This window comes from Porites lutea, chromosome 3 (genome assembly GCF_958299795.1).
Source record: "Porites lutea chromosome 3, jaPorLute2.1, whole genome shotgun sequence".
NCBI lineage: Eukaryota > Metazoa > Cnidaria > Anthozoa > Scleractinia > Poritidae > Porites > Porites lutea.
The window spans coordinates 46736074-46808162 of NC_133203.1; the positions used below are offsets into that span (position 1 = coordinate 46736074).

At 38.9% G+C, this 72089-nt stretch overlaps 3 protein-coding genes across 3 annotated transcripts in view; all 3 read right to left on the reverse strand.

Annotated features, from left to right (window-relative positions):
- Positions 1-14123: 14123 nt before the first annotated feature.
- LOC140932398 (polycystin-1-like protein 2) lies at positions 14124-49143 on the reverse strand. The gene is made up of 21 exons (XM_073382010.1): positions 49056-49143; positions 44014-44065; positions 42636-42849; positions 41660-42081; positions 39589-39957; positions 38665-38880; positions 34928-35089; positions 34105-34416; positions 32826-32978; positions 30235-30420; positions 28457-28844; positions 27047-27653; positions 26596-26772; positions 25945-26070; positions 24952-25137; positions 23457-23705; positions 20456-21187; positions 19721-19957; positions 17610-18863; positions 17010-17178; positions 14124-15868 (listed from the first exon to the last, which is right to left on the reverse strand). The coding sequence occupies exons 2-21, from the start codon at positions 44063-44065 to the stop codon at positions 14124-14126; spliced, it is 7956 nt and encodes a 2651-aa protein (XP_073238111.1). The 5' UTR covers positions 49056-49143.
- A 4741-nt stretch (positions 49144-53884) lies between these two features.
- On the reverse strand, positions 53885-59051 carry LOC140932399 (adenosine receptor A3-like). Its single transcript, XM_073382011.1, has 3 exons — positions 58452-59051; positions 57399-57409; positions 53885-54694 (listed from the first exon to the last, which is right to left on the reverse strand). The coding sequence occupies exons 1-3, from the start codon at positions 58693-58695 to the stop codon at positions 53885-53887; spliced, it is 1065 nt and encodes a 354-aa protein (XP_073238112.1). The 5' UTR covers positions 58696-59051.
- Positions 59052-62886: 3835 nt separating this feature from the next.
- LOC140931281 (endothelin-converting enzyme 1-like) overlaps positions 62887-72089 on the reverse strand; it is a 28823-nt gene continuing 19620 nt past the window's right edge. Inside the window, exons 11-19 of the mRNA XM_073381055.1 lie at positions 71260-71360; positions 70130-70188; positions 69381-69432; positions 68440-68507; positions 67929-68053; positions 67637-67702; positions 67455-67550; positions 65663-65739; positions 62887-64797 (exon numbers count right to left, since the gene is read on the reverse strand). Coding sequence (XP_073237156.1) covers positions 64698-64797; positions 65663-65739; positions 67455-67550; positions 67637-67702; positions 67929-68053; positions 68440-68507; positions 69381-69432; positions 70130-70188; positions 71260-71360 — 744 coding nt within the window. The 3' untranslated portion in view covers positions 62887-64697. The remainder of the gene's footprint in view (positions 64798-65662; positions 65740-67454; positions 67551-67636; positions 67703-67928; positions 68054-68439; positions 68508-69380; positions 69433-70129; positions 70189-71259; positions 71361-72089) is intronic.

The following is a 72089-nucleotide window of genomic DNA, read 5'->3' on the forward strand; positions in this document are numbered from 1 at the left end:
TTCTGTGCCAAGTTTCAGCCAATCGGTTGACCACAACTTTTGGCCCCTGGAACATTTTCTCAGACAATGACACTTAAGTATGTTTTTGTCTACGAATAACCAGAATCAATACATGTACGTACAAGTTCAACATTGCTTGAAAAATCTTCTCCGACGGGAATTCTGACCTATTAGCCCTGTCAGGGACTCAGATTTTTTTCTTTGCCCCGTACTCATGACATGTTGATCACATCATTTCTCATTTCTTCACCGAGCTTAAAATTTACCATCAGTCTTTAATATACGCGCGTTTTGTCCAAATCCTTATAATTATTAGGATTTGGACAAAACGCAAGTGAAATTATTCCCTAATTTCACGAATATACCATTTGATTACCTATTAATATCATGGGTGACGAATTACCTTAGCAATCGAGGATTCAGTTTGACTTGTTTATCCTGGATCGTATCGATCGATCGTGAACTCCACTCTCTCAAACGTGTAGAGCTGAAATTTGGCTTACGTTTTCGGAATTTTTCGACAACATACCTCTAAGAATCCTTCTTGATGTGCTCTTTCGTGTGTTCAGGTTTTCTAAAGCTTCTTTTTATGCCCTGACATCTTCATTCATGAGATTTTAAACTTTGTCGCCATCTTGAAACGGAGACGAACGTCAGGTTGCCATGGCAATTCAGTAATTTCACATTTGAAATTACAAATTAACGCTGTAATTTCGCGCCAAAATTAAGGAGTAATTCGTCACCTATGATATTACAAAGTATATTTCACCATATACCCGGACCGGCTGCATCTCCTTAGAACACACACACAAAAACATGTCAATTATATCTCGGGTACTCGTTCATGAAAATCTCTCGTAGAAATACCATGTATCGCAAATAGGTAAAACATTTTGGCGGTATTGCTATGTACTATATCACATTCTGTATCACTCTATAGTTACCACATATAAAGGACACCAGTTGAGGACACCTATCCAGCCTTCTTTATTATTATGCTTCTGATATAGTACTTGTGAATTCCCTAATTGAAATTGCTGCTAAAGGATCTGCTCTACAAATGCAAATGAAAGATTTTACTCACATCTGTTTCTTCTACAGACAATAGTACATATACTTCTGTTCTCCAACCAAATCCATGTTTAACAAATACAACAGTGTCTCAAGTCAATTCAACAAACACAGAATAAAGACAATAGTTGACAATAGTCTGAGGATCATTTATTCGCACTTGCTGTTCCTTCAGACGGCTGGCTAATTAATTTTTTTTTCAAACAAATGAAAAACAATATCGTATATAAAATATATATTTACGATTTACGATTAACTTCAAGAAGAAGAATGTGAACTTCCAGCACACTCATCTCGATTTAATTTTAACTAATGATTGCTATAAAGAAACAATATATTCTGGAGTTCTACTAAACAGTTATCGAATAAGGCCAGGAGGAGCCTATCATGGGCTCCTGATGAGGCTGAGTAAGATATACATATACCTCTTATTAGTATATACACACTCAGTGATCTTGGTGATTTAAGCAATCTGATTGGTTCGCTATCTCGGACTATTCAACAATATTCACCTCCTAGCGAGTGGATAATGTGTGAGCACAGTGTTTTTCTCATTTTTTAGAGAAAGATCTTTTAAAAGTCGACAGAATCCTAGGGCTGACTTTTTTTAAGGCAAGAAAAGACTTGGAAGGATTCAATACGGCGTTTTTCAATTTACTGTAGCAGGAGTTTTGTGCTCGATGGATTGTTTACAACTCCCGTGTATTCGCGTAGAAGAAGCCGTTGCGTGAACTCAGCGTTTTCTAAGAAGAAAATTTTGGCTCAAAAATCGAAGTTTATTTATGACAAACAAATTTAAAAGGAAATGTTTGCAGAAATTCTACGTTTCAAGTAAACAGGAAAAAGAATGATACAGAAAGACGACGTCTTACCTCGAGCAACTGAGCCGCCATTTTTGTCAGCACTTCATGCGAAGAACGACACAACAAACCCTTTTGGCTAAAAACTTGGCGAGTCAACAGGAAACAACACAGCTCTACTTTTCTTCTCAGGTAAGGAAACAGTTCAAACTTTTAGCGGTTCCATTTAAGCCATTACGCTGTTGTTTGCGAAATGATAAACTTGTGAATTGCCATGTTTGAAATTTCTGCAAAGATCTATTTTTAAACTTACGCGTGATTTGATCTGTCAATCAAATCGTACTTTTGAATGGTTTCCTCTCTGATTTTGTTGAGATCACTTCGTGTGTATATACTAAAACAATTATTCTTTTCAATCTCGGTGAATAGTGGCTTTGGGAATATTTACCTCGCCGCTTTCGCGTCTCGGTAAATATTTTGCCACTATTCACCTCGATTTCAAAGAATAATTGTTAATTAGCCGAGTTTTCGGTCCGTACTGTAAATTACGGACCGAGTCTTTTACAGTACCGACCGAAAAGACGAGGCTAATAAGATGTTTATTATATAGCTTCTTCCTGTTTGGGGGACCGGAAACAAGTGCAGGACGCACGATTTGACAGTCATTTGACAGGCGTCAAAAAAGAAAATTTTTATTGGCGCACGAAAACAATAGTACATAACGAAGGCTTTCCGAGAAAGTAAAAACAAATTCACCATGTTGAAACAGTTTATTCGGTCAAAACTAAGAGCACTGTAAGTTTTAGCTCTTTAATGTAACGGAAACCGGACACTATGTCTTTCTAGAAGTCGTTTCCATCTTTCTTCCGTCTTTCCTTGTGAAAAAACACTGCAAAAGGCAAAGAAGCTTTTCAAGGTAAGTTTGTTGTCATTGTCGAAGGATTCGCTCGTTAATTGTTTTTGGGAAAACCTCTCTTTCTGCCAGTTCATTCTCGTTTTCAATTGTGATCTCGGTTACAATTTTCAAACACTGACTAGAATTCTCTTCCTCGGTAAGGTTACAATTCAGTTTCTACAACAGCTTCGTTCTCATTAAAACAAAGCTAAGTTAAAATTTGGAAAGGCAAAGTCAACATCCCAGTCCTCAGGGTTTACACACATATTTCAAAGTTTATTCGGTGGAAACTAAGAGCACTGTAAGCATTCACTCGTTAATGTGACGCTGGAGTCTTTTGAAAACTGGACATTATTGTGTCTGGCTCGAATTCGCTTCTATCTTTCTTTCGTTGGTATTTGAAAAAACACTGCAAATGGCGTTCAAGATGATCGGGTGCAGGTATGTTTGTTATCATATTTGTTGAAGGAATTACTCATTTTCTCTTAGGCAAAACATCTCGAATCTCTGCCAGTCGATTTTCGTCTTCTTAACTGTGTACTACGATAAAATTTTCAAACACTGACTAGAATCATCGTCGATAAGATTACGAGTTAGTTTCTTCATCGCCTTCGTTCACAAATAAACACAGTTTAAAATGTTGACGGCCAAAGTCAACATCCAAGTCCTCAAGGTTGACAGGCGTCCTTATCACTTTATTTATTTTAAAAACCTTTTTTCCGAGGTAAAGAGATTTAGAGCTCCGAAATGAGCATTTTCTTTAAAAATTTTGGTCCGTATAGTAAGTTACAGACCGCAAATTGACCAATCGCATGGCGAAAACAAACTCAGCCATATTATGAGGAGAATTATGCTGATAAGAGGAGATGTTATCCATCTCAGCAGGCAGCCTCCAAGACCTGCATAATTCTTATTCTTATTCTTTCATGGAAAATTTGCCATGTAAAGTAGATGACTTTTAAGAGCGGATGTACGTAATAATCAACCAGACGTCTTGGAAATAGTGAAAAATGATACTTTTATCCTACAACAGATACTTTACAACACTTTTGTTTTACGCCTGCTTGGCGAAGTAGTACGTACTCTCTATCCAACGATTTTTTTCTTCGGATTAGTCCAAACGGAATGAACCAAAATAGAGACAAAACACAGCTGAATGCATTTTCAGAGACTCATGTATTCAAAAAAATAAAGATTGCCATGTAAAGAAATCTTAAGCTTTGTCATTTATCGCACGACGTCAGAAAAACGTTAGATTACCAATTTAAATTGGTTTCAAAGTATATTTCACCATATACCCGGACCGGTTGCATCTCCTTAGAACACACACACACAAAAACATGTCACTTATATCTAAGGGTGTTCGTTCATGAAAATCTCTCGTAGAAATACCATATATCGCAAATAGGTAAAACATTTTGGCGGTATTGCTATGTACTATATCACATTCTGTACCACCCTATAAATATACTTCAGTTACCACATATATAAAGGACACCACTTGAGGACACCTATCCAGCCTTATTTATTACATTTGGCAGCATGGAATTCGGCTTTTTCGCAAATAACGCATGCCTTCCGTCTGGCAGATCTCACGCAGTACCTTTTCAGTACCTTGAATAAGGCCATTAGCCAACTCGGTAGAACACTTGATTCCTGAGCGGAAGGCCGCGAGGTCGATACTAGAGGCCGGACCAATACTGAGAGTCTTGAAATAACTGAGTGAAGGTATCGCCTTTATCCTTCAAACGGTGAGACCTTCTCTTGGCTCGGATGAACACGTAAAGTGCTTCTCCCCTCTCCAGTATAGGAGACGTAAAATTTATGAGGTGTCCGGCCTCAATTAGTACTTTCGTGCTAAACATATACAATCAAATGAAGAGTTGTTTTCGTTTCTTATTCAGTCATCCCTTTTCTTTCATTGCACCACAAGAAGAGACTATCCGAATATTTTTTTTAACTTAAATCTTATTCGCATGTCTGAGCTCCCGACGGCAGCGAAAACGTTTAATAGAAATGGCTTCACGAAATTCCACACTTCAGCTTGATTACAGGGTGTCCCAAAAGTTCGTTCCTCTAATTTCATGCGCTATAACTTTTGATGAAAACTTTATTTTTACATGAAATTTCTAAAATATGTTTCTTACTCTATCGAGTACTTGTGTTCAGAAGTCCAGCTATCGGCATCCCCCTTTGTTTTGTTTTTTTTTTTTTTTATCACATTCTGTAGCCGTTGCGGTATTAAGTGAGATAAGCCATGTAGCATGTAGAGCCCAAGATGATTCATTTTGATTTTTTTTTATCACCTAGTATGCAGGAGTCACTTCGTCCCCCAAACAATATAATTTTTTATATTAGGCAGCTAAAACAATATATTTTGGGCCTTGATCCAAGAAACGATGATCATTCCGTTCCCTTTCCTCAGTAAGGCTTTTGTTCTACTTGAAAAATTTGAGACGAGCTGAACGTTGCTTGGCGGACGGCCCTGGCCGGGAGTAAAGTTTTTTTTTTGCCGTCTCAGGGGTCTCCAAACTTTGCTTTTCATGAACCCGCTCCAGACTTAACTTGCTAATTGTTGTAAGAGCTACTCGTTGGGTTTCCTGTTTTGTACATGGCCTCCTTAAAATCTATTTTAGCGGTTTTATTCAGGACTTTCGGTCTTCCCCCTCGTTTCTTGTCTGTAAAACCCTCATTTCTCTATGACCATCTTACGACCCAACATTCGGATTTTTCCATTGTTTTAGGAATTTCTTTAACTGAAAAACCAGTAGATAGAAATACATGCTTCTGCTCGCACGTAGCTGAGTGTTTTTTTCGTTGAGAGGGTTTATCTTTCACGATATTCACACAAAACAAGTTAGGAGTTCGAGCATTTCGGGCTACAAAATGCAAAAAATATATGGCCGGAAAATTTACTCGCGCAGCGCACCTTTGGCGCGAAATTACACAAATCGAATTTCGAAAGAAAGATGGCACAAAAAGTATGAAATATTAAATTAGATTGAAAGTCAAGATCAAGTCCAATTGTACTGCGTTACAGACTTATAAAGTAGAGGAACGAACTTTTGGGACTCCCTGTATAGCAACTGCTTCTCTTTATCAAACAAACTCTCCTGTCGTTGAACTCCTAAGAGCCATATCCAAGTTCATAATTAAAAAGAAAAGAAAGTTCGACGTCGTCTGTCTGGCGCCCTCCATAAAACGTGAAATTAGGCAATTTTACTTCGAGGTCGTGCATTGACGGAAAAAAAATGTACAAAAAAGTGTAATGCCGCAGAGTTGCTGTTCCGGCGTTCTCGTTGCCGTCGTCGAAACATAGAGCGGCGGTTTGTCTCAAATGGAAACGCTTATGAGCTCGTATTGGGGAGGTTGCTAAACTTCTCGAAAATATGATATTAAATTTCCACTTTATAATTAACTTATAAGAAGAGGCCTAGAGTTCTTACTTACCTAGAATTCTGTGCAAAGGCAGGAGCCCTTTCGAGAAGGTGCTACGAAAGAACACGAAGGGTTTAGTGGAATTGCTTCAATAACAGAAAATTAAAACTATATAGTGCAGTAATAAGACACCTCTAGTCAATTTATTTTGGGGTTCATTAGCATAAAAAAAAGGCGGAGCAGGATATTTGTTAACATTGTACACCTGTTTATTACCAATCGACAAATCTTCGGTTTTCTTATATTTTATTCACCGAAATTTTATTTAAGACTTTTCAATAAATGTATGAATACATGCAAGAAGATCAGCAAAAGATTTCAAGTTGCGAAGTCTTGAACAATGTGTGCGATATCCTATTATAAAAGACCTAAAATATTTTGAGCTGTTGAGGTATGGTTATAAAAGTTTTATGATTCAGATCAGACAAATTGATAAGTAATTTTAAGCTAATAGTTTCCTATTAAAATAGTTATTCACTGCAAAGCAATTGAAACCGCAGTAAAACGTTTAAGCAGCTTGCATTGTAGAGGTACCAACTAAGCGTGTCCACACAAAGTTCTATAATTTTGGGTAAAACCTCTCTCCGAGTATCAGCTCGCATACGAAAACTTGCACAGACCTGAATCTTTGCGAGGTCATTTGCATATTTATCTTTCTTTCGTCTGCCAATTTCTGGACTTTATATATTTATTTCTTCGTGGGCATCGTTTATTCGCATTTTCGGTTTCATCACTTTGTAGGGTGCACCGTCAGACGGCTAATTAAGTTTTTTCAAACAAAAAATCGTCAGACTGAAAATATATTTACAATTTACAATTAACTTCTAAAAAAAGCGCTATTACTCCTCACTCAGAATTAATTCCAGAAGGTTTTTTTTTCTAACTAAAGATAACACATAAGTGAAGTACATGTTATCAATGGCCGAATTTATCCTAGAGACGAATTATCCGTCTGAGACCGATAACTACATATAAGGCTAGTTTTAGGGACCGTCATATATAGTTAAGTGATTGCAAGTAGCTGTCATACATCTGCTATTGCAGACAAAGTCACGTCAACTGGTTGTTATTCCAAATGGGATCACTTTGACATATTGGCGAGAAGATGATTGGATACCCTTTAAAAAATAAAGGAGACTCTGCTAATTAGCAATTTAAAACCGACCCTAAATGACAATGCTATCAGCGGAAATTTTTATCTTTATTAGTTCGCATATTTTAATTATCATTTTTTTATATATTTTTTTATTAAGTTTACTTTTATCAGGACCCCAATTTATAGCAGGTGCTAACGGCTTCAATAATAATGAACAAAGTCTCTCTATGTTCTAAGTTGTATGCATATTTAGCAACAGGAAGGGTTGTATCAAGACAGTCCAAAACAGAAGTCAACTGCCATTTCTCGAGAATGCCATCCATAATCTACCGAAAGGTAACCACATTCGCTAAATGCATTTTGGCACTCATGTGTGGCTTTGCCCGCACACTAACAAAAATTCATAACCGATGCATATTAAGATTGCTAAATAAAACCGGAAAATTCCCAAGAGCAAAATATTAGAAGTAAATTAATAATATTAAAATAATTTTGCGTTTCTTAATATACTGAAAATAGCAATATCATGAGTCTAGCGACCCAGACAAAAGGTTGTTTACGCACTTTTTCATACTTGCCTATCATTAAAATGTATAAATAATATCACAGTTTATATCTCGTGATCAAGAAAGGACAATAAAATGCACAAAATGTTAAAATACGCAATGAATTGCATTAATTTTATGAGTCGACTCTGGTTCAAATTAAAGGCTTTCGAGGGGCGATCTTACTCCCTTCGCGTCGGCTTCCATCTGTTCATTCTACGATATTTTATCGCTTAACCCTTTAAACCCTAAGATCAAAATTTGAATTCTCGTTAGTTGCCCCTATTTATTTCCTACAGAAGTAGTGGGGAGAAGTTGATAAAATAGCAAGCGAATTCATCTTGCGTGATCATGTCCGTAATTCTCATGACCACTCTGTTTTACAACTCAAAGCATTGATATTAAAAGGAGAAATTTGATGCTGATCACAGAGTCTTAGGGCTTAAAGGATTAAGGGAAAGCTTAGGAGGGGTAGAACTGGCTAAAAAAAGAGTGTATCTGGCCAAAAGTATAGGCAGAACTTGTGAAAAGTAAGCAGCTTTGAGTCCGAGATGTGTCTTAGATGGTCAAACCTGTCTATCTCCACGCCTTTCCTGTAGCAGTTCACGTTAATCTTTTCACAAAAAATGCGAATTTAACAGCTTCCTTATTGGTACTTAATTTAGAGATTTTGGCGAGACAGTATTTCACGAGATTTTATTTTCGCGATTTTAACAAGTATTAAAACATGCAAAAAGGGCATTAAATTTCGCGATTTAAGCGTTCTCAACTTCACTTTCTTTTTAAAAGAAATCTAAACCTTTAAGAAAATTAGATAAACTGGAACAAGCAGTGTGTGAAATCTTTACAAAGTAACGTCTTTTCACAACGGAAGATACAAAATGGAGCTTACCAGTAAAACCAGAAAGCAATTTGTGTTTGTCGATACATATCATTGCTGTTACTAACATGTCAATTGTTATTTGAATTTTCTATATGTAAATTTCGCATGCTTTTAATTTCGCGATTTTTTTACAATCGCGAAAAACGCGAAATTAAGTACCAATAATTCCTTCAAAGATAACCCAACAAGAAGAACCTGATCTTCAGGTTGGAGCAGCCAGGTAGGCGAAGTCTATAGTCTGACCTAGAGAAACGCAACCGGATAGCTTTATTTTTTATTAGTTCCATCGGTTAAGATGGTCATTGAATGTCACTAATTCACCATCAAAGTTGAGGAAGCCGGCGGGCTGTTTGGTAAATATTACCGGTGGCCAGCGTCTGTTCTAACTAAAGAAACGTCGCAGAATCGATCTATTGATATATGTGATCTCTTTGGCTGCCGTCAGTGGCTGTTGGGTGGATAAAGAAAAAATATGAGATGACGGTTTATAAGAGGGTCTACATGGGGTGATGACTTTAACGGTTATCCGCTAAAGTTTTGAATGGGAGGTCCGTATTGGGAGAAACTGTGCCCGAGGTCTTGAGTACCGCCCGAGGCCGTAGGCCGAGGGCGGTACTCATACCGAGGGTACAGTTTCTCCTAATATGGACCGACCTAGGCCGGTAAATAACATTTTCATTTTTTTCCAACTGAAATGCAAAAGTTTCAGGAAACTTTTCCTTCATTCTCCAACTTATGTGTGTTGAAGTAGGACGCGTTCGTGTTGATGAAGCGCGTACTCAGACCGAGGGTACAGTTGCTCCTAATATGGACCGACCTAAGCCGGTAAATAACATTTTCTTTTTTTTCCAACTGAGAGGCAAAAGTTTCAGGAAACTTTTCCTTCACTCTCCAACCTATGTGTGTTGAAGTAGGACGCATTCGTGTTGATGAAGCGCGCGATCGATTGCAATCCCAAACAAGGCATTACAACATGATTTTTAGCTCCGTAATTTATAATATTATGGCACTTACTACTCTCTTTTAGAATAAAGAAAGGTTTTTGTGTCTTGCGAGACAATTCATAATCTGAGTGTCAAACAAGGATAAAAGAATTGACGAGCTTGATATTAAACGCACCAGGAAAAAATAGAGCAAGGATTTTCTTCGGCTGAACAATTAAAAAACTGCTCCAAGATTAGTTTAATCCAGTGGGATGAAAACTGCACAAAGGCTTTGTAAAAATAGCTAATTATAACAAATACCAATTTCAAGGTTTTCAATTGAATTCGAAGAAGGGGATATGAGTAACAAGTTATAAACAAAGAAACGAGAACGGCGCTAACCGACTGCTGGAAAAGTCGGTGATTCGTGTTATTTATTTAAGATTGAAAGTGAAATGCAATCATTGACAAAAACCTTTTCTGATAAGTAGAAAACTAGCGCGGCAAAATTCGATGCAAAACGGCAGAATCTAGATTCATACAGCAAAAATGGAAAGCAAAACTACAAACAGAGCAAAAATGTCCAATAAACGGTGCATAAAAGCAAGATTGCAGTACTTACAGCGCGGTTATAAAGCTAGTGAAGCGACATCACGAGCCACCTGTTTTGATTTACTTTAGCGGTCTTCTTGGCCGACTTGCTTGATTCTCCCTTCAGAATTTTTGTGTGAATAATAAAATTCACTTTCCCTATCTAATGCTAATAATAGCGCAAGTTTTAAGAGAAAAATGGTTTGAAAATGACGGTTTTTGCTCACTCTCAAACAACACACAAACCTGTGAATGAGGCTGCCAACGATTCCGCCCGAGCTAGCGGGCAACATAGTAAAATACCGCCTGTTGTCGGAACCAATCAGATTGCAGGATTTGGAGGATTCTGCCCGCTCGCAAGCTTGGAAAAGAAAAATAATTTTAAAAAAACCCTGTATTTTTTGTATCTTTAAAGCAAAATGAGGGTGTTAGGATCATCTCGGGATGGAATAAGTTATTCCCTTGAAAAATTTTAATATTTGATAGAACATTTTTTTTAAAGTGTTCAATTTCTAATACTATTTTACGCACAGAAATGTTAGCCACCAGATTTTCACTACGGAAAAAATTAGTTCCGGCAAATATAAGTTTTTACGGGAGTACGGTAGAACCTTAATAACTCGAACTCGGGGCAAATTTCCCGCTAACTTGAACTGTTTTTCGTTTCTCCTCAGAGCTTGAGTTACTGGGGTTCTACTGTATTATATTGCGATCAGCAAGACAAAACTTCCACAAAAATTTCATGCCACACGGTATCTTAGTATACAATTCATTACGTTAAGAGTGCTTAATTACTGTTCAGCTCGAGCTCACAATCTGAGCAGAGCAACAGGGGTAATTCTAGATCTAGCAGCTGCTGGGTCGATAAAGAATAATTTTCTGTTTTGCCGCTGTTTTTGGCGAGGCGTTAGGTCAAATGCCCTAAGGCCGAAATTCCTGGCTTTCTTGTTAAGGCAAAGAAAGTCAATAGTGTTTTTCAGTGAATGTTGAAAGTGTCCGATGCCCCTTTTGGACTTTGAGTCTTGCCTTGTATCTTTCGATTGGCCTTTCCTCACCCGTTCGATAAATATATACTAAAAACAGCTTTCAATAGCGACCTGTTATGCAGGCTAACTCACATGAACATGCGCCCAGAATCCTCTTCCCGTTCCCTTTCAAACGCCCGCCACGTAGGGTACCGGCGGTCCTGAAAAGGTGCTTGGCCTAAGGTGCCCACTTTTTTGACTGATTGACAAAGTAGCCGCCAAATAAGAAAACGTTGCCAGAATTCTTTCATTTTTGGAAGTAAGGGATATATTCGTTTGCAGAAACTTAAATATAAAAGATGAATACAGGCATAATTTTTTAAAATTCAGTTCACAGTGCGGTTTGTCGCCCGTTACTTGATTGACGACTTTTAACACCGGAAACTACGTTCGGATTACTAGCCGAAAAAATAGGCCGAATGACCTTTTGAAAACAAATCTCAGAAATCTCACAGGCGTTCCCTCCTCTCTCCCTCTTTTTTTTCTCACTCTCGTCCTTCGCGCCGCACTCCACTATCCGAACGCCTGGAACAGGCTAGGATCGTCCTGGCTGACAGGTAAGAAGATCCTAGCACCATCATATTGTAAGCTGCCTTCGCTAGGAAGATCCTAGTACTAGGGACAAACCTAACCTGAGATCAGGCTCTATTTTCGTTTCGCTTTGAAAATTACATCAACGAGAAACGAAAAGAGAGCCTGATACAAGCCTTCTACAAAACGTCTGCCGTCCACTTTTTTGATTGATTGACATTTGCCGAATCAGCCAATCAAAATTACTTCCGTTGCTTGTTTTTCTAGTATGCAAATTTTTCACGCTTGGAAAAAATGCAGACTAGCTGACTTAAAAAGTAGCTTTTATCTGTTAGTTTTTTCAGATTAAGGGAGATATCGAAGGTTGTTTCTGTTGGCGTAAAAGGTAAAAATTTTTCGAAAAGACGGCGACAGGATGTTCTACTAGTTTTATTATTTTGGCTAGGCGCGCTTGAATTTAAAATACTGAAATTCCTATTTTTCTGTTGCCTTTATATTTTCCTCGGTAATTTTCCCCGATTTTCAGTACATAAATCTTTAAAAACAAAAGCAAACAGCCAACGCGCGAGGACACCAGTTTTCCTGGTTTATATTTTACAAAAAGCGAAGGCAAACAACCAGTCTATTACCTTAAGCCACCAGCTTTTATAATAATGCCTACAAAAATTCCTTGAACAGCGATCCGATATTTTTCGTGCGGGGCGTGCGGGAAAATAAGTCTCATAGGGCGCTTCAAGAAGCCCTCAAGCTCATCTGACAGGTAGCTTGGAAGTGAGTTGTGAAAAACGGGAGCAGCATTATCTACGCCCAGACGGATGCATGTCGAGTTAAAGGTTTTAGTTCCTTAGAGGTTTTAGTTCCTCTTTACCGAGACCTTGCGGGAAATTTCTGACACGTGACATGCAGCTCATTTCAAATCTTTGCAAATGTTCAGGCTAAGTAGCTGAAACTGAACACCACCTCGATTTCCTTCCCGTTGATGATAACAGGAGCGAACTCATCATCGATCTTAGCAAAGGAGATTCGCGTCTCTTTACATTTGCTATCGTTCAACTGAAACTTGTTCGCGTCCCACCTAGCGACCAATTTGTTGACAAAGACTTGAATCGTGCTCGCTCAGTTCTTAACCACAGGCTCAACAATAGCTGTATCGTCCACGTACTTCCATTTTTCTGTACCACTGGTGTTAATGTCATCGATCATTAAATTGAACAACCAAGTTCCATGCCCTCTCCCTTGTGGGACCCCTGCCGCGATATCTCCCCATTCAGACTTACAAGCCGTTGACTCTTTGCTTGCGATCTTCCAGAAAATCGATAAACCAGGACAAAATGCCATGTGGGATATCTAAGGCAATCAATTTTCCAGCAAGAATTGTGTGATCTAGGTCGAAGGTCTTCCTGTATTCCAACAAACAACTCGGCTAATAGTGGCGCCAGTTTGATCAGTGTGTTAAGTCCAGGAGTTAATCGTGCTGAGTAAGGCAAGCGTAGTAGAGGACTTGGGGATGAACCCAAAATGGCTATCACCGATCTTCTTTAACACAGCTAGTCGTACATTCTCTGTCCAATCATAGGCAATACCAGGTGCAGGTATACCGGAATGGGGTATTGAAAGCAATGCTCACAGGCTCCACAACCCCGTCTATCCCTAGCGGTTTTAGTGCAACTTTTTTCGATCCGCTTTCCCCACTATCTTGGAGCCTGGAATATACTACGCAATAGTATGTAGCAAAGCAAACACAAAGCCTGTTATAAATATCAATAAAAGATCATAGAATGATCAATATAGTCGTTCATCATGAAAGTTCTCACTCGTGATCTACATATTAAACTAAAATATTCGATGAATACCACAGTTTGCTTCTTATGGATCGAGCGACAAAAACAATTAGAACTTTCTTGTGTAAAACGGTCGTATTATTATTGCAACATGGTTTTTAATTCCTAGTCGAGATTATGGGCCCGTGAAGAAAACATCATGTTTACGAGCCCTTTTTATGTTCGGTTTGATGGAAAGACACTAGTCTTGTTTTTTCTTTCCCCTTATTAAGTGAATGTAAAAGGTTTCTACCCCAATAAACTTGAAGTACATAACCTGAACAAGATTTTAACTGAAAGAGTTTGACGATTGACATGCTTTCTTGACCCAGGAAAGAAGTGTCCAAAACGTTTTGGCCAGAATTGAAGTAAACTTGAAGGGCGGAACAAAACTGTACATCTGTTGAGTACCACTCCACTAAAGAAACACTCCATTGACTGTAATATAGTACAAAAAACGTGTGCCAAATTTTCTAAGCATTCCCTTCTTTATTTCATAGCATTGTCACGCAAATGAGTCATTCGTGGCTCCTTGGTCAGCGACTGTGGTGGCTTCTTTGGAGGAATAGCAAACTTCGTAGCATAACAGCTGGAATTTGTCTTCTTCATCAGAGTGACCTTGAATTATGTTATCTAAGCGCTGAAAAAGGAACTTTTTCTGTTTTTGTAGCTTCTGAAACTGACATTTGATAACGTCTTCTGAGAAGCGTACTTTGCGATGCTGTTGACTGTGTGACGACCTTAGTTCTGTCTTTATTTTGTGTTCTTCGCTACTTGTAAACTTTTTCAAAATATAATCGCTGATCTTATCAAACAAGGATTTTCTTCTTGTGTTGGCATCAAGCTTCTTCTCGGTTGAATTTTCCACGCTTTCTTCTCTTGATGCTATAATTGCTTTGCTTATTGCATCAAAATTGACCACCCTCTTTTTGTTGGGATTTTCGCCACAATTCCTAATCTCTGTTTTCGTCATCTTCACTATTTCTTCATTTCCTTTCGTTTGTTTTATACTTTCACTTATAGCGTCAAATATGCGTTTATTCTCTCCTCCCTTTTGACTCCAATTTTCATCCAGAAGGTCGTAGAGCTCATTTTCACTCGCGCAGGTCTTTGCATTCATAAGAGCATCGTTCATAATGGCAATAAAAAAATTCATGGCCAATATCGTCAGGGTAAAAAGAAGTAAGACGGCAAAAATTCTTCCAAAAGTGTCGTTGGCATCTGCCAGTTCATTGATGGGTCTCGCTTTCACGCGCCCCAGAGTCAGTTCGAGTTGGAAATATATAGCTCTGAGTATCGAAGAGTAATGCCTCGAACCCGTCCCGAAGATCAAAACCCCGAAATGCAGAAAGGCAATAAAGCAGATCAACATAACAACGGTAAATGATGACAACAGTCGCGTAGAGGTCTTCAGTGTTTTCGAAAACACGACAACGTGTTGATTGAAGCGAATAAGTCTCAGAAGTTTGGCGGTGACAATAAATGTTAAAATCCCAAGAGCAGCGTTCTCTATTTCAAGGCAAATGATGACTTCTTGAAAACTGAGGTTTGCGTAAATGTTTTTCTGAAGCTTCTGAATCGTAGAGGTCGCCTTTTTGGATCTCACGATGTACATTGCCACAGCCAACAAGGAAAACAACACTTGGAATATTTCTACCCAGCCCCATAAAGATTTAAAATATCGAGAACGTTGTCTGTACAGCCTGTAGCACTCTCTTCCAAGGTAAAACGCGACAAATATGATAAAGAACAGAATACAGATGAGGTAAAATTGTTGCGAACCAGCCTCTGTTGAGTCTAATGAAATAACCTCAGTTCTCGTGAACGGGGCGCTGTATCCGGAAGCCTCTACCTCAAAAAAATACGTCGTGATGCAAAGTAAACTAACAGATGGATTGAAAGAGGAAAATTCCAATATAATGGCCCTGGTTCGCCTGTCGAGCCAGTCATTGTTTTGTAGTGTTTCTATAACGGTAAGGCCTGTCGAATGTCCATAACCTAAGTCGGCCACGAAACCTCCACCAGGATAAAACGAGAACTGTCCCCACTTAGGCACCGTGTCCGTATCCTCGGCACCTTGGTATCTCCAAGGCTTCGGGCAAAGTCGGAAAAGTTCGTCATTATTCGTGGAGTTGTCGACAGGCTTCCACCCTGGTTCGTTGAAGGATGTCTTATCTTCGTTTAAGCGTGAGTAACCGCCGTAGCAAACAGGAAACATATGCTTCATGTAATCCAAAACTTCACAAGTCTCTGCAAATGTTTAAAAAAAGAACCTATTTATAAAGATCTAAGAATTGATGCAAATTTTGATAAGGGTTTGGAGTAAGGAAGTGGATATAGTTTTCCAGATCCTACATACCTTTTTCTTAATAATGTAAGCATAGTTAATTGAGTGGAATGGTTATGAAACCCGTCAGACTCCTTTGTTATATGTTTTTGTGGACCTGAAAGTGCACAACGTTCAAAATAATTCCTATCATTTTGATTGTATTGAACAATAAAAACGTTGCATTAATTTATTCCGTAACAATTTGCCAACAGAAAACAAAGGATTGTGCACTTTCAGGGTGCTTCCAACAGAAACTGCAGCACTGTTGTTTTTATCATTGATGTTTGCCGCTTTTCATAACCAGTCTCCTCTAATAACTATGATGTAAGCAATCTCTCTTCGTTTAGATTCCTTCTTTTTGCTAGCAGAAGGCTATTATTTTTCTTTTTTTAATATTTTGTGTTTCGGATCAGATTCACATTTAACAATGAAAGCTCAAGAATATAAAATGATGTCGCAAAGTACCGTATTTCCTCGAATAATAGCCGTCCCTCGATTAATTGCCTCTCTCAAATAATCGCCCTTTTTTGAAGGAAATATTTGAAATGATCGCGCGCCTCCCTCTGATAATCTCCCTTATTCGCCCCTCCTGCCATATTCTCTTCCTTTTATCCCCTCCCCTCCTTATGTTGAAGGGCAATGTGATTCAGCAAAACTGATCAGTGACGATTCAAACTCGGAAAATTAATCAAGAAACTAAATTTGGAACACTTAAAAATCCATGTTCAGTTTATCTCTTGATTATTTTTTGATTTAATAGAAAAATAATAAATAAAATATTCTAATATTCAATCCACGACTTCCAGTGAGCAATATTTGAAATAATCGCCTTCCCTCGAATAATCGCCCCCTTTTCAGCTATTACTCGAGGAAATACGTATCAGGAAAAATGGCCTACGTCGCCTTTTCGCTCCTTCTGCGGCAACATCCATTGTTTACCATGCCCGGAGAAAATGGCCATTAAAAATCGTACTTTATGAGATTATTTTGAAAAGGAATGACAGGCCGCGAAATTTTCTTTTCTCACTTGAGTTTTAACGCAATTTCTAATTTAAAACTCACCAGGTTGAACTCTAAGTTGCCTTCCTCTAGCCATTCCTACCAGGATTGAACGTTTATTTCCGATGTACATGGTTTGATTCTCGGGACGTCCGTTGTACCATCTACCAGCAAATACACCGGGTAAAAAGACACTTTTAATCCAGCTCCAGTACTGTTTCTTGTTAATGACCTGGTATCCCAAAAGCAAAAAAGCAAAAACAAAGAACAAAACTAGTACAAGAACCACGACAATTAAGTAATTTTTTGAAAGTTCTACACGGTAGGAAAGAAAAACGACAATGCAATTATTATTATTTTTTTATGATTTTTTTTCAGGCTTTCGTTTCGCAATTGCATAAGTTGCGTTTTCAGTTTTTCACTGTGATGATCTTCTCTTCATTCAGTAACTATCAAGCGCGTAGTCCTGAAATCATTATCCTTTTATATTAACCTAACTCAAAAATTGTGAGAAGGTAATAATCCCCCTGCCGGCCAAACTAAAGGATAGTAATGGAAAAAGCCGCTGTTCATTGTGTACACGAAGACACAGTTTTCCCAGCAAGCAATCATAGAGGAAAAGAGAAAAGAGTTCAGCAATAATGTTAGAGAAATTTCCCTTACCGCTTCAAATTTTGGCAGTCCTTCTGTGACGGATTTTGTCATCATGTATCGATGTTCATTTCTGCTACCATAACAAACCACCATCAACAAGAAAACAAAAATAAGGTAGATGAAAAGCTCCACAAAGAACCGAGATATATTTTGTTTTTTCGCCTGACGCCTTCTCATCTCCTCTACGTCTTTGAGCTTCATCTTCCATAAATGTCCTTTAGTTGAAGTTCGAGTTTTAGCCTCCTTTACGTATTCGCTACCATCTCTCTTTCTCTTTTTTCTGATAATGATGGCTGACAGTACTATTGCGGTAAAGAACACTTTGAACGGCTCAGTAATTGCCATATCCTGGGTGAAAGAGATAAACATGGAAGACAGCCATTGCTCAGTGATTCCCTTTCCCCAGAGCAAGCTGTAGAAGATGGTAAACGTCGCCGAAACAGAACATGAACAAACGAATAAAAACCAGGCAAAGTAAATGAGACAATTTGCTTTCCAGCAAACACGGGTTTGACTGGCGGTGTTTTCGGTCCCTTTTTGAAACAGGAATGCAATCAAAATGTTTATAGGGGCAACAATGAGCGCGCTTTCGATACCAATAACTACTTGTCTCCAAGTGAATTTCAAAGGTCCGATCTGAATCACATTCTCAGATTTTCCGTCCAGTTCGTAAAACATGGCGTTTGCAAGCATAGCTGTCAATAGCAGTGAAAGACAGCATGACGCCCGTTGTACCCGAGTGAACCGATTTCTCCTTGGCTTCGCTATAACTGAGACCCATATGTGTTTCTCTGTGAGTCCTTTCCACCATCGCTTTAAAACCTCGCTGTTGAAATCTATTCTATTTTGTTCTGTCTCCAACATCCGTTCAATCCTACCGTCTCCTCTCTCAAGAGCTAGCCACTGAGTATTCGTGAATGTCCAAGAGCAAAGCGTTTGTTTGTCAAGAACAATGATTTCCTCTAGAAACCACGAAGGACTATTTCCAGAGTTATCATGCCCAAACCTCACCCCTTCAATGGAACCGAGCGGTTTTTCAACTTTAAGAACAAAAACGTCCGTATTTCCTCTAGAGAAAAGTGTGCCCGTCGGTGAATCTTCCATGTTGTTGAGCGGAACCTTCCCGGTGCTTTCTTCAGAGCCGTATATCTCTATAGCAACTTTAGCTGTTGTTCCAGAGTTCCTCCAGACTCCTGTTATTATTGTTATTTCATATTCGTGCAAACTGTTTGATCCTGTTGGCAGCTCAACTGGAGAGCCATTCTGGAACAAAAAAGAAAAGGAAAGTGTTACGTGTTTTTGTTCCCTTTATTGTTAAGTTTCGTTCCGTGTGAAGAGTTTTCACTCTGACTCGTGATCAGCATCTATTAAAATTTTTTGGAACAAAAGAAAATGTTTATTGACACAATCCAACAGGATTGATTTGGAACACCAACATGGCCACCGTTACATTGTTCTGAAACACTGATGTGGCCACCATGACGTTATAAGAGAGCGCTGTATAATTTGTTTTTTGTTTTTCTGTTGGTTTGTTTTCATTATGCATGGCTGCAAGGCCAGAAACAAAAAATTGGTTTCCGTTAAAAGCATCCTCAGAGATCTGAATGGGTACCTGCTACTGATTAGATTCCGTTGTGCCAAATAAGGCACCGAAGCCTAAATCGAAGGCTCCGCACTAACACCTACCATCACCCCCGAAACTAAAAAAATTAACTCTTCTGCGCCTCTACGATGCCCTTGTACGCATAATGTTACATTATAGATGATTATAGAGCATGGAGTTTCGATAATCGCACAGTCATACATTATTATAAAAGTAAGACTTCACTAAAAGAATTAAGAGAACTGGAGAACCTAGTTTTGTATAATACTGTACTTCCAGTTCATTTTATAGGGTTCAATCGTCTTCATGGTGATAAAAAAAAAAAACCTCTCTGTTTGATTTGATGAGCTCTAGGAGAACGAGTTCTCTATTCTCTAATTGAGCTATCCGATGAGTCTTGCCTTTGGTTTAATATTTTTCATTGCTCGGTCTGGTTTACACTAAGATTCAGCTTCACACTGCTGCAGTGTTTTTCCAAGTGTGGTTGCATTATTTAAGTTACCTAATAAGTACTTACATTTCTGGTGTCTTGCTGATCCGCTTTTCTGACGAAAACAATCACAATAACGTAGCACAGGAATACCACTGCCACGGTTACAATAACCGCGACATTTCCTGTATCTGCAAGTCTCTTGAACTCTACCAGCACTTGATCAAAGTCGATGGGATTGGGTTTTACAAAGAAACTACCTCCAAAGGAGGTCAGGTGATTACATGAACAGTTCAGGAATCCATTTAACGTTGCTGACAAAACCTATGGAATAAAGAATGAAAAAATTTAAAACCAAGTTTCCATGTTAGGTCAATTATAGACCAATTTCGAAATAACTTAAAATTCATACCTGGCTCGGAGGCTTGGGGAATCTGGCCAACAAACAAAATTAATCTATGAATCTCAAGGCGATTGTTTCTCTTGAATTATCTTCTCAAGCCTCGAGAAAGTTATGAATTTTTTTAATATATCAAAATTGATTCATTAATGGACTTATATTGGGTTGTGCAATTTAAGGGCATGTTATAATTTTCCAGCAGATCAAAATAAATATCAAAATAACTACATTATACTATACAACTGCACAAGATCACAAAACATACATAGGAAGTCAAAAGATCTCATGAATGAACGTGAAGACGGCAAAAACATGCATGTATTACTTACTGCTTATTGCGAATCTTAACAATTTACACTTAGCAACCAACCCGAGTTCCAACACCAATTTAAGAAATAGCTCACTCATCATTTATTACTTACTTGACAGCCTTCTGTCGTCCACATTTGCAGCTTTTCTGACCAGAACACACAGCTCCCCAAGGCCACCCTCATAGTATAGTTCCTTGAGATGGCTGGGTCATACACGGGTACTACAGATACATTTTTGCTCTGAGGGGGAGTGGAAGGAGGATCTTTCACTTGCAGACATGATCTCTTTTGACGTCTATTTCCGAAACATGATCGCTTTTGTCTCTTTAGGGAGGTCACACTGGTGTTATAACTTTGAATTCCTAGAAAGTACCTTCCAGGTTGCCTAGCAACTGTTTCTATAGGAACGGCTGTAAATCTGTTGGAAGAACACTTTACTCTTCCAAAGCTTTTTTCCTGCCCATTCCACCAAATGCAAGTTTCCTGTTTGGAGATAGTGGCATTGAGATCATATACTTGTGTTGTTGGCCGTTGACTATGTCGCATGTAAACAAAAAGGGTCACTCTTTCATCTGTTGGAGTGATCTCCACCATTATCAACGTGTTTTCGTACTTGACATCTATCAAGTGAAATCGTAAGTTATCATTCTGGGTGAAGTACTGGGGGATTTGTAAAGAAATCTGTTGAGGTTTTAGAGGTGTAACAATCAGGACGTGGTTTGGGAGACCTGATACTTTGATCAGTTTACGCTCGTCGTCTTTCAAGTCCAGTGCTAAGATATCAGAGTCCACTCGCTCTCTTGTGACATCCCATGTGTAAGGATTGAATGGAATTGAGAGCATCTGAAAAAGTAAAACAAGCAAACAAAAACGACATCAACATGGCGCATGAGACACGTCACTGGCATACCCTTGGCTTAGATAATTATGTTTTCAGCAAATTTCATTACACTCCATTGCACATCACGATACTCTGAATCTTAGCGACATCTGAACGAAATACATTTTCATATTGTTGAATAATCCACTCGGCTTCGTCTCCGGATTATGCAACAATATCAACTGAGTTACGTAATCTCAACACAATTAGAAAGGTAACCATTCAAAAACGATTAGCTTGATTAACGGGTGAATTAATACGTGAACATGCAGCCGTAAACAGAAAATTCGCGACAGTTAGGTCTTTATGCATGCTTACAGTACCTTCAAACATGGTATATCGTAGCGGATCTCCACGCGCGTGCGAAGCGCGCGCGTGAGCGGAGCCCCATAGCTAAAGTAATCTACCCATCGCAGAAAATTTGGTAATCACGTGACCGACCGACGGTCCGTCCGCGCCACAGGCATACCAATGTTTACTCTCACACTTTCTAGCTACTTTGGGAGCCAAGGAGGAAGCTGATTGCATATCAATGTTGTCATCAATTGACAGCTGTCAAAACAGGGTATCCGCTGACCAGTATCACCTGACCGTATCGCGGACTCAGGTGTCGACCCATCAAGGTCGAGTATTTTTTGAAGTTATCCGCTGACAATTTATTCGTTTTCAAATGATTGCAGGCTCACGTTTGCTTTTTTTTAAAATTCATATCAAATATGTTGTGTTTATGTCAGTATCGCCCCGCACTATTACGATTTTGATTTCAAACTGACCTCACACGCAAAAATTCAGCCAGTTTTTTTTAAAATACAGCCGGGGAAGACCTTTTCTTACCATGGTCACGTGTTGGTCACGCTCCACGTCCAATTTTTATGCTCAGGGGCCGGTTGCTCGAAGCATGGTTAGCGCTAACCGCTGGTTAAGAGGTATGAAAAGGTATAGGTTTCCATGGTATTTAACGCTGGTTAGCACTAAGCATGCTTCGAGCAACCCGGGCCTGATTGGTTAAAATTTGACGGGTGAGTTCATGCGTAAAATTTATGCAGCATCTTGAAAGTTGTTTACTTAGACAGCTGAAGCTGACAGAGTGTTGAGTCAACTTGTGATGTTTTTAACTGTCTTTTTCCACTGGATGTACAAAATGAAATACAGCTGCTATCAAGAGTGTTCTCTTATTCATGGCTGGTTTGTTTATTGGGTTTATTGTATGATAAAAACAGCGCCTCATAGTACTCTTTCTCCTCAGATGTGGTGTATTAAAAAAAAAAAAAAGATTGGTTTTTCGCCTTCCTTTTTTTCTAAAAGTCAACTTCTACTTAAAGGGAATCCCTAGTTCAGAAAAGAGTGAAAATGCGCGTTGGTTTCACTCTGTAAAGGTAAACATTGATTCGAGTGCGTAAAAAGTCAGCTATAGTAAATCACGCTGTTTAAACACCATGAAGTCTTTTTCTACCTTCAAAATCGTCTACAGTAAGATATTCTTGTATTTTCAAAACGTTCTTACTGGAAAACTTTGGCAAACACCCAGTTCACGACAGCGGTTTTGTTTTGCTTTATATTCACCGCCTAGTGCGGTGAATATAACGTCATACTCCGAGATAGCGAACCAATCAGATTGCTCGAATCACCAAGATCACTGAGTGTTTATATACTAAAAGGCGTTATAATCTATAGAATATTTCCAAGAGTAATGAACACATGTATTTCAGATTGTTATGTAAGGTAATCCAAGACAGGCTGGATTCTGGATTTCATGCTGTGGATTCCGGAGTCCAAGCGCTAGCAATAACATTATTAAATGAACTGACCAAACCTCCACAAGCAAAAATGTCCAGGATCCAGATTCTGGATTAGCTTCACTTAGGTGAAAATAACAAAAAACTTAATTCTCAAACTGCCTCGAAACAACGTTTTCGGCGTTTAACTTGTGAAAAAGTGTGGGAATTTTAAAGAACTTAAGCAATAGCGGCACATTACCTGTCATCAAACTGTAGCTCATGTGTAACCTCTTTTGAACAGCAAATAGAGGAAATCAGGAGGGACAATTATTTCAGATTTAAGCTACGCATCAGTGTCTCTTCTCAATTATCCGCGCGGCTTTGCAACTCCTCGGCCTCTGAATACACGTACTGATGAGCTCTCGAGCTGCGAAGGCTATATAATAGCTTATTTGATAGCGCAGAGCTCATTCGAGGATTTTTTTTAAAAGGAGGAGGATTTATGAAAACTTACCTGCGAGTCTACGAAAGCTGTGTTACCGGTACTGGAATCAAATGTTTCTTTTTCATCTGGCAAAACAAATCTACCGTCCCCTCCTTCAATTGATAATCCAACAAGTTTAGTTGGGGTATGACGTCCTAATGTCATGGACAATTCTATAGTCTTGATCCGCGTCACCTTTTCATCTGCAACTTTCATTGCTAACACGGCATCTGCAATAATGTTGATGATCCTGAAGGATTCCATTACAAGAGTTTTGCCCTAAAGAAGGAAGCGCCCGTTTGATACAATTACTACTTCATTTTTAGAATGTTTAAGCCCGATTCACCCACTCATGTGCCCAATGGCGAAAATAGCGAGAATCCGCCAAGTTTAGCAAATAAGTAATAACAAAGCCAAAGGTTCCCATTAAGAGTTGCCATTTTGGTGAAAATGGCATATTTGGCGAAAATGGCGAATTTGTAATTGGCGACGAATATAGCGAGCATTCGCCAAAGTCTTAATAAAATTTGCAATGAAATGGTAAAGAGGCCATTTGAAAGTCGTGAGTTTCACGAAAATGGTGATGTTAACCAAAATAGCCAAAAATCCCCAAACCCTTACCTGCAAGTCAAATGAGGAGACAAAGGGTCCCCCCTTAAAAGTGGCGAATATGGCGAAAATGGCGAGAAATCGCAGCGGCGATTTGAAGGAGATGGCAAATATGCCGAAAATGGCTAAAATTTGCCAAAGCCTTGTATAGAAGTCACGAAATTGACGAATTTGGCGAAAATGGCCAAAGGGTGAATCTCTAAAAAACAATTGGCTGAGGGTTGGCGAAAGTTTAAATGAGATTACAAGCGGCACTCCTCCTAAAGTCGCGAAGTTGACAAAAATGGAAAATCTCACGAAAAATTTGGGAATTTGACGTCAATTTTCCATGGCGTTGCAAAAGATTCAAATTCGATCACCATTCTCGCCAACTTCACCAAAATCGCCTTTGCGGCGGCAGTACAAGTACGCGATAACTTTGAACCAAATTTTTCTGGCATCGATAGGTTCCCATTTTCATTTAGGTATGGGGCTCCACTGCTCGCGCACTTCGCACGCGCGGACGCTACACTATTAACAAACCTTAGCCCAACCTCCATTCAGGGGACATTTCTTTTCAGGTTACACTTGTCTCGGTTTCAAGGGTGTCCCCTGAATAGAGGTTCCACTGTACTTCTTTTTAAGTTAACGTTAGGTTATGTTTACGACAGCTAACGATAATCGTCACAATCGAGCACCAAGAAATGGATTTAATTTGCTGTAATAAATCATTAAATCACAACAGATGAGTGACAAGAAACTAGTTTCCTTGAGCAAGATTGGGGTCTTACAGGAAGAACCTTTCCATTAAGGCATCACGAGTATAACAGCCACCGAACACTAGGCAAGCATAGAGCACTGTCATTACATTTGTTGGGGAATTGCACTGAGATTTTCCACGTGTTTGTGCCAACTAGAAGACTATGGAAATAAATACCTGTTCTTGAAGACTGGAACCAAATTTTCCTGATGCGATTATTGATGCACTCTTCAGTACGTTGTTGAGGCAGGAGCCTAAGTTTTCTGCTGAAAGGGTGATAAGCGGTATGTCGTCCATGTGCTTCTGCTGGGCAGCATTCCAGAGCAGTGAAGCCATGGACTCAATAGCAGGTAGGGCAAATTCCTGACAAGAGCGAACGTATAGAGAAAGAAATGTTACTGCCAGTTTTCTAACGGGCTGCTAACAAATTACCGCTTCCACGATGTTGCGAATTGTTGTGAATAGTTTACCTGGAATAGCACCCTGGAAGCAGAGCGTTTCTTTCGCTTGTTTGATTTTGTCGTACTCAAGAAAGACTGCATAAATCGGGTCATTCTCCACCCCAATTCCCTTCTTTCTTGCGCATGACAATCTCACAGAGTTAAAAGCGTGACTTCTGGGCGGGATGAAAAATAAAATTGAGTGAGATCTGCATGTTGCTAGGATACAGAACCCCAGGTCTAATAGCAGAACGTCTTGTACAGCGAGCTCAGTTACGATCATCGTTATATTAATAAAAAAATGTTCGCTGTCGAAAAACCAGTTTGAGGAGAAAAGATAAGATTGACCAGTTCAGTTCGGGCTTCGGTGACCTCAAAGGCTTAACGCGATTCAGCCAGAGCCTCTTTTTCTCCTTCTCGATCAAGGAGAAGACAAAAGGAGGCTCTGCTCCCAGTTTGCTGGAAAAGTTGAGAACAACGCAATGAAAATTCAGGTGGAAACCGAATAAGGAATCCAAAATACATAACGTAGCCATTGAGCACTTATTACTACTGAACATGAAGCTGATGGCAGAAAATGCGCGAAGGAGGAAGGAGTGGCGCCTGTCATTCAAACGGTTTACACTGTGAAAGATGTAACGAAATAAATAGAAAAAGTTTTAAAAACATCCTTACCTGTCCTGTTTTAGCAGGACGATTATGAGGACTTCATGGGAAAATTATACCTTACCAGAGATTTTACAGATGTTGTTTCAGTTTGCTGAATGGCTGAGCCAATCACAGAAGAAGACTGCAGCAGGTCTGGAAGACTCTTAACTTGCAATGCGGCAATTTTCTCGACAATCAGTTCCTGAATCTATGATAAGTAACAAAACTGATCACACTTTAACACGAATCGATCAACCCTTCCACGGTGTTTTTAAGTTTAGATAAAACCCAGTAAGCGAATGTCCATGGACACTGCTGGAAAGAGCGCCGTAATTGAAATCAATAAACTTATCAAGTTTAAAGGTGTTGGCAGGGTAACTGATCGATTTAACGGCGTTCTTCCCAGCTGTGTTGACGAATTTTCACTAATTAGCCCCAGTAAAAAGTTGCAAAAAACGTGTTAGGGTCTAAACTACTTGGCAACCGCCGTGGATCCAACTGGATGAATAGCAAATTGCTTAAGATCGAGTCAGACTTAAGCGTAGTCCTTTTCTCGCGACAAAAGTAATATCGTTTCTGGTATAGGGGGTTTTAATCCAAAGAAGCTCCTAAGTGCCACATAAATTTCAACCAATGGGGACATAAATTAGAAATGGAAAGTTTCTGAACGTCGTTTCGGCTTTTTTTCAGTTTTGAGCGGATCGTTATAAACACTATTTTTTTAAAATACTACCTTCGTTTTTTCCTCTGTACTGAGGGAAGAATCCTGCGAAATCGCTTCTAGAATTGTATTTGCTATTTGTACTGCCTTGTTCAGATCACCATATTCGATCACTTGATTAAATAAGCTATCGTTAGATGTCAAGACACTGGTAAAGTTCGCTGGGCTCAAGTGCTGCGATGGTTCAACCTGCAAAAACAACGAACGAATCACGAGGCCTTAGACTGTTGAAAGGTTTCTAGTAGCTGATCATTAACGGTTCCCAGTTAGTTTTTTAACGGGTTCTTGATCGTTGTTAGGAAATAAACAGGATCAACTTGTTTGAAAGACAATTAGGTCAGACCTAGGGTTTGTTAACATGACAACTCAAATGCTTTGTTCAGGATTATAGTTATATATCAAGACTGGGAACGACTCGGCCTATGACTTAATTGTCTTAGGATTCATCAAGCTATGAACTCACCCGGACAGAAAGATTCACAGTCGGTGCTGAAGCTCCATAACTGTTAGTTACGGTAGCAAGAAACTCGACTTTGTAGTTATGTGATCGGTTTCCAGGGGGTAGCCATGAAATAACGGTGTTGTTTACTCCGTAGTATACCATGCTGTACAAACCGTTGTCCAGTCGATATTGATACTGGTAAGTCAGAGGGGTGGCGTCACTGACCCAGTCGCTGCAGCTCAGGTTGAAATCAGTCTTTAATGATATGCCGCTGGACGGAATGATCACACACCGTCCTCTTGAAGGTGGCGTAGCAGTAACAATGTCGTAAGCACACAATCCTCGAATACCGTCCTTAGTTGTGACAAATAACACCAATCGATAGTTCTTTCTCCCATCCAACGAGTTTTCTTTTATGACAAGGTTACTTGAGTTTAGCGGCGTAGTTGTAATGCTTTGCAATATATTCACCTTTCGCCATATTGGATCAGTATTTGAGGCGGACTTGTTCTGTTCATAGAGCGTCCATTCGTAGGAGAATATTTTGGAGCACTGAGAACCTTGGCACTGTGACTTGATACTCAACCTAACTGACGGACTTGTTTGAACTCCACAATTAAGAAGACAGCTAAATATAAAAATAAATACACATCTTGTAGGGCATTACTTTGGTAATATTTGGCACAATAGTTTACGCTTTTGTGACTCAGTATTGCGTTGATGCAACAGTGGGTATGATAGACTATCTCGAGAGTGGATTGACTCCATAAAAATAGTGCGAATATTGACATTTGCCGGACTAAGGGTTGATTTCCCGTGTCCCGTAATTTTTACGTGCGTACGTGCGTAAAAGTTACGTTCGCATATAAAATAGAGGCAATGCATGAAAGGTCGCTCGTGAGCGTAAAAGTTGAACCTCGCTCAACTTCTCGTTTAAGCTCAGCAGTTTTCATCTTGCCTCTTTTTTATTTACGTCATTAAAATTTACGTGCGTTATCGTGCGTAGCCAAAAACCCGTCAGTGGAAATCAACCTTAAGCTTTTTATTTCCATTACTGAGTTGACTGAGTTGTTATTACAAAGTGAGACTAGTTTCCTCCCCAGATTTCATTGTATTTTCCCTTAACTTAGTTAGATTGATACAATATCCACGGAGAACCTGAAACAGTCAACAGGGGCAGGATAATTGGCGCAAGTGAATCTTGGAACGTCGCGTTCTTTACCTCGCCACCCTCTGAATATACCCCTGAGTGTTAAAAAAAAGAGGCTGAACCACGCATTTATTGGCAATAAATATTATAGACTTCATCACACATTTACTGCGTTAAGAAGGACATTTCTTCTGCCCGGCCGGCGGCTTATTGATAATCAGTGACAGAATTACGGGAACAACAAAAAAGATAAGGTTTATGAATACCGTCTAAAAATGTACCTTTGAGAAACTCTAGGTGGTTCTCCATTCTGCAGTCTAATGACTTGAAAGACACTTGATGTTCGATAGTCTTTGGTGACAACCAACCTCATAATGTAAGTCTGATTCAGTAATAAGGGTTTCTTGGCGAAGGTGACGACTGGTCCGAAACCTTTCTCCGCGAAGTATTGAACGGTTATACCACCTAGGCCAGGCAACGGGAATGAATAATTATTTCCTTTGATCTCGCCAAAATCCCAGGTAAAGTTCATTCCTGAATTATTTCCAGTTCCTATATCTGGATCGTAAGAAAGCGAGGCGTTCATCGTGATATTTTCGTGAACTCCTCGGATAACTTCGGCACCACCTTCGATAATCGCGACCAGTTCAGGTTTTTTTCTGCAGGCCTCTGCAAGATAAATATGTGTTAAATTATTTTAAGGTTAGAGTTATGTTATGGGTAAATGCAACATAATGCATGTAAAACAGGGAAAAAAAATGGAGACTAACATGTAATATCCTGGCTGGCAGGCCCAAAAAGGGGAAAGGGTGCAGGAGAAAAAACGCGATTTAACAGTTCAATCTTTCACTCGTAGTTTTCACTGCCTTCACAACTTTCGATGCTCGCCCAGTGATTCCAGAGGTCAAAATACAACTGCGTTAAATTCTATGCTGCTCATACTAGTGATGATTAATACGCTTAAAGGAAGTTCTGTCTGTCCTTACTGTGAACGCCGAGTCGCAATGTTGTAACGACAATTATCGAGAGCGCGCTGAAGGAATATTAAGGAAAAACAATTTAAGGGCTAGCAATAAAGTAGCCGTTATTCCCCTGGAAGAAGGAGGTACTCATCAAAGTCTTAAACGAGAAAGCTCCACCTTAGTCCACAACCCCTCACCCTTTCATACAGCATTTTTGAATGAACATAGCAATCAATCCCTACCACATACCGACTTATCAACACTTCATCTGAAGTTAATGAAGGATATCACGGAAAAACATGAAAATTATAATGATACAGACAAAGGTTGAGTCTATTCGAAGTATTTTTACTATAAAGTAGCTTTTAAATCACTTAATGACAGATGCTTCCTCCACTTTTTTTCTATTTTGTTTAAGAAAATCACCACTACTCATTATTCAAATACCTTAATTGATTAACCTTCAAGAAGATAACTCTTTCTGTTATATAGCCTTCGGGCTGGTCCCGTATAAGCCAGCAAGGGAACATGGTCTGCCCCCCTGCGGGCTGTTATCCTGACGGACGTCTACTTTCTAACATAGTCAGTAAGCTTGTTTCCCTTTTCGTAAAACCCTTTTTAAAATCATTATAAACATTTTATTAAATCTTACAAAAATTCTGAGCTTAAGGAGTTTCCCTCCAATTATTAACCGTGTTTTTCAAAAACACGCAAACTCTGCAGTTCAATAGCCGTCTTCACAATTGCGTTTGTCGCTGTCTTTAATCACAATTAATCACAAGCATCGAACCCACAAAAAACGAAACGAAAACCACCAATCACAAATCACAAACCATCACTTTTTGAAACCGTTTCCTAAGAGGTCCGCATAGATATTTGACGGTAGCGACGAGTTCAAACTTCACTTGGCTTTTGAACTTTAGAATTGGCTTGTTTTTGAAAGGCGCGGCAAGCATTTTATTTTCAAGTGGGATGAAAACAAAGCCCGGTCTGCTTGATTCCAAAATTATTTCAAGGTAGTGATTATCTCTGTCTTATCAAATAATTTCTTTTATCTTGTCGGAAAACTCGACTCTCAGTGTTACCTAGTTGCGTACCTCTCACCCACAGCACAAAACGCTGGCAATCTTCAGACCTTATGGTAGACGACACATTATCCGATTTGTTCAATGGAAGGCAACAATAGTAATTTCCACAATCAGCGTCCTTTAAGTCAAAGACTTTCAAGACATATGGACTGTAGATGCCACTGCGTTCAATGCGATATCTTCCCACTTTGTTGGCTGCAATCAATAAAAATATATTGAAGAATCCAAGTGTGACAGTTTCGGACGTTATTTCTTTTCCCATTTGCGTAAGCTAATTAGTCACACTTCGTCCATTTGTTAAAACTATTTGCGCGAATTTAAGTGTTTAGTTCCTTGTATTAGTTTTCGGCGGCCCACTCTTTAGTTCTAGCATCTCTGCTTTTTCATGTTCATTAGCACCTTTTTTTGTTTCTTTAGTTTTCTTTTCTGCATATTCAACAGTATTTTTAATCGCAGTTTTGCAGTACAATTTGTAGTTCTTTATTTCGGTGCATACCCCAGCAGTTTTTCTTTTCAGTCCGCTTCTACAGCGGTTTTCTCTGGCCGTGACAATGTGTGTTTCACAGTCCTCGATTTGTTGCAGTTAGTTTTGTTGTTTTTTTATGTCAAATTCTTTTTCGCAACTTGTAATTTCTTTTGCCCTGTTTTTTTTTTTTTTACCGTTTTTAGTTTCAACCCAAGTTTCTTTCCACGTTTTCTACCTTTGTATCCACGTTTGCACCGGTGTTTGATCCGGCGAAGGAAACAATATTTGTTTAGTGCATTTGGTGTTAGGATTTCCGGCCACAAGTTTCCCCGCATGTTGCAGTTTTATTCATTGATAATGATAATAAAACTGTTCGCTTCGTCTGAGATCAAGCTAAACAGGCTTGTAGTTTAATTGCATATTTGAAGCGAAGACACACTTGCAAAGGCTTTCAGAAATCTAAGCTAAATATAGAGCCCAAGCGTGTCAAGACAGCAAACCAGTTTGCTTTACCCGTCTTGACATATCCTATGTGGACCGAACATAGGGCACTAAGAGTTGAAGAAAATCCATATAGAGACAAGAAGTTGATTCAGAAGAATGGCGGATGAAGCTGGCTCATCTCTTCTGCAGTGTTGTATCTTCTAAGAGAAGAAGGGGATTGTACTCTAGTCTGTAGAACAAGAGTACAGGCTAAACAAGATTAAGGAGGCTATCAAACGTTATGAGAATCCAGATCCAATAATCGATGAAGACTTTAAAGCTATTTGAAAAGAGGGCATGCAAGAAAGTAATCTCCTCGCTTGTGAAGGGACCACATATGTTTGCGGAGAAACTAACTACTTGTCTGAATTTGGCTACTTGCAAACCGTTGTGTAGCTTGCTTCAACCCTCTTCCTGAGAAGAGTATCAGAGAAGATCAAGTAAGTTAACTAACTAAGAAAGCCGTCGGAGAGAAGGTGGAAGACCAGAAATGGCAAAGATGTCTGTTGTGGACCAGAGAAGACCACCAGCTAAGAAAACGTGGTTGTTTACCCTAGTTTGACATTAACGTGTAACGAAGCTTTGCGCACAGCTGTAGCGAATCCGACTTTACTCGGTCTATAAGATTGGGTCGTCAGACCAAACTGACACAATGTCCAGAATGTGGGAAAAGGTACCAGAAAGCCTTTCTCATGTGTTGGTGGGTTGTTTATCGCAAGTGCAGATTGAGTATATGGACAGGCATAATGCTACACTGAAAGTGCTGAGGAACCTCAAGCTCTACCGACACTGTACTGTTCCTTTTGGTACTAACGTGTACCAAAAACTAAAGCCTAAACCTAAGCCTAAACTGACTCACAAGTCAACAGACGCGTAATCATTTTGGGATGTTCTTGTTTACGCAAAACACACTTTCGTGAGACCAACATAGGGTGGATGCGCGATTTGTAGAACACGAGGCAAAGAGGATGTTTTCTGTGGAAATGATTTGTCCTTATTGGTTGGAAAACCCCTGTGAGGAAGGACACTGAGAATACAGAGAAGTAGGAACCGTTGCAGTGGGAGCTTACTAGACACTGAACAGACAGGATACAAGAGATTGTACAGCTGAAAGTCATCATAGAAGTACTGGGGGAATGGCCCAAGGAGCTGGATTTCGAGATGAATAAGATTTTTAGTTCGCGATCGAGTTATTTTTTGAAGAGAATGCAGAAGGCTGTGATATTGCGAGCACATTCAAAGTTATTGTGGTGTTCCGATTTCACGTGTTATATTATAAATGGAGATAGTATTAGTGTCACTCTTGCTTTACTGTCTCGTTTTCATTATATGTATTTTTATTATAAGGTTGGCATTAGATTTAAGATTTTAAATATAAATTTTTGTTTGAAATCACTGTGGTCACTTGAAATGTAGATCGCGCGACGTTTCAGTTGCTCACTCCTAGACTGCTTATTATAAGGCTCTGGGTTTGACTAGTAACGTTGTAGTTTAGTTGCGTCTGTTGGATTAAACAATCATTCGCGAACCTACTTTAGCTTTTTTTATTTTGGGCACAGCTCTTACTTAAAGTCTATGTAAATCTCTTAAGGAGTTTTCATAGTTACTCAGAATACCTGTATGTTTCAAACTAACGATTAAATAAACGTACCTGTAATGGACTGTATTGTTTCTTCGCCGCGTTTCTGAAACTTCCACTCGACGTGAAGAGGAAATCCTTTGGCTCCACATTCAAACGAAACATTGTCTCCTTTGAATTTTTCAAATTCAACATCCTGTTTTGGTTTTTCAAGCCAAGAGATGACTAAATAGATGGAGAGAGAGACAGAGAGAAACAAAAAGCACAAAGTTAATATTGATTTGACTCTTCAATACCATCAGTTTCCTCACTGTTACGTAACCGTCCGCCGCTACTTTCCGTATGTGCAAAGTAACAAATAACTTTCCACCTGTAAAATCGTGAGGTTTTTTAGGGAAATAATGTTAGGGCGACTGGTTACGAATACAAAATTTTTCGGAATCTATACAGAGGTCCCACAGGATCTATGGAACCTTCTGGATCAATTGTTTGGCTATGACTGGTGAGTGATGAAGACTGAGGGTTCAGAGATACTCATAGGAGACAGAAATAATCTGCTTTTTCTGTCAAGATATAATGACTCTATACATATGGCATATGTAGCGAGAGATGTTGGTCAAACCCTCTAAAGCGATTGGTAAATTTTAATTAGTATACTGGGGACCGAGTTGACCTTTTTTGGACTGGCGAATTGCTTTTGAGTGCGATGTGTGCGCGCGACAGTTTTGGCATAAAATATGCATCGAAATACCAATTCCAGTTTGCCATACCTGTTTGCTGGCAATTTAGGTATGTTCATTGTTAAACAGTTTTTTTTACTACCGAAAATCAAAATGGCTTTTTTATACTTTATACTTTATACTCATTTTTTTTCCTTGGGCAAATCTGTCCAAGCGGGGAAAGGTGCAATGAGGTTAAACCTATGTGAAGCACCAACCCGTGAAAAAAGGTCAGACCACTACACCGGGAACTCCGTGCCCTACTCTTTACGACAAGTGCGTGGGTTCTTTAACGTCCCCTGCTGACCATATAAAACTGAAGATGCAGGAGACGGGGCCAACGATTTATCGTCCTTATCCGAGGAGACTAGAAAATCTAACCATTTGCAGGTGTCATTGCAAAGGCAGCATGTTCCCAGTTATTTTAAGACCCTCAGTGTTGGTCCGGTATGGGACTCGAACCTGAGACCTCCCGCATAGCAGTCCGGCGCTCTACCAACTGAACTAACCGGTCGTCGATCTAAAATGGCAGAACGTGCCTAAGCCTTCCACATCACAACCAAGCAAAATTTTCCTTTGGGATTGTGTCAAGAGACCGAGGGCTTTGAAATTATTTTGCATGCAAGACTCACTTTGAACCATGCTTCCGTCCGATACATTGTGTTTTCTTCTGGTTTGAAGCAGCACTTGAAGAATGCACGTGTAATTTCCTCCATCTTCGACATCAGCATTTTTGACAACAAGAGGTCCGAGGGCAGCTGAAGCGTTTTCTGCGTTGGATATTTTCAAATACCGCTTTAATACGCCATCCTTATACCATGAAATCGTCCTCAGGGAAGTCATTGAAGGTTTTGCACTCAAAGTCACGTTGCAAACGATTGTGAAGTTGTCCCCATGCTGCAGCTTACTAGTCTTAGATACAGTCACGGTGGGTATTTCATCCCCTGAAACAATTATATGCCAAAAGTTATCAAAATCACATATTAGCTTTCATTTTGATCCAAGTGACTGCAATAGGCCACACTATACCATCCCCTTCTGATCGAGTAAGTATGCCAGAAGTATGGGGTAAGAATCCTAAAAATATCAGAGATTAAAAGAACAGCAATACATGTACAGTTTTCTGTTTTAACTTACTCCTTCACTCAATTATATGCGCTTTTGAATATTTCATAGAAAAGGCGCAATACAAATAATAAATATTGTTATTATCATTATTTATTATAGAAAACAGCACGTCCAAATAACGTTAACAAAGTGGTAGTAGTATTAGTGGGGGTGGTGGTGGTGGTAGTGGTAGTGGTAGCGGTAGCGGTAGTGGTAGTGGTAGTGGTAGTGGTAGTGGTAGTGGTAGTGGTAGTGGTAGTGGTAGTGGTAGTGGTAGTGGTAGTAGTAGTAGTAGTAGTAGTAGTAGTAGCAGGTGTTGTTGTTGTGTCTGCCTATTGTTTCACTTACTTGTGATAACATACACTTGAAAGCCATATGAGAAATAATCTGGATCGCCAACTGCAAACGCCCGGCACTCGTAATCAACCAACTGAGAATGATTACTGTCATCTTCTAGCGTTATATTCCGGAAGTGCAAAGTAACAAAAAGCTTCCATAATTTCTTTCCACCTGTAAAATCATTAGGGGTATTTGAGAAATAAAGGGTGATTCCTTACAACAGTAGGGGCGTTAACACTGACGTTCTAAAGAACCTATGGAATCCTCTGGATCTGTGTATTCTATAAACTCTTAAGGCCTCTTTCGATAAAAAATAGAAAACATAATATAGAGACACAGGGTTAGGCTTACACTCAGAGGAGTCAGAAAACACCTCAATTATGTTTGTACAGTCAAAACGCATTGCCTAACTTCATACCGCGCGGGAGCCTGGCACTACCGGATTTTCCCGGACTTTTTAAATTCCGGATTGAAAATGGCTTCCAAAATAGAAGGTAAAACAAAGGTCATTGCGTGCAGTTGAAACGATACTAAGGGCCAGATTACTCCAGAAAGTTAATATTCTAAAGCTAAGAACGGTTGTTTTACTGCTATAAAGAACCTTGATTAACAATTTTGAGAAAAGAAAGATCTAATCGGAGACTTTCGCTACTTGGAAGTATTGAAAGGATTCCCGAATTGTTCGAGAAAAAATTTTGAACAAAGAACCGTGAAGTTTAGCTCTTTTTACAGCGCTGGAAAAGACCGAATATTGGGGAATGATAAGGGAGTGGGTGTACCTGTTTTTACAAACCGTAAAATAAAAACTACCAAAAAGCGAAACACGCCAGAGTGACCCTGAGTGAAAGGGCAACATTGTATATTAGGCCGGTCGGCAAGGCTTACATTAGATTTTTTCCCCGTCGCTGCGTACGGTCTTAGTAGAAATCCTAAAGATCAGACCGAAACAATTCTCACTAAACATGGATAAAACCAATTATACTCCAGTCTTACTTGAGAGGCATTTCTCGTCCGGTAACACTGCAGTTCCTGTAATTTGGGCAATCAGCTTGTAATCACAATCAAGAATGTCACGTGCATCTACCTTTTGGCTAGCATGCACTGAGTATAGATTAGTCCCTTATCTCCCTTCATGTGAACAACACTAGGTTTAACATACATAACGTCACAAAGTTCACTACACTCAGTACCTTTCACGGACATTACTCTTTTCTACGACGGGAATAATCCAGGTAAGCTCTTCTGTACTGTCCTTTTAAGTTTTGCTCCTGCATACTTAGGCTACGATCGGTACGTGCACAATCACATCTGTGTTCTTTCCTGCAATGATCCTCTACTTCTCATATGCGGGTAGAATTAAATAGATGGTCCTTTGCTGTAGAAAATTTATAATCATGGTTGGTTCGAGCGACCTGTTCATCGAACAATTGCTTGCACTTGCTGAGTGTCGGCTCCTTAAGTTTAGCTTCAGGGCATGGCAGAAATACTGCATCCTTTCCTTACTAAGTTTAGACAGATTCTCCTAGGGAATATTGATCAATATTTCTTCGAAAAAGATTGCTTTCGTTCGAGTTTTTACTCCGACTATCCGCCATTTTGAAACTGGACTTTTTAAAAAGTCCGGGAAAATCCGGTAGTGCCAGGCCCCCGCGCGGTATGAAATTGGGCAATTACCCCATACATATGGAGCCTTTTACACATGACGTCAGGTCCGCCAAGTGGATGTCGCCTAAAACAACAAAACGACGGTCATATTGGGTCCCAAACCCGTCCCATGGGAGTTGAAACCTGTTCTCATGTATACGCTTTCTTTTGTGCCAATAACTTTGCATAGCTGCCGACTATGAGAGGGAAAATTTGGTTATTACGTCAGCTTACGGGCCCGTCCGCCCGTACAACTCTTGGGGTAGGGTTAAAAAACTCAGTAGGGTAGGGAAGGGAATCCCAGACATGTACATTGAGTTTCGTTTTGGCGCAAAAATAACCATTTTTAGGGCAACCAACGGGGTTGCTTAAGCAAAAGTCTAGATTGCAGTTCCTTGTGTTCGACTTGCGAACATAAGAAACTTGTCACGCTTTTGATCACACTTCAGGAACAACCTAGTCTCCAAAATTTTGACAGGTGAATTGTGAACTGAATTGTTTATTTGGTTTTTCGTCTAGGAAAGTGTCGCAAAGAGATTCATCGGTGCCTGCGTTGGTGATAATTCATGCAAGCTGTTAAGGCGGACTACAGGGGAAATCTTTCAACTTTTCAAATTTTTAACTCTTCGTGTTCTTTAACAATGCCGTCTCAAAATGAAATACATTTGCTATCGACATAAGTCTATTATTGAAAGCTTATAATTGTTTGTTTATTTGTTTTTTGGGTTGAGGAAGGCTTCGCCACGGGATTCCACGAACGTGAAAGTTGAACATGCAGGCTTTTACAGTTTTGATCGTAAGTCATAATTTTGCAAGGTGTTATGCAACTTTTTTTTCTTTCGTGGACTGTGTCAGAATAACGCGTGAGTGAAATTCTCTGAAAATGGTTTAGGCATGGCGAGTGATTTGCGCCTCTGTTAACACGTTATAAAACATTAAAAATTTCATGGGCTATTAGTTTCTCAATGGGGTGTGGTGGGGGAGGGGGTGCATTGATGCAGGGGGTATGGGTAAGAATTCTTTTATAAATTTCTGGGTTTGTTTGCAAAGGTTCAGAAGCTTATTAAAAGTATATAAATGGACGCTTCGCTTTTAGCCTTAGATGATCAAGTTACCACAGTCACAGACTGCCTACGATGCAGCAAAATTGATAAAAAAAATCGTTATTTTTGTTCAACGCTTGGTAACTATATATTCCTTTAGGCTTTAACGTGTGCTTTCATTTGTGCCTTAAATATTCCATATCAAACAAGTCGGGGGATGGTATTTTTTATTTTTGTTGTATTTTGTTCTAGTGAATCGAGAAGTAAAACAGACGAATTCAAAATTGTACGTAGCATGTAATTTACAACAATTTTAAAAGGCTTAAACTAAAACGGTCGGTTATTTCAACGAAGTTTAATTTAGGCCGCGGTTTAAGAAATCATTGGACCTCCAGATCTTCTTCTAAAGGGGTTAATTTAAGAAAGTAAGTGCTTTTCCAGACTACGCTATATGCTTTATTTAAATTGTTCGTGAAAATGGTGTTTAAAAAAAGCGTTGGGCAAACTGAAAGTGGCTTAGAACGTGGTTTTGTTATTACCACGCGAACCACATGAGCAAGTTAAGGGCCGTATTCTTGTCATGATCAAGGGGGATTATTACACGGACACAGTTATTTACCAGGAATTTAAGCCTAGCAGAGCAACTCAACACAACTTCATTCAGCATGCCGGACATGCAAGCATGGCATGGCAACCCACGCATGTTCCACATTACTACTGTTGAACCTTCATTACGCGGCCAACCGTTTAAGCGGCCAGTAATGAAACCCGCGAAATAATTGTATAAAATAATGAAACTTAACCCTCTATCAAGCGGCCACTTCTCAGCCAGCGGCCGCGGCCATCTTTTGGCGTCCCAACGGGAGCCTCCCATTGTTGTCACCTCTATTAAACGGCCATCAAGCGTTATGAAGAAAAATACAGTCCAAGATAGAAAGTGACGACCGACATGTGGACAAGTAATGATACTCCCGTCGTTTTTTTAATGAAGAGACGTTTCTGCTAAAGATTGTGCTCAAATTATACCTAACCTCAGTGTAATCTTATGTTTAAACCTACCTTGCTCAACCTCTATCGCCTCGCTTGTAAAATACGTATTGTTATTGGTAGTAACGTTTGTGTATCTGCCAAATTTGTCTTTCCTCATAAACTGAATTCTCTTGGGCGTTTTTAATCCTGTCGAATCGAAAGCTATGCAAGTAACCTGGGCAGATGTAAACTCTAAAGCAGAAATATTCTCAGGATATGGTTCAACTATCCTAAAATTGTCCACAACTGAAAGAGAAAAAAAGATAATGTCACGTCCGGCCTACCGAGCAAACAATTTTCTAGTGATGTGATACACAGACGGCTAATATTCCGCGAAGTTTTGCTTAAAGTAGTAGCAGCTAGTAGTTGGCTAGCTACCAGCTTTTAAAAGCACCTCATATTGCTAGTAATTGTTTAGAGAGACACTCCTACCCAAACGTTTTTCCAGTAGCGGTTCGGCAATCGGGGTGACATAAATGAAAAGTGGTGAGATGCGTCATCAGCTTGAGCGATGTTTGGTTCGGGTGAGACTAGGTCGAGAGGGCTCTTCTCAACCTGGTTGCAAAACATGGTGGTGGCGAGGTTCGAAATTTGGTCGGTGAAATGATCGTTGTTAGGCCCCGGCTAAACGATCAAATATTTTCGTCCAACTTGTATTTGTCATGCACTTCATGAGGTGGCTTAAACGATCAAACATTGTTTTGTAACGCAAAATTTGGGATGTGCAAAATGTTTGAAAACCATAATGATTTAAATGCAATGTTGAGAGAGATTGCTTAACGGTAGAACACTATTCCAACACGACGTCAGGGCTTCTTCTTTGAGACGATATATGCAGATCTTGACTATTGCTTTAATTAGTATACTAGGTTTGTCCAACCAAAAAATGCCGCTTGCAAATCAACCCACCCAATACCTTTTAACTCGAAATCTAAACCTGTTCTACGCTCTTACCTGGAGAGACACTACTTGCAGTAGCCTGTTGGGAATTCAGGACCCTTGATGAGTTGATATTTTGAGAATTCGTCACGACCGTGGTTGATACGTTTTGATTTGTCAAGACTGGAGTTGACGATATGTTTTGAATTTTCACAACTGGAGTTGATACGTTTTGAGTCATCACTGTCACCGGTTTACTGAGTGGTGTTGTCGACGTGATCCTGATTGTCTCTGTGTGACTGATAGTGGGCGACACAAAAACATACTTTTCACTTGCCAACTGAGCTGAGTGGGTGAAAAGACTTTTCATTGCGATTTCAGCAGTAATGTAAGCAAATGAAGATGCGAAGGTTCCATATGCCGGCGAGGAAGTGCTCGTGGGACCTAGAAATAATGTCATAATCAAATTAAAGATAATTTGGAAATTAAAGGTAAGAGCGCTCTTTAGGAAAATGAACCCCATTCAGCCAGAGACATTTGAATATAATTGGGTGGGTCCCGAGAAGCTGCATGAGCGGCACACGAAAGGAGACACGAGGCGAGGGGCTCACCGCTCGCTTGCACCTTCTCTAGAATTTGAAGACGAATTTCATTATCTCTTCCATTGTCCAAAATACTCAATCCCAAGGAAGAAATTCTACAATCAAATCCAACAAAATTTTGTCGACTTAAATCAGCTATCTTACACAGAATTAACAATCAAATTGATGAATACACAGAATTTTTCCGTAAATTCACATTTGTTGAAATTTGTCTCATCATGCATGTAATGATTTACGTACTAATTTGTTATCAAATCATGCTGATGAAACTTGATTAACTGTAGTAATCATTGCATTGCATTATCATTGTTGTAAATTGTAACTTTATGTTAAAGCTTTTGCAATACTGTAACTACATAATTATAGTCATGCAAATAAAGCTTATATTGTTGTTGTTGTTGTTGTTCTAGCGGCTCGCCAGAAAATGGAGAGTTTGCTCACAAGCTCTCACTCCAGTGATATCCCCAGCAAAGTTCTCAAACACTTAGTCTGTGATACCGATTTCGACAGGTGGGTGGAGAGAGAGAGATAAAGGTTGCGTTCCCTTTAGCCAAACCTTTTTACGGATTTAGACTAATCCATATTGTTTGGATTTTCGTTGTAGCCGAAACAAAAATCTTAAATAAGATTGATCCACACAGTGGCGGCCTGCTGCTCCGATCATCTTCTCAATTTCCACACAACGTTTTTTTTCCTTCTTTCCGCTAAATTATGAATAAGTGTCTTCTCGTGGAGAAATGGAAAGAAAAGTAACTCTTTAATTAGTGGTAGTTCATACAGGGAATCGTCAACTTAAAATTATCTGGAATTCGATTCAAGAAAATTCAGAAGATCATTACGAACTCTCAGTGCTGAGAAGCGCGCTCTAAACATACACACACATTGCACACTATCGTTTTACAGTGAGAAAATTCAATCGTTTTCGCTTCCTTGCGGATTTAGAGTTAGAGTGGAACGTAAGTTTAATATACTACAATCCTTTAGCGGCATAGAACAGAGGAGGAGTATAAATAACTTTTGCCTGAAGTAACCTTGACCCGCTGTGTTAATTTATTGATGAACGAGCACGTTCTCTGCGATCGAAAAGCAGTTTCGTTGAATAGAACAAAAATCTGAAACCAGATTGAGATACCAATCTGAACGATCCAAGTGCGAAGGTGGATCGTTCAGATTGCAATCTTAGATTGAATTAGTCCTTAATGACAAGAAAAATCGAATTTCGGATCGCAAAATCCGGATTTAGATTGGTCAAAAGGAACGCAACTAAAGTAGAGCATTTTCTTTTTCCTAAGAAAATAATCCAATGTAAGGATTGAAACCGGCTTAAATCGATCTAAAGTCCGTCGTGTTAACCATTTGGCCACTACGCCTTTAACTTAAACAGAACTAATAAAACCTAAAGGTAAGTTAGTGCAGGCGAGATCGATCAAAAGAAAAAACTGTCTTGCCTCTAAGCTGAGAAGGACATATATTTCTTATACCAAAAAAATTGGGGGAAATGTTTTCATAAAACTACTTGCTAGTTTAATACTTCTATTACTCACTCAGTGTTGATTTCATAAAATCCATGACTTGTTTGATTTCCTGTTTATCGAGCGACACGTTAAATATCCAAATTTGTGAAAGTTTTCCCTTGAAAAGATAACCCAACCATAAATCGTACTCCGTTTGAAGCTCTAAACTTCCAAGGCCAGTTTTGTTTCCCACTTGAATGCCATTAACATAAAGTATTGCATTTCCTGTTCTGTTGTCAAATGAGCCTGCGATATGGCTCCACTGACTGGACTGCAGTTTCATATTACTCGGCAAAGAGAACTTGTTGGATTGGTCACGTGAATACAGGTGAAAGACTGGGCGAGAGTTTTCAATCGAGATGCTTACGCCATAGTTGGAATCCTGCCAGTAAGAAACTATTTCACCTCCTGTCCCCTCCGAATACACCCAGGCGAGAAGAGTAATCGAATACCTACAGAAATGTTAAAAATTCACAGTTCCAAGTTAATAAGCACGCGTCCAGTGGAGGCGTTTATAAGTGATGAACAAGTCGGCAATTAGTTTCCCACGATGCAAAATTTATATTGAAAAATCCATGGAAACCAGATAGATGAACCCAGAAATAGACTTACACTACATTTAAAAATTCATGCAACATCGAATAATCCTTTTTTGCCGAGGAATCTCATTAACTTAAACTAACTAGCCAACTAATTTGTAGCTATTTCCTAGCAAAAATCGCAACTTTTTACTTGCCCCACTACTGTACCCACTCTGCTCCTTCACAAATTAGTTGTTTACATTCCCCGACACCATATTTATGTTGTTTCCCCCTTCTCCTTCCCCTCTTTTTTGTTGTAGGTTTAATATGGGGTTGATGTAAGGTCGATTTGGGGTTGTGATGCTCATTTCCTCGCTACGTTGGTGAAGTTATGAATGTGAGAAAAATATGTATTTATAAATCAAATATAATAAATGTTATGTTTAGTGTTGAGGTCGCAGTGGACCCTCAGATAATGAAATCACCTGGTATCTAGTGCATCGGATGAAGGTAAGCGGATATAACTGGGTGGTGATCGAGTCCCGGAGAATGAATATGAACCGCCATTTTCACCATAAACCCCAGTGGAGGGATGTGTGTTAGCAAGTTGTCCAGGTGGATTTTCAGATAAGCTGGAATCATTGGCTGCGGTAGATGACGTCAGAGGATAGTAGCCTACTGCTAGATATAGTGGCGATCCTGTAACCATAAGAATGTTATCCCAGTGTTATTATTCCAGGGATTGCCTCGATTATAAATGGCAGATAGAATGTTTTTAAATTATCATGTTTTGAACTGCGGATAAAAAAGGGAAAGTGAAAATGATATTCGCGGTAGAATGAACAACCTAAGCGGTTGGAAAAGAACCTGAAAAAAACTCAGGCTTGATCGGGAATCGAACCCTGGCCTTTGCGATGACTGGACGCAACGTTGTCCTCTGAGAAAGAAACAGTTGCGGGACACATTTTTGGTCCGCAGTCCCCTTTTTGTCCTTCTCGTTTCAGTTTCTAAAGTAGCGAATAAAAGACGTTGCTCCAATATTACCAATATTTAGGAACTGGGCAGTAAATAAGAGTATACCGATAAATTTAAAACAAAATTAAATTACCCGGACGTTCGTTTGATATGCAAAGTTCTTCTCTCTTGGCAATGTTTGAATCTTTTCATTTGAGCATGAAGTCAGAGGAATTTCGCCAAACCGTGAGCGGTTCAAGAGTAGTAGAAGTTGAGTTTTTAGTCGTAACGATCACCTTGGATTACATTACTTGGGATTCATACCACTTCGGCTTAGTTCTGCTTAAGTCACGAGGCAATATATATAATTGCTGCGCGTAATACAACTTGAAAGTGTTAGCTGTTTGTCATTTGACAAAATGAAGGTTTGTGGTGTAAACACCCGGTTACAAGACTTATTTATCGTCTCCTCAGAATATCTCTACGTTTTTTGTTAGCTTTTGTTACAGTACGAAAGGCGCGATGCATCTAGATGTTTGTATAGAAGTATGGTCAGTGATCTACAAACAAAATTCTCAATTAAAAGTGACGAAGGTCTGGTCTCTTAAAAGTTTCGTTAAATGCGCCCCAACCTTAGAGAGAATGGTCCAGATAGTTAGAGAGAATGGCCTTGCAAACATATAGGTGTATTTTTAATAAAGATTGCAGTATACACAAGTTTTGAACAGTCATTAAATATTGAGGTTGCGTATATAAATCCATACATACATAGCAACAACTACAACAACATCAGTAACATCTACAACAACACCTTCACTTTTACACTCTGATTTTAATTATTGATTAACGAATAAAATTAAAATTGCCTTTTGCAATATTTAAGCCAGTTGTATGCTGTTATTCACTTACCATGGCAGTTGTAAACGATTCCAAATAACAACGTTATTATAACTTTCTGCATCTGCAAGAACGCATATAAAGATCGATTAAAGCATTACTAATTATTGTTAATTTTCGAGGCATTTTCTTAAAATAAGCTCAAGGTTACGTTAATATTCCTGGGGTCGTAGCCTCCCGTCTTTTATAGGATATGAAAGACGGGAGGCTACGACCCCAGGAATATTTAAGTAACCTTGAGCTAATTTTAAGAAAATGCCTCGAAAATTACACTTGATTTATCATCTCTTATATCCTCATCTTTTTTTTGTCCTCTGAAGAGTCAACCTCTGAAAGCTGGCTGGAAAAATGTGCTTAAAATTTGATTTTAGACCTCGAACACCTGAAAACGTATTCGGACGTGTCCTCGTGAGTATTACATGAAATCAATTGTTCCTCCATACCTTTAAACGACTGCTCTGTATAGAATGTTTTTGCCACAGACCAAACAAATACTGAACGAATAAAAACAAGCCATTAAACGAGTGAAGATTTCCGAGGCTAGAAGAGAAATTGTAAAACGTCGAGCCCCTCAGTGGCGGTTAAAAAAATAACATTATTTGTTTGTTAAAAGTAAACGACAAACACAAAACTATTTCAAACGTCCTTTAGTAACTAACCTTTTAGTTAGTCATATACCTGTCTTAATACCTTCTAACACCGTTCCTCTGCGGTTCTTCTACGGTTTTCTTGAAGAGCTATAATAATACGCCTCAACCCTCCAAAATTTAGATTAAGTAATGTAGGTTTAATTGGCGCTAATTTACCATGCAAAGTATTACTGTTTCCTGCATATATGTTATTTTCTCAGCTGTATGTTGCTAAATTTCTGTTCCAACTTTAAACAAGTTGCTTTTCAATTACATCCGTTATTAATAAAACATCGTTCACTTTTTTCCTTTTAAAAAGACACTAGAAAAATAGTTATTTCAATTTATGCCTTGCAAGTTGGTTCTACATATTGAGGCGTTATTTATGAATTTAACCAGTTGTAACTATTAAAACAGGACGCTTATCAATTACTTCGCTTATTTAACATTGGTAATTCCTTCTTTCAAAAGGAAGCCGCTGCAATAATAATTATTCAGTTTATATTTATGCTCTAAAAGAAGATTTTCGATTTTGATGAGTTATTGTTAAGGGATCTAAGGCAAATAAACGCACTCCCTTGCTGACTGTAATAAATCAGAACAAGAAATTCATTACAATTATTATTGTTTATGAGGAAAATTGTATGCCTTTGTTATACCGACCCGTTCACGATATGTTAAAGGTTATGTAAATATGTAACACTAACATAACCTTAAACATAGTAAGATCAGCCGAGCTACTTTTAAGTTAAATTTTAACTTTTACTAGGTTTATTTCTGAACAGAATGCTTATTAATTAACGAATGGTTTTGCACCGTTGCCTGGTGACAGAGACTTTTCTTAAACTCCCAACATTGTTGGGTCAACAATGTTGAGAGTTGTTGCGTCCGTGTTAACAGTGGTGTGCAAAAGTGTGCAACAACTCCCAAAAATATTGGGACCTGCAGTGCATCGTTGGAAGAATGTCGGAATAGCTGTGCAAACGGACCCAACAGTGTTGCGCTACCCTTCGGCGATTACGGAACAACAGAAATTTCGGGAGTTGACTGGTTTCAAACTTTGCGCAACGACTCCCAACAACACGCAATAACATTCAACTGGGTGTGCAAACGGACGCAACATTTAACATCCAACATTGTTGGGAGTTGTTGGCCCGATGAAAAGCTCAATCCATATATTTTCTCCAACATTATTAACCCTCTTAAATGGACACATGGTTAATGAAGACAACGGACATTGCTATATTTTCTAGTGTCCCGAGTCACAAAACTCCCATAACCGTCAACCCCGCTTTACAGACACTGCTAATCTGTGCACAACCTATGACTGAATATTTTACCAGTGAAAACCTAACAAAAACGGTGGATATTCAGTCCTCCTGGCTGAGTCGCAAGCCAAAAGCATCAGTCACACACTCACAGATTCCTTTCATTGTTACACTTACAATTAAGAAATGAAGCAAGATTTATTTTTCGTAAGAATGCCTGCTTTAGTCTTTATACCGATAAAACGCGTGTCCGTGGCGTTTTCTCTGAGAACCTGCTTAATGCAAACATCTGGATAATACGGACACCATGGCATGTCACCGTGGTGTCTGAATTAACCGGGTTGCACTGAAACCTTTGAGAGGCTAGTGTGCGCAGTCGGGGACACTTTTTCAGCTATATAACAATATTTATTACTGAACAGTGGAACCTCGATATAGCGAACGTCCAAGGGACTGACAAATCTGTTCGCTATAAAGAGGTTCCGTTATATCGAGGTTCTTTCCCAGTTTACTATTACTGGGACTAAGAATGTCATTCGTTATACCGAGGACCTCGTTCGTTAAATGGAGGTTTCACTGTATTTTAACCCTTTAAGCCCCAATATCCACATACAAATTCTCCAAACTGGTCTCTATATTATATTTCCTTAAAGAATGAGTTGAGAGAATTTGATAAAAGATCAACGTATTTTCTCTTAGGTGATCATTTAATTTATGCTCATAACTTCATCTCATGACTCTCATGACAATGTGTGGATGTCGTTAGGAGAAAATTGCTGTTGGTCACTATTGGGACTTAAAGAGTTAACACCAGTGAAATACCAGGTGAGCTTTTCCGCGAAAAACATGATAACTTCACATGTGAAAAGATCACCGTTGCTATAATGGCTACATTATAATTTGCGCCTTTTATTTTAAAACCAGGTGGGGCTATAATGCCTGAGTCTCTACATAAAGGAAGAAATAAAAAGCTACCGAGCGCTTTGGTGTGATGCTATTAGATTGTCTTCCCAACGTGCCAATCCGATTTTTCCTGAGGGGAAGGGGAGTCTGTGTACACAGGCTATCGCCGAGGTTGCGAAGATTCTTATTTTATAATCTTCGATTTTCTTTTTATCTGCACAGAATAAAAAGCTAACAGTCAACCGAAATACGCTTTATCCTATATGTATATTTTTTCGTCTTATTTCTTTGTCGTCTTCTTAATAAGCTTTTCTTCTTTTAAAACCCTTATCAGTGAGGTGTCCCACCTCAAGCTCCTTCTGCCGGGGACTCCTTCTAGTTGCAACAAGACCTTTTTCATTCGTGCACAACGTCCTGGGTGGGCAAGCCTCCAAAATAGTTAACTTGTTTTGTACTTGTTTCTAAGGCTCGCATTGATGACATTCATATGTAAGTAAATACCGCTTCTTTCGTTTAAAGCAATTAACGGCTTTCCCCCTAAATACCTAAGTGATTTATTAAGGTATGAATTGTCTTCGTTTAACCTTAGATACGGATAGTATTATACTTTCGACCCTGTCTCTTATAGAAAACCCGCGAAAATAAGTTAATGTTGCTTTTAACTTCGAAACTAAACATACAGCCACTTTAAGTCAACAGTCTGAACTGTACTTTGGCTTCGCACATGAGCACAAAACGTAATAGGATAACTTGCATTATTTCCCCTTCTGCATTTTCGTCTAAATTTTCATTCTTTGAGTAAATAAACGTACGCTTCAATGACCACATACAATGTGGAACCGAAATGTCAGTTTTGCAAACAGTTTAAGGGTCTCTCATGGAGGGTTCAGTACAGAATCTGACGCTCCTCCAAAAACTTTTATCTGCGTAATTTTGTATATCAAAGTCTTTCGGTTAAGATAGATATAGACTCTAATTGAAATATCCCCATTATATTGCATGTAGTTTGATAATAATAATGGATTGAGGCCAAACGCAAACAGAAACAAAACCCACCATATCAGAATAAACAAAACTGTGTAATTTGTTTAAAAGGCGTTTTTGACCGACAAAATCTGAAGATGAACGTGATAAAACCAGACCTCTTAATCAGATATGTTTTCCTATTTTAACGTCTTTAACTTCCTTTTTCAGTCATCTTTTTATTCAGGAAGTTTCAGTTATATGCACTGTATTTTACAATTCAAATTCACATTAGATATCGGCTTATTTTTTACTGAATTAATGAGGTCTTTTACTAAAGTTATTTTAAACATATAGAATCCCAAGAAAACCGAGTAATTCCAACTGACTCCGATCAAATTGCAGAGTATTTTAACAATTAGAAATTTTAGACTTGAAACCATTTGCTAATGGAGCTTATGTCACTGTTAAACAAAATACATTATACGAGTGACAAGCCAGTCATCTGATAGACACCCGGTCGGCCTGATGTGGCAGAAGGGTTTATAACGTTTTTACTGATTCCGGATTTTAAGGAGTGCCTACCAAAATTTCGCAGGGGATCTTTTTTCTTTCTGACGAATTGCAGAATTCATTGAAAATAATTTCCATTATTCTTAAAAAAAACTTCCCATCCGGTTGGAGAGGGTAATCGTTTGAAATAGTTTTCTGAAATCTTCGCTGTATTTCTTTCACTTAAACTCGATCTTCTTATCTTATCGACATGAGATAAACTCGTTTCCTAACTAAGTAAATAAAAATTTGATGTGACTTGATTGAAAATAAGCTATAGCCGAGCGACGGAAGTTGTTGTATGGGAGACGTCGTCCTTAAAATTTCCAGCCTATTTAATAATTACTTGTTTACTATTCTCTTCATGACATCTACTAGTCACCTTAAAGATATCTTAAAGCATTTTTTTTTTCCAAAATTGCAAAGGAAAATCATAACTTTTAACCTCTAGGTTTTGGATTAGATATGGATTAGAGTCCTTGAGAGAAACAAAGAGGAGTGATCCATTAATTTTTTGGCAAGGTTAAATGAAGTTCCATTTCCTACAGCCTCTTAACTCAGTCTTCAAGTAAAGCGGTCCTGCCTATTTTTGACTTAAGTTTATACTTAACAACAGAACACCTAACTTTTACTGTTTGCTTTTTTTAAAATTAGATCAGATTGAAACATTTACAAAACTAATTTTAAAAAACGTTTCTTTATGACGCCCTTTGAAGACACAAATTAAAGCTTTCCTTACCTTGAGTTTTATTCTGTTCTTTCCTCCCTTTTTTTTAATTTTCTCACGTTGACCTTGCAAGTTCCACTCGCTCCGTATTTGCACACGTTCCGTCATACATCTCTTTTACATAGCATTTATGTCACTGACCCTTAATTATTACCCGCCGTGGTGATATCTATAATTTACCGACTCATATCATACCTTCTTGTGTAATATATCGTGACATGGAAATTGATGGAAATTAAAACCTAAAGATTAAATACTGCGCAATAATTACGCGCACGTCAAATCCAGGATAAGTTTTTAGCACAAAGTTAGTTTCTCAAATTGTAAAGTCCAATAAATTGCCGCAGTAGAAACTTGCGTGGTTAAACAGCAGAAAACAGTGACTCTCATTGACATATTAGCGGCATAATACACATGGATTCTAGGCTATTTTTCAAATTTGCATAATAATTAAATAGGAACGGAAAGAACTTTTAATATTTTTTCAATATCGCTATGAAAAAAACGTCGAGTATCCAATCTAAATGGCATATATTGAAAAGTGCTCAAGAAGAAAGTTTAACGTGCTTCCAGTAAAATTCTAGCTTCTATAAGGCAGTCAGATACGTGATTGTTGTTTGAATAGTTTCGTAATAACCAGTTTGCCAGATTCGATCTAAGAAAGAAGTTAATTAACAGTAAAACGCTTAAAAAATTTATTGAATTTCTTAAGTGCTATGGTGTATACATATAAACGAAGTTTACAACTTAACCAACAAAAATTCGAAAGCGTGACCAATGACCAACTTAACTATTTCTAACTTAGTTAACTTTCATCGCTAAAAATTTATGCTCATGACACAAAATTAATTCCTTTTAACGTAATACACTTTGCCACCTGCATGCCTAATTTGTTTTACAGAACAGTAAACATCTTGTTAAGTTTACGTCGAATCTTCATAATTTTCAGATCTTTCTTCTGCACATCCAAACTCTCATTTGCTTCTTTATTCCATGACCAGAGAGAGGATGTTTGCTTTTTCTACAATTTTTAATGTAAGTGAAAAATACCGAAAAGAAAGAAAATTGCGGGAAAGCAAGAAGGAATTCTCTCTACTAATCCCCTCAGGAAACATTAAATATTTTAATTCAAGCGGCGCCCCAGCTTTTATACTAATAGACAACCAAATAAATTTTTATCAAGTAGAATGTGATAACTGAAATGTGTGGATATTCTGACTCAATCACAAGATAACGAAGCTTGCTTCTTTCATTGCTCTTCTAGCTTCAATGACCTTGCCGGCCTTCAGAGAACACCTGCTGATTTCCAGCACGTACACATACGCCCTAGTTCTTGTTCAGAAGTGATATAACCTCTCCTTAAGTGAATATATTTAGCAATTTAAACAACGCGCACGTACTTAACACATACAGAGGCCTAGGAATAAAATAATTGGATGCCTCTACTCGGCCAAGGCAGAAGAATGTCGTTTTGACCGCAGTTCGGTACAGCCGCCCCTACCCTCACACAAAATAAACTCAGAATAAAATTCATTATAGCGTTACGTTTCATAGGGTGTGAAAGTTTCCCCTAGAAGGAGACCAATTCTACGCTGTTTGGTGTTTAGTGCTGTATGAACGTCCTAGATAGTTATTAACGGTGATGGTTAAAAATTAAACAATGTATCAGATGTTCAATTTTTGTCCAATGCTTCGGTTAGGGAAACTAACGTTCCTCCAGATGACCGGCAAAATCGTGCTTAAACCGCTTCGCAGGAAGACAAAAAAAGAACACCAAGTAACGTCATTTTCACTTTATTCAGTAATTTTACCCGATTTATTCTTTTTATTCAGTATTTTAAGTCTTAATATTTTTACCACAAACTCTCATATTACACTTGGGTTGCTTGTGGCGTCACAGGAAAAAAGGGACAGGGGTAGGGAATAGAGTGAAAAAACAATAATAATAAAATAAAGAGAAACGTTATTGTTACAGGAAAAAAAGCAGGCAAAGTTCCTGTGATTTCTCAATGTCTTTTGTCTACTTCGTGAAGTATAGAAAGAGATAAACTGAATGAATATAGTCTCGAAGTGGAAAGCTGGGTTTGGCGATTCCATTCCTCTTTCCCTTTTGTGAGTTCTACTTCGTTCGATGAACGAACTCAATCAAACTCAACCGAACCCTTTCGTTCTATTTTAAAAGTTCAAAAACCGAACCTTCGACGTGATACGCCGGGCAACTGAACTTGGCTTGGTCACAAAAATGGCAAAACAGCTGTTAACGGCTACAAACCGAAACCTCACTCTGATTAAGCCCGTCAGCGAAACAGCGCCGAATCCTTGTTCTGGATCACCACCTGTGTACCAGTGGTTTGAGTACGCGCCATGATTACCCTATTAAAAAATGTCATTGTCCATTAGCCAATCAAGATTAAAGGAAATTCGAAACGCACTTTCGGTAATTCGTTGAGTCCGTTGGGGCAACAGAACAAGGATATCGACGCTGCTTCGCAGACGTTACTTCCCGAGGTTAAATTAGGGACGTCAAGATCCGAGGACGGCGACGGCAGAGAAAACGTCGCTGAAAAAGTGAATTCGCTTCCTTTCAATCTTCATTGCGGTTACTCCAAGTCACTAACTTTGTCAAATGTAGGCGAACCCAGTTGAATTCCTAAGAACCGTATCCAAATTCAGAAAGAGAGAGGAAATTTCCTCGTCGCTATTGTACTTCCTCTGTACAACGTGAAATTAGGCATTTTCACGTCGTAGTCGTGCAATGACGGAAAGAAATGTACAAAAAAGCGTGATGCACGTGCAAAATTGTTGTTTTGGTTATCAAACCTATTGCTTTTGTGGTGTTCCCGTTGCAGTCGCCGTCGTCGGATCTTAAGGTCCGTAATTATGTCTGCGACGCAGGCTAGTTTATATCTTGTAACGCAGTACAATCAACTTTTTACAGTTTTCAACGTGTTTACCTTCGCTTGTGTCGGAATAGTTAACTTAGAGGGACGATTTCTCTAAGGGCTTTTTCCAATAACCAAAAAATTTCGGAAGCGTCGACTGAAAGGTTTATTTGGTGAAGAACGCGTTCTATTTGACCCAAGTTCCATTCCTTCTTCTCGCTCGCAAAAATTCAAGGTGGCGACAAAGAATAAACACCGTGAATACCCTGGAAATGGTGAACGTCAGCCTGAGAAAACAGCCGACATTTTGCGACCCCACCACTAGTTTCCTTGCGAAATGACTTCCGCTGACGACCGAGTGCAGAAATTCCATAATGATGACGCGCCGCTAACCAGATACGGACAGTGCTTTACGGATTGGCTGAAGAAAATTTCCCTCGCCGCAAACCTAGCATGCGTAGCAAGCGTTTCCGTGCGGTTTAGGAGCAAAGAACGAGGAACGAGAGTCAAATACCGCGCGAAAAATGGCGCAAGTAAAAGAGCGGGGAGGGTTTGGGGAAGAAAGGAAGGAAACGCTTGCAGACAAACCCCGGGATTTTGAAAACCGCCCACTTGGCCTGTCATGCCTGATTTCTCGCACCGACATTTGATACTGTCATCAGCTGTCATAATTGACCGATAAAACGTTTGGCTTTCAGTGGAGCGGAAATGAACTTCAGAAGACGCGTATGGGAACCCAATAACACAGGCTTTGGACATTTGTCTTTTTAATCCGCCTAACAGAACAGTCTGTAAATCACCATCTATTCAACATCCCTGAAAAAAAAAAACACTAACGAGCTGGGCCCAGCATGACACATTGGAGGAAACCATTGCATTCGACAACAAAAGAAAATCGCTTTTAGTTATTCAGATTAAATTAAAAGACCTGAAGCCCTTATTTAGTCGCAAGGAGAGCCTTACGTTTCAAAAGAGGTCCAGTCAAAGAAAATGTTCTTGCATTGGAGGGCAAATCTTGCGGACCAGAATAAACAACAACCACTGAAAACCTACCATACCTTCCTCTCAGTATGAAACAAACCTTTGATCGACACATGTCAACATTGTTCGACTAACTGAGCCAATCAGGCGCAGGTTTTCAAAATCGAGGGGTTTGTCTGAAAGCGTTTCCTTCCTTCCCCTGCCCCTCCCCCCACTTTCATTTTTCGGCTCTTGTTTCATTTCTCGCGCGGCCAAACTGAGAATCCCGTTCCGCGGTCTTTCTTTGTTCCGAAACCAAACGGAAACGCTTGCTACGCAGGCTACCGCAAACCCGCTGAGCTCACTTTCTGACACTGGCAGAGCGGTCAAATGTCTCTTGCAGTTTTTCTTCCATTCTTTTGTAGCGTTTCATCAACAAAGAAGAGTCAAAATTAACAGGAACTGAGATATACTAAACACCAACACAAAAAGAGCTCCAAAAGCCTGGCCAAGTTTCGTTCGAAATTGTTAGATTTTTTCTTTGAATTTGTATAGGTAATAGCATATTTGGAATAAATACCACGAGTGATAATTCAAAATTGTTATACGTAAGTTCTCGAGCCGGTAGACGAGTGAAATTTGAGACAATTTTGAAATATTACAAGTGGTATTTATGCCAAATATCACGTACAAATCAGGGTATTATTTGTTTATACAACTACCCACAAAAGGTTTGTAATTTTCATATGCAGTTATTTCAAATTAAGCTGAAATACTGCTGCTCTAAGCTAATCAAATAGCAGAAATTTTTCGTGTAGTAGTATCATGACTGAAATTTTTTGAGCCCTCAAATCAGAAGGGTGACGCCACTTTTCAAGAGTGGCACATTTTCACGAAATTGGATAGGACGTGGCGTTCCACACTAGTAAATCGGAATTTAAGACCACATGAATTGCTGAGTAAAGACAAGTCAGCTAGTTCGAGTTCGAATGGCGGACTTCATGTTTCAAAACTTTTTTTCACTGCTGCCTTAAACATAGGCATTCTACAGCTGTAAACGATAGGATTAACAAGTGAGTTGCCAAGGTATAGAATTGTAGCCATAAAAATTAGGACGTTGTTATCAGTAAACGGCTGTTTATCGTGAAAGGCTAGGACAGTGTAAGTAGCGGTTGCTGGAAGCCAAAGTCCAATGGACAAACCGACGGCAAGAAATAATGTTCTAGATAAATTAACGTTCTGTTTGAAGCTTTTTCGGTAATGGGCTTCGAATGTATGATTTGTGCTTCTTAACCGTTTCCTTATTGCCAGATATGCCACTATTATCAGGCAAAGTGAAATTAGAATCACTGTGTTTGCGAGTAAATATGAAGGCAATCTGCCGTCTTTGCCAGCGAGATGAAGTGATGTTAAAGGCATCATTGTCAAGCACACGGCTCCTATCCAGACCAAAACTATACTGATGATGTAGTTTCGAGCGCTTGCTACTCTGTGACGAAACGGCCAAAGAACGGCGTAAGCTCGCTCCAAAGCAATCAAAACCAGGGACAGGAGCGAAACACTCGCAAACAGCGCACCCAATATCCCTAAAGGACTCCCAGAAAACGCTCTTTCGTGAATAGCTGCATGTATCAGTTCTGTTGCTCCCACGAGTGAATCGGCAAAAGCGAGATTGAGTAACAGATAGCACGCCCGCTTTAGTAAAACTCGCTGTTTCCAAAACACCAACACGGTAACGACATTTCCAATGCAGACGAGTGAAGATTCGACAATAATAACCCACGAAAGCAGTCTTTCTGTGTTTAACATCTTCAGAAAGTGAAGGAAGACAGTTTAGGGTTTATGTGTGTCCTTCAAATGCGCCACACCTGAATTTAAATAACGCCGGACGATAAATCGAGGCTTTAAGTCGACTCCTCTTCGAGTTTTAATGATTTGTTTTCAATAATTACTGTTTGCATTGTTCACTGATATCCTGTGTTAAAACAAACTCAATAAATCCTTGCTGAAAAACCCTGTTTAGAAAAAAAGCAAATCATCAATTGATAATGAATGAGTTTTCCAGGAACATGAATAGCAAGACAACTGCCAAAATAAATGAACATGATTGATTAACAGCTTGACTTAAATCGCAAAATTTATTGGGACCTCCTAACAGGCAGTCAGTCAATTCGAAAACTTATTAAGTTTCTTTGTCGCATCCGGAGATGATTTCTCTCCTTTGGAAGTGTAATAAAAAGACACACGAAAATTTTCTTCATATTCTTGCCTGCAGGCTCAGGTTCTCGTTACCATTACAACCGTGACAAAAAAAGCACGAAAAAAAAGACGATTATACTTTGGAGGAATTCGAAGGCTAAAAAAATCTACTTAAATCTTTAGGTTGTCGGGAATCAAAAGGTGGTTATTATAATCTGTTCAGAAAAAAATAATTTGTAAATTCAGAAACACTGAAAAGGAAATTGAAAAAAAAGATCAGGCTGAGACAAACCAACTATATTGAAAGATGTGCTGTTGGAAACGTAATGCGTGCACTGTTTATTTTCTGTGCCACAATATTAACAAGCAAAAAGTAATTACGTTCTGGAAACAGATTTTTATATTTATATACTATACATTATTGATGAAATTTTAAGGGTTATATTCTCCTCCTTGTCTACACAAAACGTACTGAGGTAATAATCAAGATATTAATCCAAATAAATTTCTTCACGTTATGCTCCTGAACTGACTGCCACCCACACAAAAAAAAAATAAGTACGTACATAGTTATAAAGGTTTACTGTATATCTAGTTCTGTGGGGATTATTTTCAAACTACTACTTCTTTATTATTTATTTTGAATTGCATATTAACTCAGTTATACTTTAGGAACGCTATCATGGCCTTTAAATGCCTTACTTCCCGCGTGCCGGAGTACCTTTCCTCCCAGTTCATTTAGCGACGAGAAATAAGCTGGCGTGCCACGAGAAGTTCGCAGATGCTGAACATTCCACTTTTCAAGTCAGCTAATCAGTCATCAGAGGACGTTTTATTATAGAATAGTCAGTATCTGGACCTCCATGGATAGCCATTTTGAAACTTTTGAATCAGTATCTGCCTTTAATTATAAGTTCAATTATAAACGCAAACTGGTCAAGGATTTTATAGATTCTTAAGTTTTTATCATTTCATTTAAATTTTAGTGTGAATATTCTTATTAGAGTTTTTAATTACAAGCTTTTAAATTTATCAATACATTATACTTCTGATAAATATTATTGTAAATAAATAAGCGTCCTCGAAGTAGGTTTTTTTTTATTGTAGTAAATTATTATCTTTTTTGTTGTATGAAATTAATTGAATTATTGCCTTTGAAAAGCCTCCATGAGGATAGTCAATAAAGTATGCATGTATGTATATTTATTTCTTTGAAAGCTCCGATCTCCTGCAAGACAAATATAACTGTTATCGAGTCCATAACCTCAAATGTGGAAGATGAAACAAAGTGTGTTTTCATTGATTTAACTACTTGCCCAGCTCCCCTCAAAACCACTACCCCTACCCCATTATGGTCTATTCTGTGGCCAATTATAGACCCCATGGCATCTTAGTCACTTTTGGAAAATACGTTTTCAACGAAAAGTTAGTTCGTAGTATGGTACAAATGTTTAAACAGTAAACCGTTCAGTAATTTTTATATTTATTTCTCAATAAATTGTACATTCAAAGTTTATATTTTCTCTAGTAGCCAAACAACTGAGACCCTCTAGTTTCAGTGGACGATTGCGTGTCACCGACACAACGCCAAAGCTTGGCCGAACCGGGAGAGCGGCGAAAGAAGGAGATTTTTTGCTCTAGTACAATTTTCACTATTATTTTTAGACCTCCAAAGCAGATGTTTAAGTTTCTTTTGTAAACTATATTATCTGTGAAATTATAAGTTACTACTTTTTCAATAAGGATATTAATTTTAATTAAAAATCTGAAAGTGCAAACCAGGAAGTAACGTTATGAAGCCCGTCAGACTCCTTTGTTATATTTTTTTAGTTTTTGTGGACTTGAAGGTGCACAAAATCCAATGGCATTCCTATTATTTTTATCTCACTGTCCAATAAAACGTTGCCTTAATTTATTCTGTCACAATTTGTGAACAACAAAGGAAAAGAATTGCGCACCGTCACTGGGAACTCCCAACATAAACTGCAGCTTGGTCGTTTTAATCTTTGATGTTTGCCGTCGTTCATAAAACCAGTCTTCTCTTCTAACTATGCCCTATCTAGCAAAAAAAAAAGTTTCGAAGAGGTCTTTGAAATCTTTATCTTTTATATTCTCCAATAACAAAAGTTTCTCTTTTGCAATACGATGTAGACCTTTTATAGCCTTTTATGAGGCACGACACTGAGTACGTCGTAAAAAGGTCAACAAAATACTGCTGCCCATTAAATAGCATACTGTGAAAGAAAGCCACTAGCCTTTTTGGTCTAACTCTCTTAAAACTCTTAACATACTTAGCGCAACACCATGTTCTTACTGAGTCTGAACCTGTCGAAGAATAACCTGACTCATTATAATATAAGGCAATGCTTATCAATATCACCACCAGAACTAAAAGAGGTACCTCAGTCCAATCAAATATGAAGTCGCTGAAAGCAGAAGAGCTTTGATCAAGGAAGAAGAGTTTTCCCACTTCCCACTTCCTTATGAACTTCCTTATCACTGCTCTAAATATAGGCATTTTAAAGATGTACATAATAGAATTTACGAGCGAGTTGCCTGAGTGTAGAATTATGACTGGCATATAAATGTCATTCGACCATACATTGTAAAAGAGGACGATAATACATAACCAATAGAGTACTAAAGTGTGACGTCATAAAAATGAAATTTCTGAAATTATGGGATTTGTGAGGATATTCTGAAAGAACAATGTCCAAGAGGCCTACTTGCCAAAAATGAGCATTTGGGGGCAAATTGTCTCTGAGATCGTAGCCCAGTTATGCTTACAAAACTCCATACAAACCCTTCTAAATTTTTTTTGGGTCTAAATTTTTTTGGGATTTTGGCAAGTAGGCCTCTTGGACATTGTTCTTTCAGAATATCCTGACAAATTCCATAATTTCAGAAATTTCATTTTTATGACGTCATCACTTTAGTTCTCTATACAGGAAGCCAAAGTCCGAACAACAATCCGATTACAAGGAATATGGTTCTTGACAACCTGACGTTCTGTTCGACTGTTTTCCGATTGTGCGCTTCTAGTGCAACTGCAGGATTTGTATCTCTTAATCGTTTTCTGATTTTTAAGTAAGTCACTTAGATCAGGCAAAGCGAAATGAATTTTGTCCCGCTTACGATTAGAGTTGAAGTCAAAGCCCCTACCTTGTTGGTATACGTTTCCAACAAAAACAAGGTCATTAAACCAAGCCCAATTGTCCAGACTGTGATAATACTGATGATATAAAAATTATATTGAACTGCTTGCTACTCTGTGACGAAAAGGCCAGCGAATAGCAAAAGCACGTTCTAGGGAAATAATCAGGAGACTGAGTAACGAAAAGATTGAGAAAAGGACAGAAAGACTTGCCCAGATGTTTATAGTTACGACAATCCTGCCATGTCGAATGGTCGTCAATGCATGCTGTATTCATCAGTTCTGTTAGACCAACAAGTAGATCAGTCACAGCGAGGTTAAATAACAGAAAATAGGCTCGTTTGAGAAAACGTATCCGACCCCAGAAAACGAAAACGGCGAAAGAGTTTCCGATAATGATAACTGTCGTTTCGATTGTCATGATAACACTATATACCAAGGCTAATGTGGACTGCATTTCTGTCTCGGAGGCAAAAAACGGCGCTGCAATAATGAGATACCAGTAATTGACAATATTGCAAGTCAAAAAAAAAACGTTTTAGTTGACTACTTGACATCGACACATCGCCAAAGCTTTGCATACCTGGAAGGGCAGCGAAAGAAGCAAATGCTTTGCTCTAGTAAAATTTTTACTGTTATTTTAAGACCTGCGAAGCAGATGTTCAAGTGTCTTTTGTGAACTCTATTCTCTGTGAAAAAATAAGTTACTACGTTTATAATGAGGATAGCAATTTTAATTAAAAATCTGAAACTGCGAACCAGGACTAAAGTAAATCAATATAACAATAAAGTTTTGACCCTATCTATAGTTGAAAGAGTTGAATGTTTATGATCTGCCACCCTCCTTTGTTACGTTTTTGTGGACTTGACGGTGCACAAAATCCAATAGCATTCTTGATTCTTTATCCTACCAACCAATAAACAACCAGTGAACAAGAAAAAAAAAAACACCAAGTAACGTCATTTTCACTTTATTCAGTAATTTTACCCGTTTGATTCTATTTACTCAGTATTTTAAGTCTTAATATTTTTACCACAAACTCTCATATTACACTTGGGTTGCCTGTGGTGTCACAGGAAAAAAGGGACAGGGGTAGGGAATAGAGTGAAAAAACAATAATAATAAAATAAAGAGAAACGTTATTGTTACAGGAAAAAAAGCAGGCAAAGTTCCTGTGATTCCTCAATGTCTTTTGTCTACGTCGTGAATTATGGAAAGAGATAAGAAACTGAATGAATATAGTCTCGAAGTGGAAAGCTGGGTTTGGCGATTCCATTCCTCTTTTCCTTTTGTGAGTTCTACTTCGTTCGATGAACGAACTCAATCAAACTCAACCGAACCCTTTCGTTCTATTTTAAAAGTTCAAAAACCGAACCTTCGATGTGATACGCCGGGCAATTGAACTTGGCTTGGTCACAATAATGGCAAAACAGCTGTTAACGGCTACAACCCGAAACCTCACTCTGGTTAAGCCCGTCAGCGAAACAGCGCCGAAATCTTTGTTCTGAATCACCACCTGTGTACCAGTGGTTTAATTGAGTACGCGCCATGATTGGCCTATTAAAAATGTCATTGTCCATTAGCCAATCAAGATTAAAGGAAATTCGAAACGCACTTCCGGTAATTCTTTGAGTCCGTTGAGGGAACAGAACAAGGATATCGACGCTATTCTCACTGGGAGCCGTTATACGCAAGCGCTCCCTGTGCCCTTGGGACCCGTGCATTTCCGGCGCATCTGTGGATCCGCGGAGAACTCGTTGTGCATATATTTGTGAGTTTAGTATAAATTGACCTGTTTTCACGCTGTTTGTTGCTCTCTTCGTTAAAACGGACACTAGACAACTAGTTTGTCCCCCCACCCACCTCCCCGCAGCTATGGCACACTCTGGCGCCTTACCTCCCGCTCCTTCCCGTTTGCCTCTTCCCATAACTCATCTCTTGGGCGTTTGCGAGTGGGGGCTCCCAGTGAGAATCTATTACTGCTTCGCAGACGTTTCTTCCCGAGCTTAAATTATGTCTGCGACGCAGGCTAGTTTATGTCTTGCAAAGTAGTACAATCAACTTTTTACAGTTTTTAATGTGTTTACCTTTTGGCTTGTGTCGGAATAGTTAGCTTAAAATGGAGATTTCTCTAAGGGCTTATTCCAATAACCAAAAAATTTCGGAAGCGTCGACTGAAAGGTTTATTTGGTGAAGAACGCGTTCTATTTGACCCAAGTTCCATTCCTTCTTCTCGCTCGCAAAAATTCAAGGTGGCGACAAAGAATAAACACCGTGAATACCCTGGAAATGGTGAACGTCAGCCTGAGAAAAGAGCCGACCTTTCGCGATCCCACCACTAGTTTCCTTGCGAAATGACTTCCGCTGACGACCGAGCGCAGAAATTTCATAATGATGACGCGTCACTAACCAGATCCAGGCAATGCTTAACGGATTAACTGAAGAAAATTTCCCTCGCCGGAAACCCGCTGAGCTCACTTTCTGACACTGGCAGCGCGGTCAAATATCTCTGGGAGTTTTTCTTCCATTCTTTTGTAGTCTTTCATCAACAAAGAAGCGTCGAAATTAACAGGAACTGAGATATACAAAACACCAACACAAAAAAAGCTCCAAAAGCCTGGCCCAGTTTCGTTCGAAATTGTTAGATTTTTTCTTTGTATTTGTATAGGTAATAGCATGATTTGTAATGATATTTGGGATACATACCACGAGTGATAATTCAAAATTGTTATACGTAAGTTCACGAGCCGTTAGACGAGTGAAATTTGAGACAATTTTGAAATATCACAAGTGGTATTTATGCCAATATCACGTACAAATCAGGCTATTATTTGTTTATACAACTACCCACAAAAGGCTTGTAATTTTCATATGTAGTTACTTCAAATTAAGCTAAAATACCATTGCTCTAAGCCAATCAAACTGCAGAAATTTCTCGTGTAGCAGTATAATGACCGAAATTTTTTGAGCCCCCAAAGCAGAAGGGTGACGCCACTTTTCAAGAGTGGCAAATTTTCACGAAATTAGATAGGATATGGCGTAGCACACTAATAAACCGGAATTTTAAGACCACATGAATTGCTGAGTAAAGACAAGTGAGCTAGTTCGAATTCGAATGGCAGACTTCATGTTTCAAAAATCCTTTCACTGCTGCCTTAAACATAGGCATTCTACAGCTGTAAACGATAGGATTAACAAGTGAGTTGCCAAGGTATAGAGCTGTAGCCACAAAAATTAGGACGTTGTTATCAGTAAGCGGCTTTTTATGGTGAAAGGCGATGACTGTGTAAATCGCTGTTGCTGGAAAAAACAGCCCAATGGACAAACCGACAGCAAGGAATAATGTCCTAGATAAATTAACGTTCTGTTTGAAACTTTTTCGGTTATGGGCTTCGAATGTATGATTTGTGCTTCTTAACCGTTTCCTTATTGCCAGGTATGCCACTATTATCAGGCAAAGGGACATCAGAATCACTGTGTTTGTGAGTAAATATGAAGGCAATCTGCCGACTTTGCCAGTGAGATGTAATGTTAAAGGCAACATTGTCAAGCACACGGCCCCTATCCAGACCAGAACTATACTGACGATGTAGATTCGAGCGCTAGCTACTCTGTGACGAAGAGGCCAAAGAACGGCGTAAGCTCGCTCCAAAGCAATCACAACCAGGGACAGGAGCGAAACACTCCAAAACAATGCACCCAATATCCCTAAAGGACTCCCAGAAAACGCTCTTTCGTGAACAGCTTTTGCTGTATGTATCAGTTCTGTTGCTCCTACGAGTGAATCGGCAAAAGCGAGATTGAGTAACAGATAGTACGACCGCTTTAGAAAAACTCGCTGCTTCCAAAACACCAACACGGTAACGACATTTCCAATGCAGACGAGTGAAGATTCGACAATAATAACCCATGAAAGCAGTTTTTCTATGTTTAACATCTTCAGAAGTAAAGAAAGACAGTTTAGGGTTTATGCATGTCCTTCAAATTCGCCACACCCGAATTAAAATAACGCCGGACGATAAATCGAGGCTTTAAGTCGACTCCTCTTCCAGTTTTAATGATTTTTTTCAATAATTACTGTTTGCATTGTTCACATCCTGTGTTAAAACAAACTCAGTCAATAAATCCTTGCTGAAAAACCCTGTTTAGAAAAAAAGCAAATCATCAATTGATAATGAATGAGTTTTCCAGGAACATGAATAGCAAGACAACTGCCAAAATAAGTGAACATGATTGATTAACAGCTTGACTTAAATCGCAAAATTTATTGGGACCTCCTAACAGGCAGTCAGTCAATTCGAAAACTTAATAAGTTTCTTTGTCGCATCCGGGAGACGATTTGTCTCCTTTGGAAGCGTAATAAAAGACACATGAAAATTTTCTTCATATTCTTTCCTGCAGGCTGGTTCTCGTTACCATTACAACCGTGACAAAAAAAACACGAAAAAAAGACGATTATACTTTGGAGGAATTCGAAGGCTGAAAAAATATACTTAAATCTTTAGGTTGACGGGAATCAAAAGGTGGTTATTATAATCTATTGAGAAAAAAGTAATTTGTAAATTCAGAAACACTTAAAAGGAAATTGAAAAAATAGATCAAGCTGAGCCAAACCAACTATATTGAGAGATGTACATGTACTGTTGGAAACATAATGCATGCACTGTTTATTTTCTGTGCCACAATATTAACAAGCAAAAAGTAATTACGTTCTGGAAACAGATTTTTATATTTATACACTATACATTATTGATGAAATTTCAAAGGTTATATTCTTCTCCTTGTCTACACAAAACGTATGAGGTAATAATTAAGATATTAATCCAAATAAATTTCTTCACGTTATGCTCCTGAACTGACTGCCACACCCAAAAAAAAAAATAAGTACGTACATAGTTATAAAGGTTAACTGTATATCTAGTTCTGTGGGGATTATCTTCAAATTATTACTTCTTTATCATTTATTTCGAATTGCATATTAACTCAGTTATACTTTAGGAACGCTATCATGGCCTATACATGCCTCACTTTTTGCTACTCTGTGACGAAAACGCCAGCGAACAGCAAAAGCACGTTCTAGGGAAATAAAGGAGACTGAGTGACGAAACGCTTGAGAAAAGGACAGAAAGACTTGCCCAGATATTTATAGTTACGACAATCCTGCCATGCGGATGGTCGTCAAAGCTGTATTCATCAGTTCAGTTAGACCGACAAGTAGATCAGTCACAGCGAGGTTAGGTAACAGATAGTAAGCTCGTTTGAGAAAACTCATCCGACTCCAGAAAACGAAAACGGTGAAAGAGTTTCCGAAAATGAATATACCAAGGCTAATGTGGACTGTATTTCTGTCTCGGAGGCAAAAAAACAGCGCTGCTATAATGAGATACCAGTATTGACAATATTGCAAGGCAAAAAAAAAATTTTGACTGTTATTTTAAGACCTGCGAAGCAGATGTTCAAGTGTCTTTTGTGAACTCTATTCTCTGTGAAAAAATAAGTTACTACGTTTATAATGAGGATAGCAATTTTAATTAAAAATCTGAAACTGCGAACCAGGACTAAAGTAAATCAATATAACAATAAAGTTTTGACCCTATCTATAGTTGATAGAGTTGAATGGTTATGATCTGTCAGCCTCTTTTGTTACGTTTGTGTGGACTTGACGGTGCCCAAAATCCAATAGCATTCTCATGATTTTTCATCTTACCGACCAATAAACAACCAGTGAACAAGACAAATGGATTGCGCAACGTCAGAGAGCTCCCATGAACATAACCTGCAGAATCGTTATTTTTATCTTTGATGTTTGCTGTCTTTCATAACCAGTCTCCTCTACTTATATGCTCTATCTAGCAAAATAAAGTACCAAAGGGGACTTCGAAATATTTCTTTTAATTCAAATTCTCTGCTGAAATGTTTTCTTTTCTGCAAAGCGATGCATACCTTTTATAACCTATTAAGAGACTCGACAGCACGTCTTAAAAAAAAACAAAAGAAAGGAGATGCATTTGATTAGGCAATGTATAATCCATTTAATAGTATACTATGTATGAAAACAGAAAAGAATAAGTGCTAGCTTTTTTGGTTGCTCTTCAAAGTCTTAACATACACTGTACAACACCAGTTTTTTCACGAGTCTTTATCTGTCTTAAAATAACCTGACTAATTATAACAATAAGTAAAACATACAAACAAGTTAGGAACCCATTATCCTCTCTGATATAAAGTACTCAGTGAAATATAAGACACAGGAAATCCGCCGCAATGATAGGGGCTATTCATAACACTTAGTGGCTTGGCAAAAAATTAAATCAGTCAATCAGTTACAATGCAAACCACAATCCTTGCAGCTAATTCTTCTTCTTATCAACTCAGAAAACTTGGGTGAGGGCAGAGAAAACAGTAAAGAAAACTCCCACCGGTAAGTGCGCATGTGCTGCTCTGAAGATCGCCTGAAATTACCACAAGGAACATTTCTTCACCGGGTTCATGGGAGATCCTGGTTTACAGTTAAATGCTTCGGAGAATTTTTCGTAGTTATGAAGCGTGCCGATTATTCTGAAGAGGAAATGATATGAAAGACGTTACTCTTTCGCCAAGCGTTGCAACATGCAAATGGTGAAAGCGATCTGAGTTCCTAAGAGAAGGTGCATGGCTGTCCGATAGAAGCCCAGCGGTCTGACTTGAAAGATAAAACGAGAATTTGTTTTCTTTAATAGTGAAAGCGTGTTGGTCCAGGTTATACATCATTACTATTTAGGGGGCGGGAGCTAAAGCCTCTCTTCCCATTTCCACTCTACTGTCCCTGTCAATTTACCGTTCGGCTATCGGCCAACTCGATATTTAGATCTGCGCGCGCCGTTGTCTCGCTCGCCATGTCGTCTTTCCTAAACCTGCCTATCAGCTAGCAGGAACAAATAAGAAAAGGAAGAGGAAACTAAATGTTTCCTTTTTTGATTAAAAAATTGGTAATTTTTTCACTTATATTCAAGAAATATACACATAATATAACAGTTTTACAGTGAGTGATGTAAAACCAAAAAAGAAAAAGATTAGCTACTCTTGCAAACTTTTACTAACTTGGGAACCGATCAATACCGGCAACCAGGCTCGGGGGAAGGTAAGCAAGCCAGTTACGACTAGTTTTAGTCGGACCTCCGATTGGTTAAGAGCATGGCGCGAGTTTTGTAACCAATCAAAAAACCAAGAAACCGTTCGATAACATTTCCGCTCATACTCACTTGGCAAGCACACACAGTATCATTTTGCACATATCCCCTGTATAAGCAAGTTATCAAATCTTCGGCCAGTTGTCACGTTAGGCGCGCGTCAATAAGCGAGTGAGGTAAACCAGGATAGGGTTAAGAATTCAAGGACTTCGACAGAATTTAACAGAACTGTTAATCATGATTGCAAAGTTTACCTATATTTCGGAAAGGAGTGATTGTCAGTCTCCAGTTGAACATAAGCTGCCTTCTTCTTGTACAAGCTACACCAAGGCTAAAAACATAAAGCAATCAATACGGTAAATGATCTTATAGACGCCCACTCTCAAATAAAAGCCTCTTGAGCTATAAACGCCCCTCATACCCTTTTAAGCTTGTATTAGACGCCACTCTTAAATAAAAGACCCACACCGTAATTTTTAGGGAGTTACTATAACTCCAAAAATGAAGTAAAAATTTTAGGTACAGGATAACCCTTTTTGGGGGTTATTTTTAATTAACTCCTACTTTAACTCCGAATTTGGGGTCATTTTTACTCCTGAAAAAGAGTTCTTTTTACTCCCAGTCTGGAGTTAAAATAACTCTGAAATGGGGTTACTTTTACTCCTTACATGAGTTGTTTTTACTCTTTTTGGAGTTAATTTATCTCTGAAAGTGGAGTAAAAATTTTAGGTACAGGATAACTCCTTTTTTGGGGTTATTTTAACTCCTAAATATCCGGGGTCAATTTTACTCCTGAAAAAGAGTTCTTTAAACTCCTTTTTGGAGTTAAAATAACTCCACAAAAAATAACTCCACTGTAAGGAGTTAAATTAGCCCCAGTAGGGGAGTTATTATAACTCCTTGAAAATTACTGCGCATGTGAAAACTGCTCCAAATACTAGGAAATAGGGAAATGGAGCAAAATCAGTCATGACTATTTCGAGTTTTGTACAAGTAAAAACTCTAGGGCCAACCATCCATACAAAATACAAACTAAATTAGCTAATTAAAAGTTAACTCCTTTAAGTACTCCTTCTTCATGAGAATTGTCAAAGACTGGAACAGTTTGCCAAACCATCTCTTCACGGACGAAATTAACGTTAACAAATTTAAAAAAGGCTTAAAAAGATGGATGAAGATTTATTGACAAAGCAGCTCATATTTTAATTGTACAGTTTCATTTTAAATATCATTCTTACTATACCATTTTGTACCTGCACTTAGTTTAATGATTTTTACGCGCGTTTTTTTATAATTTTTTAATATTTTTACTAAAGTTCAGTTAGGGGACCTTTTATAGGGATAACCTGGCGGTCCACTTTTTCAAATATGTATCGTGTATCATGTTTATAAGCATATATGCATGTATTTGAATGAAATAGAGGATATTACATGGAAGCGCGGAGATACGAAATTTCTCTTCGAGTGTTTAAAAATACTCCACTTCATAGTACCGCTATGAATCTACCCTGAGGGGGACAGTTGTTGTTTTAGTATTTACCAAATCAGTTGGATAAAAATAAAAAAGTAACTTTTTGTAAACAAAAGACGTCACTTAATTAAGAGTTTGTTTACGTTTCAATTGACAGTGTTTCTGGGATCATTTTCTATGATCTTGTTGCAAATTCAGTAAGGATTTTTTTTTTCTACCGACCAGTAAACACCGACAAACCTGATTTTGTCTCTTTCTTGGTATTTGTTGGTGCAGCTGCTTCATTTACCGCTAAAATTTTATCTTTCGAAAATGCGAAACAAGAAGCCATTTTGAATACTGTCCCAAAATAGTGAATATTCAAGGATATTCCGAGTTACGGGAGCCCATCACAACGCGCGAAACTTGCTATCCACTGATTTGGTGAATACTAAACTTTAAGCAATTACCCTTGTATGTAAAAATAAGCGCCACCAAAATCTGCGATTCCTACCCCTAAACTAGACCACATGAGCATCCCCCGCACTCTGGAAAACCACCTTCCACCCCCTGCAACACGGGTATTGAATACCTACCCGTGCAAACCCGATGAAAAACAATTGATCCTCAGTTAATCCAACACCGGGAAGGGCACCCTCAGTACCTTCGTTCTTTACCGATGTTTTATAGGCCTACAGGAAATGGATAAGAAGTTAAAAATTCTCAAAAAAATTAGGGAAAAACTGTGACTAAATCTGACAATGGACCTCAGGCAAACCTCGAAAGCCAGTTTTATCCCTCCATTGTCTGCGATGTTTTCGTTGATTGTTAAAGTTCCATTTATCTAGGAAAAATAAATAAATAAAGAGAAAACAAGAACTTTTAGTAACACTACCGTGTAGAAAGTCCACTATTTATATCCAACAATCAGGATAGTCGATCGTTCAAGAGGTGGCATACAGAAATCAAAGACCTGTTATTTGTTTATTCTCCACCTTTTCACGCAGCGACCAGCTAGCGATAACGCATTCCTACGTAGCAAAATTTCTGAAATAATTTGGTCATCCTACCTTTCTGCCATAAACTTCGAATTCAGAATATTGCTTCGCAAGGCAGTTTTGTCGTTGAATGTATCCTAGCGTCGTCAGAGGCGAAAACCAGCTGTTTATGTTACCATCCTTATCAAAAAGCCTCCCTACAAAAGAACGAAGCACAAGGAAAGACGTTTGGTTGTGCTTTAGATTAGTTCTGCTTGTCTTTGCATATTTAGTTTGCACCCTCTTGGATGAGAAAACGGCCTACATTTCACGACACCACTAGTGGTCTTCCTGCGAAATTACGTCTGAGAAACGAGTATACAAATTCCATAATGATGACGCGTCACTACCCAGATCTGGGCCGGCAGTGCTTCTGTTTCGATCAAGCAAATTTTCAACCAGTCAGAAGTACTACCCTGGGTAGCGATGCGTCGTCAGTATGGAATTTCTACGGCCCCATCTCAGACGTCCTTTCGAAAGGAAACCAGTGGTAGCGTCGCGAAATGTCGGCAGTTTTTTGGAATTTTAGTAAATTTGTCCTTACCAGTACTGTCGAAGCCATGTGTAATTTCATGTCCAATTACCATGCCAATACCTCCAAAGTTTAAGTATCTGAAAACAGGAAAAGCAGCATTCTAATAGATATCTTAATAAACTTTTTGGTATTTCTAAGGGAGCATATCCTATACCGACTGAAACAAGAAAGGCCGAGTAAGAGGTTCCTTTGTACTGAGTTTATCTGTGAGATGAGCTTTTTGGGAAGGCCGGGGCAGCACCATATTTTAAGTTCAAAGTTACCAGGTGAGGGTTTCTCGGTTTGCGCACACTGATCAAAAGTATAAAATTCTTCACGCTGCCGTCTTTATTTCTATGGAAGGGAAGATATATTATTACAGTCCCATTTGATAGGGATAAAATAAGAGGAGTAAGTTAAAGCGACTTTCAGTGAGGACCAATGAGGACCTACTGTGCGAGCAGAGGCCCTTCGATCTTCTTGAATAATCGGGAAGAGGACGGTCAACGCGCAAGTCCTTCCTAGAAAGATAGAAGGGTCTCCGCTCGGAGAGTAAAGAGGACCTAAGTAATGTTTGCTTTTCACAATAGCGTATTTGGTTCTAAAGAGCGGATTAAGTAACTGAGGCGATGCATACGTATTCCCCACAGCTCTTACTATCCACCCTAGAAACAGGCTCAGTATTCAATTCAGATATTCCACTGTACATACATGTGTTCACCATTGACCCCACTTGTACGTGGCTGTGTCTTAATGAGAGATAGGCAGCCTCGTTTTAACCCTCCGATAAACCAACCGGACATCGAGAAATTAAGCACCTGCAGTTGGCGTTGGCGAAAACACGTCAGTTGTTTGAGTTCGTCGACGAAGTGGCGAGAGACGTCCGTCAGCGAATTACAACTCTATAATATTTTAAAACTACTTTAACACCCGATCGATTTTTTTTTTTACAACAAATACGTTATACTTACGAAGGGGCTCTTGGATTGTAAAATGGTGGTTGCAAAATAGCCGCCAAAAAAACTGCAAAAAAGAATCGAAACACGTTAAAATCAAAATACCTCAATCCGCTCTAGAAAAATACCTCTTGGAGACAAAGACAATTTAGTTAGACTTGCGTCCTCCGCGGGAGACAGGAAGGCAGTTCTCAATATTTAGTACAAGCCGAGGTTGTTTAATTGTTTCGCTTATTTTCCAAAGAAAAAAAGCATTGGGATCGAATTAGTGACGGCGTTAAACAAGAGAGGATTCATGAGGTACATGTATGGCGATGAGCGGGTAACGCCCATTACAATATTCAGTAGCCAAAATTTCAAAACCTAAAGAATAAAATTATCCTCCTCGCCTTCCCCAAAACAGGGACTAAAATGTTTTCTTCGGGCAACAACACGAAAAATCCCGACAGGAGAAGACGGCCTCATCTCGTTCGGGCAGGCAATCAAAGTAAAAGGCTTGGTTCATCTTGCCCAATGGCAGAACACTGAAGCTATATTATAAAAAGCTCTTTTATGCTGATAAATTTATTTTGAAATCTCGCGTATTTCAAATGGACTAAGCAGAACTCGGTATGACCACATGATCCCGACTGAAGAGTGGGTTGCTTCGGAAATGGCGTGAGATTTCAATAAAGCCAATCCCAATGCTTAATGGTGTAAAACCAACGTTATCGCGAAACACTCTAAATCGAAACCAGGTTAGTGATTTGCAATGGTAAATTTACCAATCCGATTTTGTCTTGGCGCATAATAACCGTTCACTACAGATGGGCCCAAGAACCATCTACAAGAAAAAACAAAAGAAAATTGAGGGTTATTAGCAGCAATCATCGTACGATAGCCACAGTTAAGAGTGTAAAACTTTTGTCATTAAACGGGGTTGGAGATACTAGACTGCAAAACAGCCGGTAAAAGAGTTAAGTAGATATTTACCTTCTAAATGAACGGCCGGGCACAGGGGCACCCAGCTACTGTACAATATCTGTTCGGAGAAGCAAATATTGCCGCGAATTTTCTATTGCTTAAGGACGGCTACAAATTTCTAGATGACCGTTCCATTCATGTACAATTTTCGAAACTTATGTTATTTCAAAAATGTGATTGAGAGAGGGGTCACAAAAATTATTACTTTCGGAAAAGGATAAATTGTATCTAAACTTTTCGGGAAAATAATTCTTAAGCCCTTGTAATTTCGAAAAGACTCAAAGTCCCCTAGGATGACCGAACAGATACAAATTTTATAGCGCCGCTTAGAATGTATTTCTAGAGTTTTAAAACTACTCTGGGTAGCCTAAAAAGTGCTTTCAAAGTATTTAGGAGGAAATACGTCGTTGGGTGCCCCCGCTGGCGGAGCTAAGGAAAACATTGAGATTCAAGAAGAACAAAATTAACTGTTTCCAGAGAGAAGCCCTGTTAAGCCCTCGCAAACGTATAATGAACCAGATAGGGATACCTACCCCTCCCCTAAGCCAACATTTTGCCCTAAGTGCGAAGTAAGTGTTAATGTTTGCTTAGGGACGGGATAGGTGGGCAGTTTCCCAGAAACGCGTATAATGATCCAGATCGGAAACACAAAGAGATCTAGATCACCCCATGTAAGGTAATCCAAATTCTGGAATCCGGAATTCAAATCTAGTAATCCGGAATCCCGCCAACAATAAGAATTCGGAATCCAAAGTCCGCTGACAAGGCATCCGGAATATAGTGCCTGGAATCCAGCATTCAGCGCATGGAATCCAGAATCCTTGACCGTCTTGGATTACATTACATGAGGCCACGTAGACTCACTTCTGTAAGTTTGAAGTTTGTTATCACGATTCTAGTCTAAATCTCTGGAAGCAGATTCTCGGCTTACTTTTCTTTATCGACAGGTTTATCCAGGGATCCATGCGCTTCATCAGCAGTAAACGTATACGCACTGACAACATTCTCAAAAAGCTTGTCACCTACAGTCAGCTGTGACAACAAATATAAAAATAGGGTTAATTAACCATGTCTGAGCAACTAACCATCGGGCACACATCGATAGACAGCGCGACAGAAGAAGTGTCCGTTGGTGACAGTAGAATAGACACCTTGAAAACCTTTCCGTCGGAGCACGATACGGTAGAAACGTTTACCGTGCTTGAAGAAGTGTCCGTCTGGGCACAGTACGGTAGACAGCGTGCCGGAGAAACTATCCATCGCAACACAGTACGACAGACACCGCGCCTGAAGAAGTATCCGTCAAGGCACAGTACGATAGACATAGTTTCTGAAGAAAGTATCCTTCGGGGCACACTGCGATAGACAGCGTGATTGATCAAAAAAGCAATAGGCTTAATGAGCAAAACAACAACTCTGCACGTGCATCACGCTTTTTTGTACATTTCTTTGCTGTCACTGCATAACTACGACGTTAAATGACCAAATTTTAAGTTTACTTGAGAACAGGAACGGCAAGGCGATAAATTCTACGACCTCTGTATGAATTCGGGCGCGGTCCCCTCTCTTCAGCTCCAATCAAAATTCCCTTTATTTAAGCAACAAGGCGAATTGGGATAATCACGAAAAAGTTCAAAAGAATGTGAGGTCTATTCTTCAGCGACGTTTTCATGGACGTCGTCGTTGTCGGATTGTAAGCCGGGATTCTACTATCGAAGGACACTAAATCTGAGAAAGTATCCTTCGGGGCACAGAACGATA

Bases quoted from the DNA above. Each gene is read 5' to 3' on its own strand.
- LOC140932398 (XM_073382010.1), bottom strand. From the start codon at position 44,065: ATGCAGAAAGTTATAATAACGTTGTTATTTGGAATCGTTTACAACTGC. The intron at 32,979-34,104 runs GTGAGTCTTGCA...CCATCTATTTAG, and splicing joins GGACGGAAGCATGGTTCAAA to TCATCTCTTGGCTTGAAAAA. The intron at 19,958-20,455 runs GTAAGTAATAAA...TTTATTCCATAG, and splicing joins GGACGACAGAAGGCTGTCAA to GTTTTGTCAGCAACGTTAAA.
- LOC140932399 (XM_073382011.1), bottom strand. From the start codon at position 58,695: ATGCAGTCCACATTAGCCTTGGTATATAGTGTTATCATGACAATCGAA.